This window comes from Chiloscyllium plagiosum, unplaced genomic scaffold (genome assembly GCF_037043375.1).
Source record: "Chiloscyllium plagiosum isolate Xiang-an unplaced genomic scaffold, Cpla_swu_hap1 HiC_scaffold_27, whole genome shotgun sequence".
NCBI classification, from domain to species: domain Eukaryota; kingdom Metazoa; phylum Chordata; class Chondrichthyes; order Orectolobiformes; family Hemiscylliidae; genus Chiloscyllium; species Chiloscyllium plagiosum.
The window spans coordinates 17269841-17336238 of NW_028270165.1; the positions used below are offsets into that span (position 1 = coordinate 17269841).

At 46.5% G+C, this 66398-nt stretch overlaps 2 protein-coding genes, 3 non-coding genes and 1 pseudogene across 5 annotated transcripts; all 6 read right to left on the bottom strand.

The window, feature by feature from the left end:
* Positions 1-9970: 9970 nt before the first annotated feature.
* LOC148143269 (uncharacterized) lies at positions 9971-11420 on the bottom strand. The gene has a single exon (XM_087975796.1). The coding sequence runs from the start codon at positions 11418-11420 to the stop codon at positions 10005-10007; it is 1416 nt and encodes a 471-aa protein (XP_087831922.1). The 3' UTR covers positions 9971-10004.
* A 21181-nt stretch (positions 11421-32601) lies between these two features.
* trnae-uuc (transfer RNA glutamic acid (anticodon UUC)) lies at positions 32602-32673 on the bottom strand. The gene has a single exon. It is a non-coding gene; the product is annotated as a tRNA-Glu (tRNA).
* Positions 32674-35135: 2462 nt separating this feature from the next.
* On the bottom strand, positions 35136-35209 carry trnan-guu (transfer RNA asparagine (anticodon GUU)). Its single transcript has one exon. It is a non-coding gene; the product is annotated as a tRNA-Asn (tRNA).
* A 2434-nt stretch (positions 35210-37643) lies between these two features.
* On the bottom strand, positions 37644-37715 carry trnae-uuc (transfer RNA glutamic acid (anticodon UUC)). Its single transcript has one exon. It is a non-coding gene; the product is annotated as a tRNA-Glu (tRNA).
* Positions 37716-42451: 4736 nt separating this feature from the next.
* Positions 42452-54982, bottom strand: LOC148143273 (uncharacterized). The gene is made up of 2 exons (XM_087974117.1): positions 54849-54982; positions 42452-48840 (listed from the first exon to the last, which is right to left on the bottom strand). The coding sequence occupies exon 2, from the start codon at positions 48465-48467 to the stop codon at positions 47331-47333; it is 1137 nt and encodes a 378-aa protein (XP_087830243.1). The 5' UTR covers positions 48468-48840; positions 54849-54982; the 3' UTR covers positions 42452-47330.
* Positions 54983-59372: 4390 nt separating this feature from the next.
* Positions 59373-60660, bottom strand: LOC148143274 (uncharacterized; annotated as a pseudogene).
* Positions 60661-66398: the final 5738 nt, after the last annotated feature.

Sequence of the window (66398 nt, forward strand, 5' to 3'; positions counted from 1 at the left end):
TGTTTGGTAAACACAACTTGCTGTGTAGTAAGATCATCAGAAATAGGAATGGGAGTAAGTAATTGACCGTCTTTCATTTATCTAAATTCTCTTTCCTGCACTTGTTTTTTCATGACTTCATCTGCTGCAGTGACTACACTCCAAAAGCTTGTGATTTCAACATAAGAGCATAAGAACTAAGAGCAAGAGTCGGCCTTCCGGCCCTTCGAGTCTGCTCCACCACTCAATAAGATCATGACTAATCTTTTTGTGGACTATGCTGCACTTACCTGCGTTTTCACCATATCCCTTAATTCTTTTATTTTTCAAAAACGTATCTACTGCTTCTAGTGATTGCTGAAGTAATGTCAAATACTTCCCTGGGCAAGGAATTCCATAGATTAACAACCCTCTGGGTGAAGAAGTTTCTGCTCAGTTCAGTTTTAAACCTGCTTCCTCTAATCTTGAGGCCATGCGCTCTTATCCCAGTCTCACCTACCAATGCAACATCCTATTTCTACTTCTTTCATAATTTAATATATTTCTGTAAGATCCCCTCCAAACAAACCTGCTGGACTATAACCTGGTGTCATGTGACTTATGACGAAAACATTTGTTGTTCCGCATCCTCATAGCAGTGGGATTTCAGGGCTCGAAGATAGGGACACTACCACTGCGCCATAAAAAACCTCTGCAGCAAATAGGTCCTCTTCTAGTGAATGAATGGGGAGAGGTTTCTTCTTAACATGGGATACAAATATTATACCCTCAGAGCCCATTACACTAAATTGAGCCCTCTTCGATTGAATGAATGGATGCGGAGGTGCCAGAGTTGAATTGGTTGATAACGTTAAAAATCACATCTTCCCCCTGAATATGTGACACTACCGCTATAGCCCCACAGCCCGTTGCAGTAAATTGGGTCATCTGCTGTTGAATGAATGAACGGGAATGAAAAGGGTGGATACACTGACGTGATTGTGAAATTCTCCACCAATCCCAAAGCTTGTGGTCGGTACCGACTAATCGGAGAGAGATATTGCAGAGGGTGGGACGCACAAAGCCAGCCGCCATTGGACAGGTGGAGTAAGGTGCGCTCTGATTGGAGGGGACGCGAATGACGCGCGTCACTGAAGGAGGAGACGGAATGAAGAAGAAAAACAAAGATGGCGGCTCGAGGCTGCGGTTTTCTCATCGACTCAGCGGGCGGTTTCTGACGGAGGGAGGGGGCAGACAGGCATCGTTTACCTCAGAAAATACCTTTAAAATACATTTCAAATGAAAGCCGGAACTTTTCAAACAAAAGTTGTGAAGAAAAGGAGACAGTCCCCGGTGGCGTTTATTGTTTATTTTTGTATAATTCCCGGGGCCCGGGAAGGGGGAGGTGACAGTTATCGGGTGAACGAGAAAACAAATTAAAAATGTCGGCGGTGGAAGAGAGAGAGTCGGCGCCCCCGGCTTCTTCGGCGGCGGCCGGAGCCCAGGAGCTCAACAACCCCCCGGAGCTGGAGGAAGGTCCGAGCTCCAAGAAGCGGGGGGTCCGGCTGGAGGCTGGATTTGCTCAAGGCTTGTATCTATTAACTTATTTAAATGGTACCTACTGTATGGTTTACATTAAAACCGGAGGATCATGTCAGAGTGTTTGTTTATATTGAGCAGTTGTAGTTGGCAAAATACACTCCCTGGAGGAGCACCTTCTATGATGCTGCATTTCTTGCAGATACTTTTTTTTTGGTCAAATTTAATTTCATATTAATGAGAGTTGGTGTTCACTGTGTGTTATTAATTTGTTTGTTGAATTACTGTAAGAAAAAAATTAATGGTGTCATGTCATTTCTGATGTCAGAGTTTGACATTGAATGTGCAGATGTGAATACCAATAAGTTGTGAAAATAAATCAAGAACTTGTGGTTCTAAAAAAAAAAAGCAGTTCACTGATATTAATGGCATTGTCACATTTGAGGATGATGATTTGAGTCTGACCAACAAACCGTTTCATGTAGTCACCCAATTTAATTAAAATTTTCTTTAACTTAATGAAAGAAAATAACCCTGGCAGGCTAAAATTTGTACAATTTGTTTATAAGATTTATTTATATGTCCCTTGCTCTCGATGTGGTCTCTGCCACATTGGGGAGACTGGACGCCAACTTGCAGAACATTTCAGGGAACAGCTCTGGGACGCCAAAACGAAACGACCCCACCGCCTTGTGGCTGAACGCTTTAACTCCCCCTCCCAATCCGTCAAGGACACGCAAGTACTCTGGTGCCTTCCCCTCCAAGCTCTAGCTACCTGACGCTTGGAGGAAGAACATCTTGTCTTCTGCCTTGGGACCCACCAACTACATAGGAGCAATGTAGATTTCACCAGTTTCCTTATTTCCCCTCCCCTCCCCCCACACCACACACCTTGTCCCAGATCCAGAGTTGAAAAATGTGGTGCTGGAAAAATGCCTCGAGGCCATGCCTCTAGGAATTCCCTGGCTGTTCTCTGGCATGGCACTCATCCACAGATTCCATCAACAAACACATTGACCTGGACCCAATATACCGGCCACTGCAGCAGACAGTTGGAACTGACAACCGGAAGCGGCAGAGACAAACCACTATAAATGCTGGAGGAAACATCACAGAAGCGCTTCACAAGAGGCTCCCAAGCACTGAGGATATCACCTAGACAGGAGATGAAACGTCTGCAACAAAAATTCCCAGCTCGGCGAACAGAACCACAACAATGAGCACCCGAGCTACAAATCTTCTCTCAAACTTTGAATTGAGCATAGGAGTTGGGACATCCTGTTGCAACTGTCACACGAGCCACACAACACAAGGCATGGTCCTTCTCTGACTTACCATCCCTTGGAATATCGGGGGGAAGACACCCCTTTAATTGTAACATTCAGGAAATATGCCTTATTTCAACAAAAATGTGCTGTGCTCACAGATGTTTGGACAGAGAAAGGGAGTTGCAGTCTGGAGTGAAGCTCAACCTTCATTCAGAAAGAGAGGAGCAGCAGTAGCTTCAGAAGCTCACCGTCCAACTTGCGCATTCAGACAATAGGGGGGCTCTTCTGGGCAAAATCTGGAAATGAAGCAATGTCTCCCCCTTTCCATTCCTTATCCTGGGAGGGAGAGAGAAAGGGGGAAGCACTGTTCACTTGCAACAACGGGAGGCAGTATGAATACAAGCAGGGAGCAGACTCTGCAAAAGTCAGTTTCAGTCGGCTTCTTCTGAAATATTGTGTGCAATCCTGGTCTCCCTCCTATAGGCAGGATGTTGTGAAACTTGAAAGAATTCAGAGAAGAGTCACAAGGCTGTTGCCAGGGTAGGAGGGTTTGAACCACAAGGAGAGGCTGAATAAGATGGGGCTGTTTTCCCTCGAGCATCGCAGGCTGAGTGTGTGTTTTTTAAAGAGGTTTATAAAAACTTGAGTGTGGATGGGGTGAATCGACAAGGTCTTTTCCCTGGGATAGGGGGAGTGCGGAACTAGAGGGCATAGGTTTAGGGCGAGAGGGGGAAAATTTAAAAGGGACCTTGCAGTCAACCTTTTTTTTGCAGAGGGTGAAGCGTGTATGGAATGAGCTGCGGAGGAAGTGGTGGAGGCATCTGGATGGTTATATGCAAAGGAAGGGTTTAGAGGGATATGGACCAAGTGATGGCAAATGGAACTAGACTAATTTTGGATATCCGGTCGGCATGGACAAGTTAGATTGAAGGATCTGTTTCTGTGCTTTATGTCTCTGACTGTATGACTGGTGAAAAGCGTTGGCATTCGTCGAAACATTTATGCAACAGAAAATTATAAGAGGGTAAAGATAAGCCTCACGTCATTGATCCATGAATCCCGGTGTAGTATGGATGTATTTCCAGTAATAGAGTCAGTATGGCATGGAAGGAGTCCAAAACGACGGCTTCTTTTACAAAAAGTCACACTTAAAACTTAAATCTGAGTCTTCTGGAAATGTAAGACAACCGTGCGTTAATATAAGACAGATAAGTCTGGGGTATATGTGACATATTTAATGGAATGTTTATGGCTCTAAAAGCCTGATTTGCAGTTGTTTCTGGGCTCATAATATTGCACTGCAGCATATTGTATATCTTCAGTAAGAACGTCAATACCGCATGATAGATGTCCATTCAGCAACTTGAGTGAACTCTTCCTGGAGTATGCAATCCACCACATTACCCTGCTGTATACATTTACGTATAGATCAGCACAAAGATCTTGGGTATTAAGAGAGGAAAGAATGATCCACAGAAACTAGAAATGTGTGTTCTGATTTTCTATTGTGGACTGACAGCGATGACCTTTGCAATCTCTTTCCACAGGAATATTACAAGAGAAGAATTTGGAGGCAGAAATCTCAGACCAACATCACATCGAAGTCTGACAATCGCTTGATTCACCAGGACTTGGATATAGATGGCCTTGAAAACAAAGGGGAGAAGGTCCGTCTGCTTTGTTAGGTTTTAAATGTCAGTGTGACTGGAAACTCACAGAGTCTTACATACCCACACACAAGAGTAGTGACTGGAACATGTTTTACAGAGTTCTCCAATTATCAGAGGGTTCACCAGTAACACCACACCTATGCTGTAAGTGTGAGCGAGTTTCAACTGATTGTTGAACCTGGAGAAATACGAGGACACCTGCACCATGGAGAAATCATGAAAATGCAGGGAGTGTAGGAACGGTTTCCCTTCCCCGCCTGCCCGATATTCATCAGCATTTATATACCGGGCCATTCACCTGCATTCAGCACAGGAAAGGCTTCACTCAGTCGCATCACCTCCTGGTCCACATTGGGGAGAAACTGCTCATCTGCCCTGTATGCTGAAGCAGATGAAGGACATTTTTTTTTATCCTGGATGGAGCATACTGCAGGTATACCTGAAATAGATACATTTGTCTCTATCCCATTGAGTCTCCAGCACAGAGCCAGTCTGGGCTGCTCAATTGGTGTCTCAGTGTTTATTCTGCACCTGAGCCTACATCCACCCCTCTTCATTGCTCCCCCATCTCCCCTCCATCAGCATAAAGATATCTCCCACTTTTCGAAAGTTCACTTTACACTACTTCACTTTAACAAAAGACCTACATTAATACCTGTTCTCACAAACCGAAAGAAATCTGAAGAGGATTGTCGCTTTTACAAAGAAAGGCATAATATAAATTAATTCATGGTAATTGCTTCTTCGCTTTAGGCCATTTCGGCTTATGAAAGGAGCACTCTACTTTCAAATAGTGGGGGAAAGCTGTATCAATACAATACAGCACAGTCACAGGCCCTTCTCACTTGCTTTAGGCACATAGACCCCCTCAAGCCTGTGCTACTTCTTAATTCTTACTTAGACCTGCTATTTATTGCCCATGTGTGGCTTCTGTTCCTCTATTCACCTCCCCTTCATGCGTCTATCAAGATACACCTTAAACGTTGTTAAGGTGCCTGCTTCCATTACCTCCACTGGCAGTGCGTTCCAGAAACCCACCACCCCTCTGTGTAAATTCCCCACCCCCACCACTTTCCCCCCAAACAGTCCTTGAACCTCTTTTAGTTGAACTTTCTACTTTGGAGGGAAAAAAAACGCCTCTGACTATCATAGAATCCCTCCAGCGTGGAAACAGACCATTTAGCCCAACAAGTCAACACTGGCCCTCTAAAGATTAACACATAGAGACTCGTTTTCTTACCCCCATTATCTACATTTACTCCTGACTAATGCACCGAACTTACACATCCCTGAACATTGGGGCAATTTACACACAGACAATCCAACTTATCCTGCCTCTCCCTGGACGCTATGGGTAATTTAGCATTGCTAATCCACCCTAACCTATACAAGTTTGGATTGTAGGAGGAAGCCCGAGCACCCGGAGGAAGCCCACACAGACACGGGAGGTGGGGTGCAGGGACAATGTGCCAACTCCACACAGATAGTTGCCTGAGACTAAAATCGAACGCAGGTCTCTGGCACTGTGAGGCGTCAGTGCGAACCACTGAGCTACCCTGCCACCCCTGTCCAGCCAATCTGTGTATCTCAGCATTTTGTCGAGGTCTCCTCTCAGCCTCTGTTTTTCCAAAGAAAACAATCCAGGTTTATGCCTCCTCTGATCATAACGAGAGCCCTCCAGACTAGGCAATGTCCTGGTGAACCTTGCCTGTACCCTCTACCAGAGCACCCACATCCTTCCAGAAGCACCGTGACCAGAACTGCACACAATATTACGAATGTGGCCAGAATAAACAGCTGTAACGTAACTCTTACACTCAAGGAAGCGTGCTGTGTGCCTTCTTGATCACCGTAGCCACCTGCATTACCACTTCCACGGATCTATATGCCCAGATCCCTCTGTATGCCAGTGCTCCTATGTGTTCTGCCATTTATCATACAATTCTTATATTTCCTTTGTCTCTATCGAGCTTCACCTTGACTGTCTTTCTCTCTTCATCTCTTTTTTCCCCCCTCCTCACCCTTCCACACATCAGCATATCATAAGACCATAGGAGTAGAAATTAGGCCATTCAGCCCATTGAGTCTGCTTCGCCATTCAATCATGGCTGATACGTTTCTCAACCCCATTCTCCCCGTAACCCTTGAATCCCTTGATACTCAAGAACCTATCTATCTCAGTCTTAAATATATTCAGTAACTTGGCCTCTGCAGCCTTCTGTGGCGGTGAATTCCATAGACTCACTACACTCTGGCTTAAGAAGTTTCTCTTCCCTCTGTTCTAAAGGGTCTTCCCTTGACGTGAAGGCTGAGCCCTCAGGTTCTCGTCTCTCCTCCGAATGGAAACATCTTCCCAACATCCACGCCGTTCATTATTCTGTAGGTTTCAATTAGATCCCCTCTCATCCTTCTGAACTACATGATGTATAAACCTAGAATCCTCTAATGTTCTTCATATGTTAAATTTTTCATTCCTGGATCATTCTTGTGAACCTCCTCTGAACATGTTCCAGGGCCAGTACATCCTTCCTGAGATATGGGGACCAAATCTACATACAGTACTCCAATTGTGGGCTGACCGGAGCCTTACAGAGCCTCAGAAGTACATCCGTGCATTTATATTCAAGTCTGATCAAAATAAATGCCTTCATTGGATTTGCCTCCCCAACTACTGACTCAACCTGCAAGTTTACCTTGAGAGAATCCTGGAGTAGAACTCCATAGTCTCTTTGCACATCAGATTTCTGAATTTTCTCCCCATAATTCTTCTGTTCCAGAGAAGCAGCAGAGATTTCCAGACACCTCGATTGTTTTCAGGGATACCAAAGGATCTTGGGAATTGCCAGTATCTCGGTCCTGTAAACTGCAGAACTTTCCAAATTCCCTGAGTCAGCAGGAATTCTTTCTGGACCAAGAAACAAAAGGTCCACTGAGAAACTGCTACATCAGAAGACCTCAGAGGCAGAAATTAGGCCATTCAGCCCATTGAATGGCGGAGCTGACTCAATCATTCTTAAGTATCAAGGGTTACGGGGAGAATTGGGTTGAGAAACGTATCAGCCATGATTAAATAGTGGAGCAGACTCAATAGGCTGAATGGCCTAATTTCTGATAGTTAACCATCCCTGGGAAGAAGGACGCAAAATAACAATCTGCTTCCTGGGACAGATGAGCGAAGTGTTTAATAAGCTCATGACAAAAGGACAATTAAGTTTGTCTGTGGAAGGAAGGCCCTGACGTAAAGGGGTTTTTTGCAGGAAAGGCTGTACCAAACAAACCACGAAACCTCGAGGATAAGAAGGTAAGCTACAGACCGGAGATCTCCAGAAGTGTGGGGAGGTGGTGTTAGAATCTAAAGAAGCATCACACCACAGATTTGAAAGCGAGGAATCTCCACCAGAATTCAACCTCAGAAAGATGCAGTAGCAGTACTTGGAAGAAGAATGCTGCACTGAATCCCTGGACACTTCCAGAGACAGATACTGTTGGGAGAAACTCAGTTAAATTCTGCCATCAATTGGGTGATAGCCAAGTTGTGAGTGAGGTTGAACTTGGTTACTTGAGTTTTATTTTTGGTTGCTACATACAATAAAGTGTTAATCATTGTTTCAGCAGTTAATTGTGTGCAGTTTCTGAGTTAAGAGCCAAATTAAGGCGATTCACCCACAACCACAGTGAGAGGCTGGGATTCATGTTGACTCCATTGCATTCAGCAGTACATCACGTCAATACTCTTATAAAGCGAAGGCTGACAGCACCACCTTTCTCAAACAGAAACACCCAGAGGACCGTGTCGCCCAATAATCTGTAAAATTAGCATTAAAAGTGGTGTAACCTGCTCTAGTGAGAAGAATAAATCCCCAATGCTTTAAAATCAACAATCAGCAATTTATTTATCCAACTCTCACGGTGAACAAATGAACAAAACTATTAACAAACTGGATACAGGCCAGGAGCAGATGGGTGGCACTAGTTTAGTTGGGGATCATGGACTGGTTGGTCTGAAGGGTCTGTTTCCAGGCAGCATGACTCCATAGCACGGAATGAATGGGGATCCATCCCAAAGATGATAAAGGTTTCAAGCACCATGTGTAGACTCCTTCCAGATAACTGAAGGCAGTGGGGCACTGTGAGGGTCAGTAGATCAGTCAGCCAGCCAGCTCTCTCCAGGAGACTTGTCTCTCAAGAAAGGAAGTGGTTTCCTGCCCCATCAGCCAGATTATCCAGTTGGATTAGGTCGTATATTTCCAACAAAATAGGTCAACAGGGCAGTGTCTATAACAAATATGTTATTAAACTTGGAAGCGTGCTGAAGACATATACAAGGATGTTACCAGGATTCAAGGGTCTGTGTAAAAGGGAGAGGTTGGACAAGCTAAGATATTTTTATTTAGAGCATTAGAGACTGAGAGAGGCCCTTAGAGAAGTGAAGAGATCGTAGAGGGTGAATGCTCTCAGACTTTTACCCTGGGGTTGGGGAAGTGAGGGCTAGAGGGCATCAGTTTAAGATTAGAGGAAAAAGAATAAAAGGGAATGTGAGGGGCAATGTTTCTTTTTACGCAGACGGTGGTACACATATGGAATGAAATGCCAGCGGAAGTGGTTGAGGTGGGTCAATTAACAACATTTAAAAGGCATTTGGAGAAATACGTGGAGAGGAAAGGTATGGAAGGAAATGGACCAAGTGCAGGGAAATGGGCTTAGTGTTGATGGACATGTTGGACCAAAGAGCCTGTCTCCTGCTGTAGGACTCTATGATTCGCATCTCTTTATCGGTACGACAGTTTTGAGTTTCCAAATGAACATCTCACAATCAGGCCAAATAAAATCCAATCTCATTTGTCAACTCTGATGCGGAGGTGCTGGTGTTGAATTGGGGTGGACAAAGTCAGAAGTCACACGGCACCAGATGAAGTGATGAAGGAGCAGCACTCATGAAAGAGCAATGCTCCTAAAGCTTGTGATTTCAAATAAACTTGTTGCACTGTAACATGGTGTCATGTGACTTCCGACTTCTTCAAATCTGGGTTTGTCTCAAACTTGACAGGGTACTTTGTCCAACTCGGCATATTTTATCAATATTGCTTGGAGGAATTTTTTTTAAGATTAGATTCCCTACAGTATGGAAACAGGTCCTTTGGCCCAACAAGTCCACACTGGCCCTCCGCAGAGTAACCCAGCCAGACCCATTCCCCTATCCCTATTCCTCTACATTTACCCCAACTAATGCATCACACCTACACATCCCTGATCACTTTGGGGCAATTTAGATGGGCCAATCCATCCTAACCTGCACACCTTTAGACTAGGGGAGGGAAACCAGAGCACTCAGAGGAAACCCATACAGACGTGGCGGGGGGGGGGGGGGGGCATCGTGAAAGCTACACACAGACTGTCATCCCGAGGGTGGAACTGAACCCAGGTCAGCATCGTGAGGCAGTGGTACTAACCACTGAGTCACCATGCCACCCCTGAGCCACGTAGGTGGGCTTGTGGGGGTTGGGGGGAGGTAAGTCCAGCACAAAACAAAAAAAGCTCACTGCACCCACTGTCAGAATGGGCAGGAGGTTCAGCCCTGGGGGTGACCCATTGCAGTGTCACTGGTGGAATCTGATTGTTGGATGCACTGGTGCCTCCGCAAGTTGCAGGAGGATGTGAACCTCCGCCCGCAGTCAGGGCAGGCAAACGGCCTCTCCCCGGTGTGGACCCATTGGTGGGCCAGCAGTTTGGAGGAGCAGGTGAACCCCTTCCCACACTCGGGGCAGCTGAATGGCCTTTCCCTGGTGTGGACCCGCTGGTGGGACAACAGGTCAGAGGAATTGCTGAAGGCCTTAGCACACTCAGAGCAGGCGAAAGGCCTCTCCCCCGTGTGGATTTGCCGGTGTCTCAGCAGGTTGAAGGACTTGCTGAAGGCCTTCCTGCACTCTGGGCAGCTGAAGGGCCTCTCCCCCGTGTGGACCCGCTGATGGGCCAGCAGGTTGGAGGACTTACTGAAGGCCTTCCCACACTCTGTGCAGCTGAAGGGCCTCTCCCCGGTGTGGACCTGCTGATGGGCCAGCAGGTTGGAGGACTTACTGAAGGACTTCCCACACTCTGGGCAGCTGAAGGGTCTCTCCCCCGTGTGCACCCGCTGATGGGCCAGCAGGTCGGACGATTTACTGAAGGCCTTCCCACACTCTGGGGAGCTGAAGGGCCTCTCCCCCGTGTGGACCCACTGATAGGTCAGCACGTTGGAGAAATTGCTGAAGGCCTTCCCACACTCTGGGCAGCTGAAGGGCCTCTCCCCCGTGTGGACCCGCCGGTGCTTCAGCAGGTTGGAGTCGTCGCTGAAGGCCTTCCCGCATTCGGGGCAGCTGAATGGCCTCTCCTCCGTGTGGACTCGCCGGTGCTTCAGCAGGTTGGAGGAATTGCTGAAGGCCTTCTCACACTCTGGGCAGCTGAAGGGCCTTTCCCCCGTGTGGACCCGCTGATGAGCCAGCAGGTCGGAGGATTTAGCGAAGGCCTTCCCACACTCTGGGCAGCTGAAGGGTCTCTCCCCCGTGTGGATTTGCTGGTGTCTCAGCAGGTGGGAGGAATTGCTGAAGGCCTTCCCGCACTCTGGGCAGCTGAAGGGCCTCTCCCCCGTGTGGACCCACTGATGGGCCAGCAGGTTGGAGGAATTGCTGAAGGCCTTCCCGCATTCGGGGCAGCTGAATGGCCTCTCCCCCGTGTGGACTCGCCAGTGCTTCAGCAGGTTGGAGGAATTGCTGAAGGCTTTCCCGCATTCGTGGCAACTGATGAGCCTCTCACCAGTGTGTATATGCTGGTGGGCCAGCAAGACACAGGAGCTAGTAAAGCCCTTCTCCCGCTCGGGGCAGGAGAACGGCCTCTTCCCAGTGTGATTGCACTGATGAGCCGCCAGGACAGATGGGACACGGAAGCTCTTCCCGCAGTCGCCACAATTCCATGGTTTCTCAACAGGGCGTGTTTCCTCGGGTTTCTCCATGGCCGAAGCTTCAGCTGCACACACACGTGTACAACCCTGCCATGAATTCTTCTTTCCAGGCAGTAGAGTTGTTTCAGGCTCCACACTCAGTGCGCTGCAACAGTAGGGTCTTTCAACCAGTGCCCCCGTACTCAAACAGGAACCAAAAAGAAAGCTTTGCTCCTTCTCACAGAATCATAGTTGAAAATTGTTGCTGTCCTGATGGATTGAGTAACTGTCAGACATTGACATGAAAGTGAGGACTGGAGACACTGGAGAGTCAGAGTCAAAAACTGCGTCACTGGAAAAGCGCAGCATGGCAAGTAGCAACAGAGAAGCAGGAGAATCAACATTTTGGACATAAGCCCTTTATCTGTTGACTTTGAACTTCTGTCTTCAGATAGTCTGTAAGAAAAGATTATAAAAGTCATCACTGCCAGTCCGGTTAAGAATATCAAGGCATTGACACTGACACCAGAGAGAAACTGTACATATAGATGTGGCAAATGTTAGCGGCAAGCCAGAGTGATAGAGATATGGAGCACCCTTCCAGATAACCTAACCTAATCTCGGCCGATTTGCCAGCATTTTTGCCCATATTGTCTAAACCCTTCCTAATCGTATACCCATCTAGATGCCACTGCACCAGCACCCACCACTTCCTCTGACAGCTCTTTCCTTAAACATGCCACTTTCTGCATGAAAGACTTATCCCTTAGGTTCCTTTGTTAAGTTCTTTTGCTTGAGCTTCTTACACTGCAATACGCCAACTTCTGTGAACAACCAAACTTTATTAAGTACAGTACAAGCTGTGGAGAAACTCTGAACACTCTTCGCAATGCTTGAACACAACATTTCCAAAAAAAAACAAACCGCTTAAACAAAGTAAAACTGAAACAGAGGCTTACTATTGAAGTTAGAAGGGCAGAAGGAGACAGTGTTAGCAGCCTTTCTCCACATAGTCCACTGCTTAACTCACCCAAACGGGACTTCAGCTTTCAGGACTGACCACTCCCCTTTCATTGTACAGGTCACTTCTAAAACATAAAAGCTTTGGCCTCAAGTCTCATCTGTTCACATATAACCAAAAATGCCTCCCAATACCATTTTTCGTCTCTGTACTAAACGAGTCGCTTCAGAGCCCAGGTTTTTTTAACCACCCTTCTGAAAAAAAAACCAAGGACACAGCATCCTTGAGAAGAAGGACCAGCTTTTAGTAAAAGGACCAGCTTTGTGACAGAGGGATATAGGCCAAACACTGGCAGGTGGGATTAGATTAGTTTGAGAACATTGCATGGAGTAGTTGGACTGAAGGGACTATTTCTGTGCTGTTTGACTCGGTAACTGTTCTGCAATGGTCTGAAAACCATTTTCTTGCCTTCCCCCATAAACATCCACTTCTTTGTTGTTCCAAATCAGATGAACTCAGCCTTGAATATATTCAATGATCCCATAACTGCAGGAAGACATCCCCACTTCTGGACTCAATTCCTCTTGCTAAGATAACACCTGCTTTGCTCATTGCTTGCTGCACCTATCTCACAACTGGCATTAACTGGTATGGAAGGATGCTGAGGCCCCTTTATACACATTCCTGATGAAGGGCTCGTGTCAGTAACGCTGACTCTCCTGTTCCTCGGATGCTGCCTCATCTGCTGTGCTTTTCGAGCACCACACTTTTTGACTCTGAACTCCAACATTTGCAGTCCTCACTTTCTCCACATCCCAATATGTCAACATTAAAACAATGCATCTCCTTTCTGCTTTCCCTCCCCACCCCCCACAGGGAATGCTATCACTTCACATCGTGGTACTGCATTTTCCATGAGTTTGCCAACTGAGACACAGACCTGGCCCAATTTTTCCAGAATCTGCCCCCTCCATAAATTGAGATTGAAGGCGAGAGAGAGAAACACAATCGGGTTGTCTCTGATTAGTAGGAGGACCACGCTCCTTCCGGTCCTCCAGGGCTTCCTATTGGCCCAACAAAAGAAGATCACGCGCAGATTTCGCGGACAACCAGGAGCACGCGCAGGTTTTGCTGACACTGGCGAACATGCGCAGTGTGTGTTGTCACCGAGGAGCATGCGCAAGATGCTCTGTGAAGTTGCTGGTGTTACTGACAGGTTTTGTGGCCAAATGACACTCGGAGACAAGAAAGGCTGGAGCGACATTTTATATTTATCCTGCGGCTCGACATTTTATTCCTTTTGCATTTTATTTGACTACTCATCTTTTCCTCAGGGTAGAGGACTCCCAAACTGGAGGGTATAGGTTGAGGGTGAGAGGGGAAAGATTTAAAAGGGACCTAAGGAGTAGAAAAAAAGTGTGAAAGTTAATTCCCCACTAGTGCCCTCTCCAAACCTGCACATCTTTGGATTGTGGGAAGAAACCGGAGCACCAAAGGAATCCCACGCAGAGAAGGTGCAAACTCCACTCAGACAGTTGCCCGAGACTGGGATCAAACCCGGGTGCCTCGCGCTATAAGGCAGCAGTGCTAACCACTGAGCCTGTTCAGAAAAAGCAGCAATTAATTTATATTAGAGTGAGAGGGGAAAGGAGTAAAAGGGACCTAAAGGGCAACTATTTCAGGCAGCGGGTGGTGTGTGGATTGAATGAGCTCCCAGAGGAAGTGGTGGAGGCTGGTACAATGACAATATTCAAAAGGCATCTAGATGGGTATATGAACAGGAAGGTTTGGAGGGATATGGGCCAAGAGCTGGCAAATGGGCCTAGATTAATTTAGGATATCCGATTGGCACGGAACAAACAAATTGTTTCCATGCTCCACTACTCTATTTCTACATCATCAGAACTGTTATGACATGGACTGCACCCCCCACTAATTTAAACCCAAAAAAGATTTACCCCAGGTGGTAATGTGAAAATTCAAGAGGTAAGGAACTGTTTCGAAAAGTCGCTATTTAAAGTTTTATTTAATGATCTAGGACACTTACTTGCAAGTGTTTAAATCTGCTGGGATTTTTCGTACCGCCAAATCTATTAAAATCTGTCTGAACCAGTTCAAATCTTGGACGAAAGCCCCCAAATTTTACAACACTGGGTGCAACCTCCCCCACCTAATTTAAACCAGCAACATAGAGAAGGTTTAACCCATGCAGTAATCTGTGAAAATTCAAGAACCAAGAAACTATTCCCAAAGGTCAGTATTTAAAGTTAAAATTAACAACTTCATTTATTAAAGTCTAACGGAAAATAATTAATTAACAACTATTTACAACTCCTGTCTCTAACCTATCTTCTACCTTCCCCTGTATGATACCAGTCCAATAAAAACCCTTGATTAAGATTTACCGAAAGACTCAAACTTCAAAACCAGCCAGCTGTTAAATCTTCTCTTTGTATCTTCCTCTGTAGATTTGCTCTCCAGGTCGGTGTCGATGTTTTTTCTCTGTGCAGACTCCTTCTCTGGACAGGTGCTTCTGAGTTTTCACTAGCAGCCTACATTTGTTGGTCTTTTGGCAGTTCTCCTGTAACTGTTCAACATTTTTTTTTGATTTTGTACTCCAAAGCATCAAATCATTTGAGGAGAAAGTGAGGTCTGCAGATGCTGGAGATCAGAGCTGAAAATGTGTTGCTGGAAAAGCGCAGCAGGTCAGCCAGCATCCAGGGAACAGGAGAATCGACGTTTCGGGCATAAGCCCTTCTTCAGGAATGAGGAAAGTTTGTCCAGCAGGCTAAGATAAAAGGTAGGGAGGAGAGACTTGTGGGAGGGGTGTCGGAAATGCGATAGGTGGAAAGAGGTCAAGGTGAGGGTGATAGGTCAGACTGGGGTGGGGGTGGAGAGGTCAGGAAGAAGATTGCAGGTTAGGAAGGCGGTGCTGAGTTCGATGGATTTGACTGAGACAAGGTGCGGGGAGGGGAAATGAGGAAACTGGTGAAATCCGAGTTCATCCCTTGTGGTTGGAGGGTTCCTAGGCGGAAGATGAGGCGCTCTTCCTCCAACCGTCGTGTTGTTGTGGTCTGGCGATGGAGGAGTCCAAAGACCTGCATATCCTTGGTGGAGTGGGAGGGGGAGTTGAAGTGTTGAGCCACAGGGTGGTTGGGTTGGTTGGTCCGGGTGTCCCAGAGATGTTCTCTGAAACGCTCCGCAAGTAGGCGGCCTGTCTCCCCAATATAGAGGAGGCCACATCGGGTGCAGAGGATGCAATAGATGATGTGTGTGGAGGTGCAGGTGAATCTGTGGCGGATATGCAAGTTTCCTTTGGGGCTTTACCCCTCACCTCCCTCCAAGGCCCCAGATCAGCTGGTAGTTGCCTGTCGTGTTCCTGGTCAGTTGTTTATACACTTCCTTGCAGAAGTCCATTCTATTCCGAATTACTCAAAAACTGCATAAATCCATGTAAGATTCTGTAGCTCCCACTTTAGAAATAGAATCAGTCTGACCTAACATTGGGATACAGACAGACTTTAATGTCTCACCTTCAATGCATTATCTGAGCTGAGATGACACCTATTGTTAAAAGCTATCTTGAGAATGTAAGTTTAAAAAAAGTTCTGGGATTTACAAATGAAGGAACCAAAACTAACATGGTCATCCTAAAAGATGCAAGCTCACCTGCACACTTTAGCACACCGGATCCACCCTAAAGTGCAGATCTTTGGACTGTGGGAGGAAGCCAGAACACCCAGAGGTAACCAACACAGACACAAGGGGGAGAACATGCCAAACTTCACACAGACAGTCACCCAAGGGTGGAATCAAACCCAGGCTCCTGGCGTTATTAAGCAGCATTGCTAACCACTGAGCCACCATCCCACCCACTGCTTTGAGGTTCTGCTTTGTCTTTGCAGCTTTTACCTTCTCATGCGCCCTCAGCAGAGGCTGTGTCCTGCTGACATCGTTGGACCACACCCATTGCACCTCCCTTTCCCACTTCTCCAGCCCTGAACGCATCGGTTCCTGAATCCTGGCACCAGATTCCGATACCATCTGTGCTTCTGCTGCCAACTGCAGAGAACAAGAGGCAATCCCTGTCACTATTCTGTCCCTTACCTCCCCCTCCCTAACGTTGTTCTTACTCCCACCACCCCACAGTTAGCTCCTCCCCCCTGCAGCCCTCTCCCAGATCCCCTTTGCCTGCCTGACCTGGGCTCACACCCTCCTGACCCTGTCCACTGACCCCATCAGAAGACTCTGTATGGAGGGAAAGACCATCTCCCAGAATAAAAAAAACATCTGATTAACTTTCCGCCTTGCCCTCCCAGCATGTCAGCAAACTGGCTTCCAGCTCCACCTCTCTGAGCCGAAGGTCCTCCAAGTTGTGGTTGCCCTGGATCACATCATTCAGAGCCTTCCACCTTTTGCAAATCGAAAGACAAGTCTCACCCTGCCCTCTCCCGTGTCTATTGTGTAACTGCTTAATCATTTTTAGTGGCCGGGCGAGACTGATAGCCAAGTTTGGAACCCATGAGGACGGCCTTCACCAGGACCTTGGGTTTATGTTACATTACAGGTGACCCCACTACACTGTACACATTCTGTCTCTCTGTCTCTCACACACAGCCATACATTCTCACATACTCATGCAGCCACTCTCTCAGATATACGCGCTCTTTCAGATGCACAACACATGTACCCACCCACACTCTCACCCACACACACATGCTCTCACAGACTTATACTCCTGCACACTCTCACTTTACCAAGCATGCACACACGCAAACACATACTCTCTCAGCCAGACTCACGGGGAAGCACACACTCACTCACTCTCATGCATGCACACATAGATAAGACCATGGGATGAATTTGCATTTGCTCAAAAAGTGCACAACCTGCAGACAGTCAATCCATGTAATATTTTATAAATTCCTACTTTGACTCAAGACAGACTCGAACCTCACATCTTTCATGCATTGTCTGACCTGAGATGGCACCTCTTTGTAAAACCTTAAGTTATCTCGAGACTGTGACTTAAAAGAAGTTTTGGGATTTACATACTAATGAACTGAAACCTGCAACCCATTCTAAAGATGAAACACTTAAAAGCAGTCGAGGTTTGTTCAATATATCATTTTGCTACAAATTCTGTGTCTTATGATCCTGCTGTACAGTTACCTGACGAAGGAGCAACACTCCGAAAGCTAGTGCTTCCAAATAAACCTGTTGGACTGTAACTGGATTTTAACTTTGTTTCCAGTGAAAACAGCCCACCCCTCCCATTGCTGCCAGTAAACTTTACAATGCTGAGGAAACAATGAACCATCAGCCTGAAAAATGTACAATTCTAATAATACGAGCTACACATTGACTGCTCCTTCTGATATAAGACATTGGAAACCTCGCGTCGGAGATTGAAAGAAATTAGCAGCTTTAAAAGAAAAGCCTGTTGGATCTCATAGCCTTCAATGTTTGAGTCCGACAGTAAGTTCAGGTAACTTTTGTTGGGACCTAACTTTGTTGCAGCTTCAGATCGTCCCAGCAAAAAAGTGCACAAAAAGTAGCTTTTTATTGAAACTCACACATACACACACACACACACACATATACACACACACTCTCCTGCATCCCGCTTCCTTCATTATTGGTCAGCTGAGTTGTTCCTTTGTAATTCGATCCATGGTGCAGCCTTAGCCTGGAGGAAGTATTGCTTCACTCAGCAATTGCAACTCATAGAGGTAAAAACAATGACTGCAGATGCTGGAAACCAGATTCTTGATCAGTGGTGCTGGAAGAGCACAGCAATTCAGGCAGCATCCGAAGACAGGCAAAATCGACGTTTCGGGAAGGGCTTTTGCCCGAAACGTCGATTTTGCCTGTCTTCGGATGCTGCCTGAATTGCTGTGCTCTTCCAGCACCACTGATCCAGAAATTGCAACTCATAGCCTGTATGCAAGTAAGATTCGCCCCGCACATTTGCAGATGGGCTGTCAAGAATCAACCACACTGCTGTGGGTCTGGAGTCACATATAGGCCAGGGAAAGGATGCAGCTGGGACGACTGAGTGAATCCTTTGCCACAACGGCAGTTTCCTCCCTAAAGCATAAGTGAATCAGATTGGGGTGTTTGTTCCCCGAAAATGGTTTCATAATGAGATTCTGAACTCCAGATTTCTGACTGAATTCCAAATCCGCCATTTGCTATGGTGAGATTCAAACCCGGGAGCCCCCAGAACTGGGTTATTAATGCAGTCGAGAATGGCACTCGGCCGAAGCTCCTTCAATCCCCCTGCGATGGAGGTGAACTCACTGATGTCTCTGCAGGTGGGAGGAGCAGGTGAAGCCCTTCCCACACAGAGAGCAAGTGAACGGCCTCTTTGATCCTCCAAGCTGAGTAAATGGTGTGAAGTCCTGTACTTTTCACAGTCACCGCATTGAATCTCCCTCATTTGGGTGTATCAGTATTCTTCCTGCCACACCAGTGTCCAAGCAGACAAAAGCAAACATTTCTTCTCGACTGGAATGGCTGCTGATATTCAAGTCCCAATGAATCAAGTGACTCTGTCAGAAACTGATGTATCTTTTGGTTTCAGATTTCTTTCCCTATGTCTTCCTGCAAAAGAAACCATGAAATAAGTCACGGTCAGTACAGTCAAATGAACATAACATCGGTGACAATTCCTTAGATTGCCAGATACCTGCTGATCATATATTATCCATGACACAGAAACCTGAAAACCCTCATTCAGCCAGATAGCATTTAGTATATAAAGAGGAAAACTTCATTTAGGTGACAATCACCTGGAACAATTTTCCTACAAAGGTGCTGGAAATGGAGCTGAATGAAGGATATAAAAATGAAATGTCAAGGCTGCTTCAGGAAAGAAAGCCAGCAAAGTTGCCGAAAGACTTCCTGCTGACCTGTTAAAATAAAAATGAATACAAGAAATACAGGATGTAATTCCATTACTATATTTGAAGGTGAAAAATCATAGCCATGCAGCTTGTACAACAGCGAATATCAGATATACACCATATGAAGCAATCATAAAATCCCTTCAGTGCAGAAAGAGGCCATTTGGCCCATCGAGCCTACTCCGCCATTCTTTAAGATCATGGCTGATCTATCCATCATCTCAGCTCCACTTACCTACATTATCCTGACTACCCTAAATTCACCTACCATCCAAAATCCCATCGAACTGTGCCTTGAATATGCCTGCTTCTATTGCTTCCTTGGGCAAAGAATTCCATAGATTCACCACTCTCCAGGAAATGTAGTCCCTCCTCCTCTGCCTTAAACCTACCCCTAATCTTGTTACCTAGTCTAACCCACAAGCAGAAACGACGAGATAGGGTGAGTCTGGGTGGCATGCTGTTCGATGAGTCAGTGTGGACTTGATGGGTTGAATGGCCTCCTTCCACACTGTAGGGCTTCTATGATTTACTGCAGTTGTGTTTGCCCAGAACCACAACTCCCAGAACCTCCCAACTTCTGCAAATTGAAAGACAAGTCCCACCCTGCCCTCTCATATGTGTGTTATCTAACTGCTTCATCGCTTCCAGTGAATACAGCCCACACCTCCCATTGCTGCCGATAACCTTTACAATGCTGATGCAACAATGCAATACCTGCAGTACTGAAAACCGTAAGGCTTCTGATGATACCAGTTACTGATTCACCACTCCTTCTGATGGACAGCATTGGAAGTACATTGTTGAGGGCTGAAAGAAATGAGCAGTTTAAAACAAAAACCCACTGAAACCCTTCACTAGGCTTCCCACTCAGGACACTTTACTTAAAACACTTCAACCCCACATTGCAACAAATTCCCACATTCCATCAAAATCCTGGATATCCTCACTTACTCAGTTGCCATCTCGCAAATGAAAGATTTCATTTTAGCTCTACTCCCAGCGTAAGGACAAAATATCTTTGGAAGCTGCTCTGAAAGTCCAGTCTTCACAATAATACTTCTGCTTTCCTTCAGTCCAAATTGTCTGTGCTGACCAGATATCCCAAATTAGCATAGTCACATTTGTCAGCACTTAGCCTATATCCCTCTCAATTCACCCTGTTACCAGATGCCATTTAAAATGCTGTAATTATACCAGCCTCCACCACGTCCTCTGGCAGCTCATTCCATGCTTGCATCACTCTCTGTGTGAGAAAGTTGTCCATGTGGTTCCATTTAAATCTTTCCCCTCTCACCTCAAATCTATGCCCTCTAGTTTTGGACTTCCCTACTATGTGGAAATGTTTTTGGCTATTCACCCTATCCATGTTCCATATGAACCTCTATAAAGTCACCCCTCAGCCTTCAATGCTCCAGGGAAAATAGCCCCGGCTTATTCAGCCTCTCCCTATCGCTTAAACCTCCAACCTTGTAAATCTTTGCCAAACCCTGTCAAAGGTTCACAACACTTTTCCTGTAGCAGGGTAACCAGAACTGAACGCAGTATTCCAAAAGTGGCTGAATCAATGTCCAGTACAGGGGCAACATGACCTCCCAACATCTGGACTGAAATGCACTGACCTATAAAGGCAAGCATACCAAACACCTCCTTCGCAATCCTGTCTACCTGTGACTCCACTTTCAAGAAACTATGAACCGGCTCTCCAAGGTATCTTTGGTCAACAACACTCCCCATTAACTTTGCAGATACTTTCCTGATCTGCCTTTCCAAAATCAAAATTTCAAAATGGGGTTGAGAAACGTATCAGTTGTCATTGAATGGTGGAGTAGATCTGATGGGCTGAATGGCCTAATTTCTGCACCTTTGTCATATGGTCTCTTGCTGTCCTGGACACAGGGTGAGAGAATTTGGAGCAGGAATAGGTCATTTGGTCTTTCAGTCGGCACCAGCATTGAACAGTTCATAACTGGATATAAATATACCGGCATCTAGGTGAACAGGGTGGGATTTTTTTCACTGCAGCATTGGAGGTTGAGAGATGACCTTAGAGAGGATTATAAAATCTTCAGGGGTATCGATGAAGTGAATAGCAGGTATTCTTTCTCTGGGATGGGTGTTTCAAGGTTAGAGAGCAAACTTTGAAGATGAGAGGAGAAATATTTTAAAAAGACATGAGGGGCACCTTTTTATTTTAAGACAGAGAATAGTTCTCATGTGATATTAATGTCCAGAGGAGGTGATGGATGCAGGTACAGTTACAGTGTTTAAAAGACATTTGGATAAGTACATAGAGATGTACAGCATGGAAACAGACCCTTCGGTCCAACCCGTCCATGCTGACCAGATATCCCAAACCAATCTCGTCCCACCTGCCAGCATATCCCTCCAAACCCTTCCTATTCATATATCCATCCAAATGCCTCTTAAATGTTGCAATTGTAATAGGAAAGGTTCAGAGAGTCTGGGCCAAACACTGGCAGGTGGGACTAGTTTAGTTTCAGAACACAGTCAGCATGGACTAGTTGGACTTAACGATCTGTTTCAGTGCTGTATGACTGTAACTGTTCTATACTGGTCTTAAAACCATTTTCTTACCTTCCCCCACTTCTTTGTTCTTCAAAGTCAAATGAACTCAGCCTTGAATAGATTCAATGATTGACCGAACTGCAGGAAGACATCCCCACTTCTGAACTCAACTTTTCTTGCTAATAGGGTAAAAACAATGACTGCAGATGCTGGAAACCAGATTCTGGATCAGTGGTGCTGGAAGAGCGCAGCAATTCAGGCAGCATCCGAGGAGCTTCGAAATCGACATTTCGGGCAAAAGCCCTTCATCAGGAATAAAGGCAGAGAGCCTGAAGCGTGGAGAGATAAGCTAGAGGAGGGTGGGGGTGGGGATAGAGTAGCATAGAGTACAATAGGTCAGTGGGGGAGGGGATGAAGGTGATAGGTCAGGGAGGAGAGGGTGGAGTGGATAGGTGGAAAAGGAGCAAGGCAGGTCGGACAAGTCTGGACAGTGTTGCTGGAGGTTAGAAACTAGGATGAGGTGGGGGAAGGGGAAATGAGGATTTCGAAGCTTCTCTTGCTAATATACCATTTGCCTTGCTGATTGCTTGCTGCTCCTGTCTGACAACTGGCAGTGACTGGTGTAGAAGGACGCTGAGGCCCCTTTGTCCATCCACACATCATTCCTGATGAAGGGCTCATGCCCAAAACATTGACTCTCCTCCTCCTCAGTTGCTGCCTAACCTGCTGTGCTTTTTCAGCGCCACAATATTCAACTCTGATCTCCATCATCTCACTTTCATCACATCTCAACATATCACCACTTAAACAATGCGCCTCCTCTCTGCGTTTTTTTTTTAAACATCAAGAGCTATAGATTGTGTCACTGCATTTGCCATGTGTTTGCAAATTGAGACACAGACCTGGATCAACTTTTCCAGAGTCTGTCCCCCCGCCGCCCCACGATTCACTCTTTCCTTTCAGTTGCTGCAAGTTAACAATTGAACCCCAGAATGAAACAAAAAATGCAAAAAGTGGTGAGAAACAGACTGTTGTACTCACAAAAGTTAGACAGAGGAAGGAAGTTACAGTCTGGGGTGAAGTTCACAGAGAGAGGAGCAGCAGCAGCTTCAGAGCTCACGGTCCAACCTCCACATTTCGACAATGGCCGGCTCTGGTTGGCAGGAGGACCAGTCTCCTTCCGGTCCTCCAAGGTTCTCCATTGGTCCATGGAAAGGAGCTGACGCGCAGTTTCTGCGGGCACCAAGGAATATGCGCAGTGCTTTGCTGACACTGGCGGTCATGCGCAGTGCTTGCTGACACCGCGGAGCATGCTCAGTGTGCAGGAATTTGTTACAAATTTTAAAGTTAAAAATCACAATACACCTGGTTATAGTCCAACAGACTTATTTAGAAGCACTAGCTTTCACAGCGCTGCTCCTCCATCAGGTGGTTGTGGAGTATAAGATCGTAAGACACAGAATTTATGATCGTATACTCCACAACCGCCTGATGAAGGAGCGGCGCTCCGAAAGCTAGTGCTTCCAAACAAGCCGATTGGACTGTAACCTGGTGTTGTGTGATTTTTAACTTCGTACACCCCAGTCCAACAGGGGCACCTCCACATCATGACAAATTTTAAGTGTCCAAATGCGAATACGAGAGAAAAATACCAAAGCAAATTTTGTCGAAATGTTTTTCCCCTGTGCCTAGACATGGTATTCCTTTTGCATTTTGTCTGGCTGCTCAACGTTTCTGTCGTTTCCCCAGGGTAGAGGTATTGCAAAACTACAGGGTATAGGTTTAGGGTGAGGGGAAAAGATTTTAAAAGATTTACAAGACTCGGAATATAACATTCACCCCTTACTGGGCGAAAGTGAGGACTGCAGATGCTGGAAATTAGGGTCGAGAGTGTGTGCTGGAAAAGCACAACAGGTCAGGCAGCATCTGAGGAGCAGGAGAATCGACGTTTTGGGCAAAACCCTTCATCAGAAAATAGCCATGGGGAACTGCAGGGCTGTAGCGTAATCGAGTGTGTCTGGGTGGGATGCTGTTGGGAAGGTCGGTGTGAATGGCCTGCAGGGATGATATGCCTTAGCCATGCTTATATTGAGAAATGGTTACCCCAAATTTGCTGTGGGACGAGTGTGTTCCAGTTGGTGGGTCACTGACACCAGTCCTGGATTTGTGCTGTCTTTCGCTTCCCATTCTGCCCCTAGTCCATTTTCTCCCCACCCACTGCCCCCGCCCTTTCTCCATTCTTCACACTGCACCCCGATTCTCTCCCCAATCCTCTGAACCCCAGTCATTCTCTACTCCCCAACCTCTGTCTCTTCTCCATTTCTCTCCCTTCTTCACCACCACCAGTGCCCCCGTCCGTCCTTTCTCGTGCGTCAACCCTCTTTCATCTGGTGGCCGATCAGAGGCTGATAGCCATGTTTAGAACACATGATAATGGCCTCAGCCGAGACCCTGGGTTCACATCACACTACAGGAGACCCAGCTACACAATACACTCTCACACACAAGCAAACTCTCTTACATACTCACACGCTCGTGCAGACCCTCTCTGATAGACATGCTTTCTCTCAGACACACAGTAATACATCCCCACACTCAACCCTACGCATACACCATCTCACATGCTTATACTCCATCACACACACACTGTACCCAGCATGCACACGCACACACACGCGCTCTCTCTCATGCATGCACTCACATATAGAAGTCTTTGGGGTGAATCTGCGTTTGCAGTATTATATATTTGGATATAGAACCAGTCTCACTCAAGATTAGGATACAGATAGACCCTACCCTCACAGCTTTCATGCATTGTCTGACCTGAGGTGTCACCTCCTTTTATAGAACCTTAAGTTACCTGGAGAATGTGACTTTTAAAAAGTTCTGGGATTTACAGATTAATGAACCGAAATCTACAACCCGTTTTAAAAGATGAAAGACTCAACAGCAATCTAGGTTTCTTCAATATAAAATTTATGTTACATGACACTATAATCTTTTATTCTATATTCTGTGTCTTATGATCCTCCTCCACAGCAACTACAGCTCCAAGGAGATCTGTCCCAACTTTCCAATCTGTCCCAACTTTCCAACTTCAGAACTGACACACCTCAGGCACGGCACCATTCACGTCAACCTGTTGATACCCTGAGACCAACGAGCCACATGCCATGGACGCAGTCAGCTCCATAAGCAGCTGAGACTTGCTCAGTACGAAATACATTGTACATTGCTCCCAGAATTTCAAGCCGCAACGAGTTTCAAGAACATCTGCTTCTCAGTCTGTCTCCTGCTCCCAGGACACTGCTGTTTGTCCCGTCCCCAGGGACCGGGCTCTCTCCAGTAGCGGATAATTGAACCATTTTGTTTCTATTTGCAAGCTGTGCTGGTGGAAGGCAGAGCCCATTCGCTTTTCTGCTCTCTCTCACTATCACTTGGGGTAGGAGACGTCATTGACACGAATGCATCAAATGGCAACTTTGAACTTGTTCCAAAGGTCTGTTATCGAAGAAATGACAAGGTGATGTGCTATCGGGACAGACAGAAATGGACACCGGAGACTCTTCCCTCAGGTAAATTGATATGAGTGCCTGCTTGTGCAGCCTGCTTGGTGTTCAGAATTTGTCTTGACACAGCAATCCTGCAGAAAGTCTTTTGTTACACGGGCGTCTGTTTCTTTACCACAGGAAATGGACGAAGAAAAGCAAGTCATGTGTTTCAACTTCACCACCTGAGGGAAGAGGGATCACACTTGAGATCAGAACACACCGACAGAACAGGACAAGACAACTCAGAGCTCCACATGGTGCCAGCGCAACTGTGTAAATCTGACCCTAACCACTCTCTGCACGAAAACGTTCTTCATAATGTTATTTTTACTTCCTCTCCTCGAGACACTGCCTAATTGTTAGCGATCCTTTCAGGCGTGGTACCATTTTCACTATATTATTTTCTCTGTCTAAACCCCTCATGTCTTGTAAAACGTCAACTGGGCCAGATTTCAAACTTCTGTCTCCAAGGAGAGCTGTCCCAACTTTCCAATCTGCCTTCATTATTGACATTCCTCATACACGGCACAATTCACGACAACCTGTTCAGCGCTGTCTCCAATCACCTGCTCTTCTGCTGTCTCCCTCTCTCTGAATCCCTTGGGTGAGAGGTGTCAGTTTCACTAAAAAGGCCCTGACCATGCGGTTGCCTGACACTTAATACATCACCCTGTTCCCTGGCCAACATCTCTGTTTCAGGCTTGGAGCAGTGTTCTAGCTCCAGATGAAAGAACAACACCTCATTTTCCACTTGCCGAATCGTTGAGGATCCTTTCAGGTGTGGGAGCATTTTCACAACATTATTTCCTGTTTCTGGGTCCCTCATGACTTGGAAAAGTTCGTTTCTCCGAGGAGAGCTGTCCCAATTTTCCAATCTACCTTGATTGCTGACATTCCTCAAACACTGCACCACTCACGTCAACCTGTTGAACACTATCTCCAACCATTTCACTTCCCTGTTTTCCGCCTCATTCGTACTCCAGACAGCCCAACCTCGTCTCACGAAGGCGTTTTTTGAGAAAATTAATCAGGGAGTTTTGCACAAGTCAAGTTAAAAAACGCGGACTCGCCCGCGATTTGAACCCGGGACCTCTCGCAATTCGGCATAGTAAAGGACCCTAAGCGAGAAACATACGCCTAGACCAACGAGCCAGAGAGCCGGCACGCCGCTAGCGCCCCACACCGCTTGCGCGACCTGAGATTTGCTCAGTATGAAATACATTTGAGATTGCTCTGAGAATTGCAAGCGGCAAAGAGTTTCCTGAACAACTGCTTCTCATTCAGTCTCCCTGCTGCTGTTTGTCCCGTCCCCAGGAACCGGGCTCTCTCCACTGGCAGATAATTCAACATTGGGCCAGTATATCACTGGGAAATATTTATGTCCAAGCTTTTTTCGGAAGCATATTAGAAGCCTAGGTGCAGAACAGAGCGCTGTTATACCGGAAAGCTGCTAAAGACGACATTGAGTGAATAGGAGAGAATGCTTTCTCAGCTGGGTTATGGTCCCAACACGCACCCGTTGTGCCAGGGGTTCCACCTCGGTTCCACTCTTCCTTCACTCGCAACACCCCACACCCACCTCCCATAGTGCCAAGGCACTTTCCCCTGCAACCGCCGAATGTGTAACACCTGCCCATTTACCTGCTCCCTCCTGAATATCCAAGGGCTCAAACATACCTGCCAGGTGAAGCAGCACTTTTGCCACAACCTAGTCCACTGCATTCGCTGCTCACAGTGTCATTTCCCCAATGTAGCATGAAGCATAAACTGGGTGACTGCTTCGCAGAACATCCCGGTTCTGCCCGCGGAAAAAAGGCCCTGACCTTGCGGTTGCCTGCCACTTTAACACATCACCCTGTTCCCTGGCCAACATCTCTGTCTCAGGCTTGCAGCAGTGTTCTCGCTCCAGATGAAAGAACAACACCTCATTTTCCACTTGGAGACCTTACAGCCCTCCGGTCTTCAATATCGAGTTCCATAACTTTAGGGCCTGAACTCCCCCATGTCCTTGACCCCTACCACACAAACGACTCCTTGTTATCACCTCGTCTGCTATGACACACTACGTATTGTTAGCCGCTAACAGTCTCCATTAACAGTTATTCGCCCTCTCACGCGGATCGTTATTCACTCCTACGTCCTTCCTATTGTTCTCTCTCTGAGCTGGCGGCAAACACAGCAATGTACATCGGAGACTCTGAGCCAGATGAAACTTGCTCAGTGTGAAGTACATTCCACATTGCTCCAAGAATTGCAAGCAGCAAAGCGTTTCCAGAACATCTGCTTGTCATTCTGTCCCCGGGGCAGAATGGCCACTTTGTCTCATCCCCAGGAACTGGACTATCTCCACTGGTGGATAATTAAACCATTTTATTTCTACTTGCACGTTGTTCTGGGGGGTGGGACTGGGTGTAGAGTGGGGGGCGGGTAGAGTCCATTCGCTCTTCTGCTCTCTCTCTCTCTCTCTCTGAAACCCTTGGGGTGAGAGGTGTCAGTTACATTAATGCGGGGAGCATGAACAACTTTGATTGTGAACTTTCTCCAAGGGTCTGTTATCGGAGAGATAGAAAGATGCTGTGCTGGCAGGACAGAAAGAAATGGACACCGAGGACTCTTCGCTCAGGTAAATTCACATTGTTGTGCAGCCTTCTTGGTGTTCAGAAATCGTCTTCACGCAGTAATCTTACGGAAAGTCTATTGCAAAGTGGGCATCGCTTTCTTTGCTGCGACCGCGCAGCAGTTAACATCTGAGCCCCAAGTGTCCCAGATGAAGAGAATCCGAGTGAAACCTTCACTCACTGAGAGTCATCCCCACGGCCCTGAGCTGAGGGACTGCAGGCAGTCCAACACGGAAGGGACGGTTAAAAATGAAGCAGTTTTGCTCCCTCAGCCTCTCTGTCCCAGAGACAGGCAGTGGGACGGCATAAACACGTAGCATCATTCTCGCGCAGACAGAAGCCGTTCAGCCCATCACGTCCACGGCGACTGTCTGTCACTTCTCTCTCTCTCTGAGGTTATTCACAATCGGTGGTATCCGTCCTAATAGTAGGGGGCTATGTCTGAGTCGTGATGCGGTTTCTGACATGCTTGTCATTCTCGTCTGAACCAGGGTGGCGAATTACTGCAAGGAATGGACAAAACCGCAAGGGATGTGTTTCAACTTTACCAGCTGATTGGCATCGCAGAGAACTGGGTTTGCGATTCGGTTCAGAGGAAACAGACGAATACCAGAATACCACTGAGACCTCTAAAATCAGGCCACTTGATTTGACAAGTGCATCGATATGCGACATTTGGTAAGTGAATGCAACTTGCAGAAGAGAGGACCGATCTTAACTCGAGGTGACGTAGAACAATAGCAGAGAATAGTTTCGATCCATCGACCTCTGGGTTATGGGCCCAGCACGCTCCCGCTGCGCCACTCCGCTGCCGCATGCAGCATCCTTTCCACAGAACACTTCAGGTTTCCGTCTGGCACGCGGCAGGCACGTTCGAGCCTGATGTCAAAGACCTCCACTGCTGTCGTGTAATATGCTGTTTCGCAGACGTATGGAGGCTGTGTAAATATAAACTTATTTCTAAATTCCCACATTCTGTTGGTCGAACTGTGATTTCACACTGAATCACAACATGTGTCACAGCGCAGACGGAGGCCATGCGGCCCACCTTCGCTCTGCTGGTTCTACACTTAAGAAAACGTGTGTCTCTGTTCGTTTCATTCTCTCGCCTTCTCAGCGTAAATCTGCACATCTGAACGTGACCACCGAATTCCCTTTTGTGTCCATTGAATCTTACTCTTTGTCAATGACAGACAGGGACTTACTGACCCTAACCACTCCCTGTACGAAAACGTTTTTCCTAATGTTACTTTTACTTCTTTTCCTCGTGACTTTAAAATTCTGCCGAATTTTTGAGGTAGAGGTAAACAGCCAAAGATAATCACCGTCACTGCTTCCCTTCTATCGACTCAACTTTGTGAAACAGTATCTTTCACTGGCAAATCACGCCTCTCACTGTTCGAGTCTCATTTCCAAACACTTGGCTCATCGCCTCAAAAGCAGCTCTGCGGGTATCTCTTGTTCCACCCTGACAGGCAGTGGGTTGCAGATTCCCGACCAGTCCCAATGTGATTGAAATATTTCAACCCCTCCACTGGTTTGCATCTTTAAAAAAGCCGTGGAACAATCTCCCTTTCCTTTTGACGACAGTTCTCAACTGTAGTCGGCAGGGTTCACACCTGCGTGGTGAAACCGCAATGGATTTCATGTCTATCGCATTCACCTCTCGGCCCACCAATACAGAACCACACAGACAGCTTCATTTCCCAGATCTCTCTGCCTGTGGAGCTGAGAAAGAGTGAATCATTGCAGAGTTTGTTTGAATCCAATCATTTCACAGGTTTCGAAAGGGTTAAATATCTGCACATGGCGAGTCTGAAAGATGAAATGGACGTTCAGTTAAAAAGAAATACAGAAATTGCAGGAGCAACTTAGCAGGTCAGGCAGCATCTGTAGAAAGAGAATCAGAGACAACATTTCAGAACTTTTTTTTTCCTCATCCAGGTGCAGCCAAACCCACTGAGTTGCTCCAGTAGTTTCACTTTCTGTCTCGGACTGTTAGCATCCGCAGTCATTTACTTTAGAAATTCAATCAATTCAGAAACCCCTTTGTGCTTCCTCAGTGGAAAAGATTTCCGTTTGGGAAACATTTTCCTGACACCAATAAAAACGCGCAACTTTGCAGCCAAGAAAGCAGCAGGAGCGTGAACAAAAAACACGCCGGCCCTGCGTAGCCTCGAACCACGAACCATCCGTTTACGAGCCGAACGCGCTGACCAATTGCGCCACAGACACAGGCCCGAGCATCACGAGCACAGTCTCGTTGAGGAAGCTACTATTCAATTCATAATTCAACCTGCCCCGTCCAGAATTACCATTGTCTTCTATCAGTTCAAACACAGCGAATACTGCAGAAAGCCAACGGGTCGAACTGCATCTGTGGAAAGGTAAACAGAGCCGACGTTTTGAGTGTGTTACGGTTTTTGTTCAGAACTCAGTGTTTTGCCTCTTCCCGAAGTTGGTCCAGGTCTGTGTCTCAATTGGCAAACACATGGCAAGTGCAGTGCCGCAATGTGAAGTTATCGCCTTGGCTGTTTAAAAAAAAGCAGTGCATTGTTTAAATGGTGATATATTGGAATGTGGAGAAAGTGAGGTGAAAGTCGAAAAATGTGGCACTGGAAAAGCAGAACAGGTCAGGTAGCATCTGAGGAGCAGGACAGTGAACGTTTCGGACACAAGCCCTTCATCAGGAATGATGTATAAATGTACAAAGGGGTCTCAGAGTCCCTCCACTCCAGTCAATGCCAGTTGTCGGGCAGATGCAGCAGGCATTGAGCGAGGCAAGTGGTATATTACGAAGAGGAATTGAGTTCAGAAGTGGGGTCATTAAACATATTCAAGGCTAAATTCATCTGAGTTTTGAACAACAAAGAAGTGGATGGTTATGGGGTGGAGGTAAGAAAATGGTTTTAAGACCAGTACAGGTCAGTCACAGAGTCAGACAGCACTGAACAGACCCTTCATCCAACTCGTCCATGCTGAGTATGTTCTCAAACTAAACTCGTCCCACCTACCAGTGTTTGGCCCATAAACCTTCGAACCTTTCATATTCATGTACTTATCCAAATGTCTTTTAAACGTTGTAACTGTACGTGTATAAAATCATGAGGGGTATGGATAGGATAAATAGACAAAGTCTTTTCCCAGGGGTGGGGGAGTCCAGAACGAGAGGGCATGGGTTTAGCATTAGAGGGGAAAGATACAAAAGAGATCTAAGGGGCAACGTTTTCACGCAGAGGATTGTACGTTTATTGAATGAACTGCCAGAGGAAGTGGTGAAGTCTAGTACGATTGCAAAATTTAAAAGGCATTTGGTTAGGTGTATGAATAGGAAGGGTTTGGAGGGATATGGGGCCGTGTGCTGTCAGGTGGGACGAGATTGGGTTGGGATAGTTGGTCAGCATGGACAAGTTGGACCAAACAGTCTGTTTCTGTGCTGTACATCTCTGTGACTCTATGACTTCTTCTGGACATTCATTCTGCACTCAGACCACTCTCTTAAAAACGATCCTTGTTCTGTCTTTATAAAATCTTTCTCTACTCACTTCAAAATATTTGCTCCCTGATCCTGAAACCCCCAGCTGAGGGAAAGGACAGCTGCTGTTCACCTCATCCGTATCCCTCATGATTTTATAATCCTCTATATGCAGTGCGTAGTGGCTCATTGAAATAATGTCCTGATGCAGCTTCGTTTGTGGGTGTTGGGATGATTGCTTCTGTGGTTAAGCACTTGGTTTGCGTGTGTTGTTTTTCTGTAGACGCTAGTGTGAAGTTCCCTATTGACTGTTCGCTCTTCTGTGACATCTAAGAATGGCACTTTGTTGTTGTTCTCCTCCTCCTCAAACCAGGAGCCCCCCTCAGGCCATAGTCTCACTACTTGGAACACCAATATACAGACTAGTCAAAGGCCTCCACTGAAGACTAGAACACCAAGTCGAAGATTCACGCCACTCCATTTATTCCATCCAAGAATTCCTGAACACCAAACAACTAAGTTAGAAGAGGATGGAATAATGCTGTCCTTTGACATAACAGCCCTGTTCACATCCATTAACATCAACGTGGCCAAAGAAAACTGGAGACACTACTCGAAGAACCAAAGACACAAACACAGCACCAACTTCATCAGCAAAGATAGCACTATCCAGCTCGTGGAACTGTGCCTTAACCACCCACTTCATATTCAGTAACAAGCCCTACAAACAAATAAACGAAACACCCATGAAACCACCAGTATCAGGATTCCTAGCAGAAGCAATAATGCAGAGTCTCAAACCAACAGCCCTTCCAACGATCCAAACCAAACTTTGTGTCCGCCACAGTGATGACACTTTTGTCATCAAAAAATGAAGTAAATTAGAGGAAACCTACAACACCATCAACAATATCCTTACTGGCATAAAATTCACAAAAGAGGAGAACAACAACAAAGTGCCATTTCGAGATGTCACAGTCGAGCGAACAGTCAATGGTAAATTCAAAACAGCGTCTACAGGAAAACAACACACACGAACCAAGTACTTAGCTACAGAAGCAATGATCCCTACACATGCAAACAAGCCTGAATAAGGACACTATTTCAACGAGGCAATACACACTGCAGTAGCCAGTAACGACGAAGATCAATAAGTAACTGTACAGCGCATTTGAGGAGAATGGGTAGGCAAAAGAACCACTGAGAAACACTTCCCTGACCGGGAATCGAACCCGGGCCGCAGCGGTGAAAGCGCCGAATCCTAACCACTAGACCACCAGGGAGACAGCAGCGCTTTCTCACAGCTCTAATGTAAATTGCTTCCCTGCCCGGAGATCGCACCTGGGCCACGATCATGAGAAGGCTTCGACCAATGTCAATGCCATTGCTCCCGATGCGGTCTCCTCTACATTGGGGAGACTGGAGACTCCTCGCAGAGTCAAGTCACAGCGCTTGAGGGAACATCTCCACGACACCCGCAGCAATCAACCCCATCACCCTCTGGCCCAACATTTCAACCCCCCTCCCACTCTGCCGAGAACATGCAGGTCCTGGGCCTCCTCCATCGCCGCTCACTCCCCACCCGATGCCTGAAGGAAGAACGCCCCACCTTTCGCCTCGGATAAATTCAACCCCAGGACATCAATGTGGACTTCACCAGTTTCCTCATTTCCCCTCCCCCCACCTTACCTCAGTTCCAACCTTCCAGCTCAGCGCTGTCCTCATGACCTGTGCTACCTGCCAATCTCCCTTCTCAAGTGTTCGCTCCACCGTCCTCTCTGACCTGTCACCTCCATCCCCACCCCCATTCACCTATTGTACTCTTTGCTACCTTCGGCCCAGCACCCCCCAATTTATCTCGCCATCCCTGGAAGCGTCCTGCCTCTATTCCTGATGAAGGGCTTAAGCCCGAAATGTCGATTATCCTGCTCCTCGGAAGCTGTCTGACCTGCTGTGCCTTTCCAGTACCACTCTGATCAAAACTCTGGTTTCCAGCATCTGCAGTCCCCACTTTTGCCTACCCAATAAACCCAGTGTGACGATTTCACATCAACAAACTGACACTAGCAGACACAACGTCTGCAGAAACCCTAGCCACATTACTTTACATTAAAGACATCTGTGAAATGATTTCCAGATAACTCAACCCTTCAGCATTAAACAACGGCTAGTGAACCTTAAATACCCTATACAAACAACCCGCAAACGAATGTTATTTACAAAATACCATACAAGGAAATCCATGAACTCTGCCGCACAGTTCTCTGTGGCAAGAAATGCTGGGATGAGATAAGGAAGATTTTTTCAGCCAAAACGAATCGGCACTAACTGGACAGCCATTGAAAATCAACGCTGTCAGGCCAGGATGGAAGACCCGAAGGGATAATCAGTTTTCTTATTTCCTGAAGATTTACAAAGCTGAGACTGGGTTTTGGTGTTTGTTCCCTTTCCACTCCCAGAAGCCGCAGTGGTTGGGGCGGTGAGTTGGGGAAAGTGAAATGTGCCCGTGAGCAGCGTGTGGGGCTCTTTCAGCTTCCCCTCCTCTGACAGCGCTGTGACGTGACTCTGATGTTCTCAGGGACACTTACTGACGCGAGACAGTGAAAAGAGTCTCGTTCCTGCAGATCAGGAATTCAAACCGTATGCCGGCTTCAGGACAATGAGAAAGATTAATTGGGGTGTGTGAAGAAGCTGTGAGCTGCATTTCAAACAGGTAGGTGGAGTCAGATGCGTCATCCATTGCGCCCCTGGCACTGTGCGTACCTGACGCCGCCATGCTGCAGACTTCTGACGTTATACGGACATGCGCAGCAATGGGAACATTCACAAGGTGAACAGCCAAAGATAATCACCATCACTGCTTCCCTTCCATCGACCCAACTTTGTGAAGCAGTATCTTTCACTGGCAAATAAAACACCTTTGTCCTCAGGTGCCTGCCTCATTTCGACCACGACTTCACGCCCCTCACTGTTCTAGTCTCATTTCCAAACACTTGGCTCATATCCTCAAAAGCAGCTCTGGGGATATCTGCTTGTTCCACCCTGACAGGCAGTGGGTTGCAGATTCCCGACCAGTCCCAATGTGATTGAAATATTTCAACCCCTCCACTGATTTGCATCTTTAAAAAACCGTGGAACAATCTCCCTTTCTTTCTGACGGTAGTTCTCAACTGTAGTCGGCAGGGTTCACACCTGCGTGGGGAACCCGCAATGGATTTCATGTCCATCGCATTCACCACTCTGCCCACCAATACAGAACCACACTGACAGCTTCATTTCGCAGGTCTCTCTGCCTGTGGAGCTGAGAAAGAGTAAATCATTGCAGAGTTTGTTTAAATCCAATCACTTCACAGTTTTCGAAAGGGTTAAATCTGCAAATGGCGATTCTGGGTGTTTCATCCCGAAAGATGAAATGGACGTTCAGTTAAAAGCAAAACCAGAAATTGCAGGAGCAACTCAGCAGGTCAGGCAGCATCTGTAGAAAGAGAATCAGAGACAACATTTCAGAACTTTTTTTTCCTCATCCAGGAACATCCAAAACTACTGAGATGCTCCAGCAGTTTCGCTTTCTGTCTAGGACTGTCAGCATCCGCATTCCTTTACGTTAGAAATTCAATCAATTCAGAAACCCCTTTGTGCTTCCTCAGTGGAAAAGATTTCCGTTTGGGAAACATTTTCCTGACACCATTAAAAACGCGCATCTTTGCAGCCAAGAAAGCAGTAGGAGCGTCAACAACAAACGCCCCGTCTCCGGGTGGTCTCGAACCACCAACCTTCCGGTTAACAGCCGAACGCGCTGACCAATTGCGCCACAGAGACAGGTCCGCCCATCGTCCGCACAGTCTCGTTGAGGAAGCTACTATTCAATTAATAATTTAACCTTCCCGCTCAGAATTACCATTGTCTTCTATCAGTTCAAACACGCCGAATACTGCAGAAAGCCAACGGGTCGAGCTGCATCCGTGGAAAGGTAAACAGAGCCGACGTTTTGAGTGTGCTACCGTTTTTGTTCAGAACTCAGTGTTTTGCCTCTTCCCGAAGTTGGTCCAGGTCTGTATCTCAATCGGCAAACACATGGCAAGTGCAGTGCCGCAATGTGTAGTTATAGCCTTGGCTATTTAAAAAAAAGCAGTGCATTGTTTAAATGGTGATATATTGGAATGTGGAGAAAGTGAGGACGAGAGGTGAAAGTCGAAAAATGTGGCACTGGAAAAGCAGAACAGGTCAGGCAGCATCTGAGGAGCAGGACAGTGAACGTTTCGGGCACAAGCCCTTCATCAGGAATGATGTGTGGATGTATAAAGGGGTGTCAGAGTCCCTCCATTCCAGTCAATGCCAGTTGTCGGGCAGATGCAGCAGGCAGTGAGCGAGGCAAGTGGTATATTACGAAGAGGAATTCAGTTCAGAAGTGGGGTCATTGAACATATTCAAGGCTAAATTCATCTGAGTTTTGAACAACAAAGAAGTGGATTGTTATGGGGGGAGGTAAGAAAATGGTTTTAAGACCAGTACAGGTCAGTCACAGAGTCAGACAGCACTGAACAGACCCTTCATCCAACTCGTCCATGCTGAGTATGTTCTCAAACTAAACTCGTCCCACCTACCAGTGTTTGCCCATAAACCTTCGATCCTTTCATATTCATGTACTTATCCAAACGTTGTAACTGTGCGTGTATAAAATCATGAGGGGTATGGATAGGATAAATAGACAAAGTCTTTTTCCCTGGGGTGGGGGAATCCAGTACGAGAGGGCATGGGTTTAGCATTAGAGGGGAAAGATACAAAAGAGATCTAAGGGGCAACGTTTTCACGCAGAGGATTGTACGTTTATTGAATGAACTGCCAGAGGAAGTGATGAAGTCTAGTACGATTGCAACATTTAAAAGGCATTTGGTTAGGTGTATGAATAGGAAGGGTTTGGAGGGATATGGGGCCGTGCGCTGTCAGGTGGGACTAGATTGTTTTGGGATAGTTGGTCGGCATGGACAAGTTGGACCAAACAGTCTGTTTCTGTGCTGTACATCTCTATGACTCTATGACTTCTTCTGGACATTCATTCTGCACTCAGACCACTCTCTTAAAAAACGATCCTTGTCCTGTCTTTATAAAATCTTTCTCTACTCACCTCAAAATATTTGCTCCCTGATCCTGAAAACCCCAGCTGAGGGAAAGGACAGCTGCTGTTCACCTCATCCGTATCCCTCATGATTTTATAATCCTCTATATGCAGTGTGTAGTGGCTCATTGAAATAATGTCCTGATGCAGCTTCGTTTGTGGGTGTTGGGATGATTGCTTCTGTGGTTAAGCACTTGGTTTGCGTGTGTTGCTTTTCTGTAGACGCTCGTTTGAAGTTCACTGTTGACTGTTCGCTCTACTGTGACATCTAAGAATGGCACTTTGTTGTTGTTCTCCTCCTCTTCAAACCAGGAGCCCCCCTCAGGCCTTAGTCTCACTACTTGGAACACCAATATACAGTCTCATCAAAGGCCTCCACTGAAGTCTAAAACACCAAGTCGAAGATTCACGCCACTCCATTTATTCCATCCAAGAATTCCTGAACACCAAACAACTAAGTTAGAAGAGGATGGAATAATGATGTCCTTTGACATAACAGCCCTGTTCACATCCATTAACATCAACGTGGCCAAAGAAAACTGGAGACACTACTCGAAGAACCAAAGACATAAACACAGCACCAACTTCATCAGCAAAGATAGCACTGTCAACCTCGTGGAACTGTGCCTTAACCACCCACTTCATATTCAGTAACAAGCCCTACAAACAAATAAACGAAACACCCATGAAACCACCAGTATCAGGATTCCGAGCAGAAGCAATAATGCAGAGTCTCAAACCAACAGCCCTTCAAACGATCCAACTCAAACTTTGTTGTCCGCCACAGTGATGACACTTTTGTCATCAAAAAATGAAGTAAATTAGAGGAAACCTACAACACCATCAACAATATCCTTACTGGCATAAAATTCACAAAAGAGGAGAACAACAACAAAGTGCCATTTCGAGACGTCACAGTAGAGTGAACAGCGTCTACAGGAAAACAACACACACGAACCAAGTACTTAGCTACAGAAGCAATGATTCCTACACATACAAACAAGCCTGAATCAGGACACTATTTCAACGAGGCACGACACACGACACACTGCAGGAGCCAGTAACGACGAAGACCAATCAGTAACTGTACAGCGCATTTAAGGAGAATGGGTAGGCAAAAGATCCACTGAGAAATACTTCCCTGACCGGGAATCGAACCGGGGCCGCAGCGGTGAAAGCGCTGAATCCTAACCACTAGACCACCAGGGAGACAGCAGCGCTCCGTCACAGCCCTATTGTATATTGCTTCCCTGCCCGGAAATCGCACCTGGGCCACGATCGTGAGACGGCTTCCACCAATGTCATTGCTTGTATCCATTACTCCCGATGCGGTCTCCTCGACATTGGGGAGACTGGAGACTCCTCGCAGAGTCAAGTCACAGCGCTTGAGGGAACATCTCCAGGACGCCCGCAGCAATCAACCCCATCACCCTCTGGCCCAACATTTCAACTCCCCCTCCCACGCTGCCGAGAACATGCAGGTCCTGGGCCTCCTCCATCGCCGCTCACTCCCCACCCGATGCCTGAAGGAAGAACGCCCCATCTTTCACCTCGGATAAATTCAACCCCAGGACATCAATGTGGACTTCACCAGTTTCCTCATTTCCCCTCCCCCCACCTTACCTCAGTTCCAACCTTCCAGCTCAGCGCTGTCCTCATGACCTGTCCTACCTGCCAATCTCCCTTCTCAACTGTCCGCTCCACCCTCCTCTCTGACCTGTCACCTCCATCCCCACCCCCATTCACCTATTGTACTCTTTGCTACCTTCGGCCCAGCACCCCCCCAATTTATCTCGTCATCCCTGGAAGCGTCCTGCCTCTATTCCTGATGAAGGGCTTTTGCCCAAAACGTCGGTTTTCCTGCTCCTCGGAAGCTGTCTGACCTGCTGTGCTTTTCCAGCACCACTCTGATCAAAACTTTGGTTTCCAGCATCTGCAGTCCTCACTTTTGCCTACCCAATAAACCCAGTGTGACGATTTCACATCAACAAACTGACACTAGCAGACACAACGTCTGCAGAAACCCTAGCCACATTACTTTACATTAAAGACATCTGTGAAATGATTTCCAGACAACTCAACCCTCTCAGCATTAAACAACGGCTAGTGAACCTTAAATACCCTATACAAACAACCCACAAACGAATGTTATTTACAAAATACCATACAAGGAAATATATACATGAACTCTGCCGCACAGTTCTCTGTGGCAAGAAATGCTGGGATGAGATAAGGAAGATTTTTTTCAGCCAAAACGAATCGGCACTAACTGGACAGCCATTTAAAATCAACGCTGTCAAGCCAGGATGGAAGACCGGATGGGATAATCAGTTTTCTTATTTCCTGAAGATTTACAAAGCTGAGACTGGGTTTTGGTATTTGTTCCCTTTCCACTCCCAGGAGCCGCAGTGGTTGGGGCGGTGAGTTGGGGAAAGTGAAATGTGCCCGTGAGCAGCGTGTGGGGCTATTTCAGCTTCCCCTCCTCTGACAGCGCTGTGACGTGACTCCGATGTTCTCAGGGACACTTACTGACGCGAGACAGTGAAAAGAGTCTCGTTCCTGCAGATCAGGAATTCAAACCGTATGCCGGCTTCAGGACAATGAGAAAGATTAATTGGGGTGTGTGAAGAAGCTGTGAGCTGTATTTCAAACAGGTAGGCGGAGTCAGATGCGTCATCCATTGCGCCCCGGCCCTGTGCGTATCTAACGCCACCATGCTGCAGAGCTCTGACGTTAACACGGACATGCGCAGCAATGGGAACATTCACAAGGTGAACAGCCAAAGATAATCACCGTCACTATTTCCCTTCCATTGTCCCAACTTTGTGAAGCAGTATCTTTCATTGTGAAATAAAACACCTTTGTCCTTAGGTGCCTACTTCATTTCGATCACCACTTCACGCCCCTCACTGTTCTAGTCTCATTTCCAAACACTTGGCTCATATCCTCAAAAGCAGCTCTGGGGATATCTGCTTGTTCCACCCTGACAGGCAGGGGGTTGCAGATTCCCGACCAGTCTCAACGTGATTGAAATATTTCAACCCCTCCACGGATTTGCATCTTTTTGACGACAGTTCTCAACTGTAGTCGGACAGTTCATTCCTTCATTCTCCTCTAATTCCATTTCCCAAAGAGTTTCTAAAGATTCACAAAGCTGGAGACTGGGATTTCTGTTTTACTTCAAGAACATTTTTCCACCTGCTAACTGACAATATTTTGCCAAAATCTCTTCCCGATTGTAACACTTGCATCATGTCCAGCCATGAGGTATTTCCATTTTGGGAATGTTCTCTTTGGAGCAAAGAAGGTGAACTGGAGATGTCCAGGGGCTGTTGGCAATGCTGGTAGAAGAAGTAGTGGGAATGGGCAGGTTAATGATCAGAAGAACCTATTGCCACTGACTAGGGTCAGTTACCAGAGGACAGGGATTGAAGTTTTTTAATGGAAAGCAGCATTTGTGTAGAACAAACACAGCGAATACTGCAGAAAGCCAACGGGTCGAGCAGCATCTGTGGAAAGGTAAACAGAGCTGACGTTTTGAGTGTGCTATGGTTTTTGTTCAGAACACGAGTTTCCTGCATGGCAATAATTCCCAGACGTGAGAAAACGGGACTTTATTGAGACGGGTTTTGTGAAGTTTGAGCGATAATGCAACCAACAGGAAGTCATTTAAAATCGCCAGCGAAGAAAGCATAGTCAGCAGGTTACCACCATGGGCGGGGACACCCCACAGGGTGTCTAAGGCAGCAACGTAAATGTTCGGCCACAACTAGAGGACTAATATTTCTCATGGAATGTTTCCAACAGGAAAGGTGAGCATTGGGCTTGTCAGCCTATTTCAGCTTCCCCTCCTCTGACAGCGCTGTGACGTGACTCTGATGTTCTCAGGGACATTTACTAACGAGAGACAGTGAAAAGAGTCTCGTTCCTGCAGATCAGGAATTCAAACCGTATGCCGGCTTCAGGACAATGAGAAAGATTAATAGAGGTGTGTGAAGAAGCTGTGAGCTGCATTTCAAACATGTAGGTGGAGTCAGATGCGTCATCCATTGCGCCCCCATGCTGCAGAGTTCTGACGTTTACACGGACATGCGCAGCAATGGGAACATTCACAAGGTGAACAGCCAAAGATAATCACCATCACTGCTTCTTCCATTGTCCCAACTTTGTGAAGCAGTATCTTGCATTGGGAAATAAAACACATTAATCCTCAGGTGCCTGCTTCATTTCGATCACGATTTAAAGCCCCTCACTGTTCTAGTCTCATTTCCAAACTCTTGGCTCATCGCCTCAAAAGCAGCTCTGTGGATATCTGCTTGTTCCACCCTAGCTGTATCCTTTACCTGGTCTCACCAACAGGTGACTCCAAACCCACAGCAGTCTTGTTGACTCTCTACTGCCCCAACTCTCCAACCACCCTCCCCCAGCAGATGGGCTGGGAGAATCTTACATGGAGACAGGGTCTGGGTTGAAATTGCTGACTGAGGCAACACTTCCTTTGGATTAAGGTTGTACCAAGGATCCAATTACAAAGGGACAACTTGGTGGTTACCAATAGTAAAGGAAGTGAGGTGGGATGGTGTTTGTGCGCATTGACCCAGAGTTGTTTAAAAAGCAGCTACGTTTTCCATGCCTTTTTACTGGGGGGAATCTGAAGCTGTAACAAAGTTGTCACAATAAAGGTTACCTGAACTTATCGCCGGGCTCAAGCTCTCATTAAAAGCTTTGAGCTCCAAGAGGTTTTTGTTTTAAAGCTGCTCATTTCTTTCAGCCTTCTGCACAAAGTTTCCAATGTCGTGTATCAGATGGAGCAGTGAATGAGGAGCTAGTATTGTTAGAAATTGTAAACTTTTCAGGACTGCAGGTAATGTGTTGTTACATCAGCATTTTAAAGTTTACTGGCAGCACTGGGCGATGTGGGCTGTATTCACTAGAAACAATGTGGAGTAGCTGGTATTGGACTGGGGTGTACAAAGTTAAAATTCACACAACACCAGGTTATAATCCAACAGGTTTATTTGGAAGCACTTGCTTTCGGAACGCTGCTCCTTCGTCGGTTAGCTGAGAGGTATGAATAAAAGTGACGGCTTGCATTTTCTTAAAACAAGGAAGGGCAGGACTTGTACAGTTAATGGTAGGGCCCTGGATCATGTTGTGAAACAGAGAAACATTGAGGTGGAGGGGCATTCAGATACATAGTTCTTTGAAAGTTGCATCATTGGTGGACAGGGTGGTTAAGAAGGCATTTAGCACCATTGCATTTATTGTTCCCCCCACTGCGTATAGGAGTTGGCCCATCATGTTGAGGTTGTACAGGATGTTGGTGAGGCCACTTCTAGAGTACTGAGTACACTTCTGGTCACTCTGTTACTGGAAGAATACTGTGCTGTACATCTCTATGACTCTATAAAAGATCCATTACAAATTTGATGGACCAAACAATTGCCTTTTGAGAGAGATAAACGAGAGGATCAATATTTAAGTAAACTTCCAATTTTTGTTCTCCTGCCAAAGTCTCTGTTTTGTCGGGGACAGGGTAAGCCAGTAGACCTTGCAACTCAACCTCATCTTGTCCTCACCCAATATTTAAGGAAAATAAGGGATGATGAAAAATACCGGCTTTGCCAGTGATGCTCACAGTCCATGAACAAATAAAACAGATTATGGTGCTGCCATCACTGCATGTGTCAGAATTAAGTGATCAGAAAAATTCTGAACTCACACTACACACAGTTTGTGCACAATGCCATCATGTCTACTAATTCTGATCATTTCAATTGATATTCAGTCTGTACCAAATTCAGAGCAGCCACGGTTTATGTTTCATTGGCAATTCTACATGTTGACTTTCTATTATCACAATCTCTTTGACGTTGTTATATGTATTTAATCTTTAGATTGGTTGTGTCTTTAATTGTGAAACAGACTGAAAATTCACAACTTCACCAAATGCCAAAACGTTTTTATTTAGGATGTTTGGGCACTAGCACTGACAAATAAAATATCAAAGAAATACAAAGTTATCAAGAGAGATACATATCTTGTTTAATCAAATACATTGGCAGTGCAGAGAATTTCAGCAAAGTGCAATAAATATTCACTTTGTACCCCTTACTCAACTCATTCAAGAATTTCAAATTGAGCTTGAGGTAATTCAAGAGAAAATGGCAACATTCGTTTGTTAATACACTCACCATAAACTCTGATAAAAATAATCTTTCAAAGTCACAATGTTTAATCCCAAACAGAGCAATTAAGTGCAAAGTTACTTTCAACCATTTAATAAAACATTGCAAATTTTATTTCCTATGAAAAACAATTTTATAGTTTTGATAAGATCTTTACAAATATATTAAACAAAATAGCTTTTCTGGGTGTTAATATTGACAACAGTTATGCAGCTATTATTTGGCAATTGACCAACTAATTGAAATAATTTCAGAATAAATTAGCTGCTTCATTATAATACATTAAGATATTTTAATAAAGTCATGAAAAGGAAATCTTTAACACAAAATTAAATAAAATACAAAACCATCTTACAGAATTCAATTCAAATCATATCTGTTGAATCACTAAAAGATGATGCTCAATGTACCAATGACAGACAATCACTGGTAATGAAGGAAAAACATTGTGAAGAACATATATATCTCAATTATATCTTAAATGAATATCTACTTTGTCTTGGACAACAATGACTGAAAGTTTTTTTGGCAAATTGAAAACTACAATAGCAAAGCTTTAGAAAATCCATCACTGAGCCCAACCTTCAATCAATGTTTTTTTCAGGAAATCCTTTTCAGATTTCAGGCTTCTCCAGCTACAATTAGCACGAAGGGAAAGGATGAGCAATAGCAATATCTTGGCTCTCACCCAAGTATTCTCTGAAGAAAAAAAAATGCATCTGGATGGGGACATGAATAAGGAAGGAATCAGAGGGATATGGGCCAAATGCTGGCAAATAGGTCACTAGGTTACTTTAGGATATCTGGTTGGCCTGGACTGAAGGGTTTGTTTCTATGTGCTCATTACAGATACTCCTCTTCTGTGATCCCCAATCATCTCCCCATACCAGCTGTACTTTTCATGAAATAATTTGACAATTGTTGACTTCTATCAACCTCTTCGATCCTGAGAAATGTCCTCTCTCTGCAAAATGTGGTTCACGTTGGCAAGTTCAATCCTCCTCCGTTCCTTAGGAATGCACTTTATAATGTGCAATGTTCTCAATAGCTGTTTAACATTCAATGGGGAAACTACTTTCAGTCCAACAGTTAGACAGAATTTCTCTGAAATGTTTATAGCAAATGCACTGTCCCACGAGAGCTCGTGAGGCCACAGTTAAAATGCTTTTAACAGCCTTTTCTTTAAATTTCCCTGCCTTCCCAGGATAGAAATTTTCTCCCAGAAATTATTTGCCCTGAAAAAAATCCAGCAGTAAAATGATTATGGAGCTATCAGTAAAAATGTCTCAGTTGGGGTATCCAAGGTTAGAAATGGAAAAACATCTCTCTTCAAGGTTACAGTTCAATTTGCCCTTTCAGCGTTCCTTGAAATTAAGGTGTTCCATCATAGTGTTTAATTATGATCCATTAAAAGCAGTATCTACTCTCATCTGAGTGCAGAACCAACTCAACTGACTGAACAAGCAAAACAACTTTTCTATATGCACTTTAGATGTGACATCTTCTCCCTCTCTCTCTCTGTTGACCCAACAGGATGACCAGGGCTAAAGAGTAACAATTGCTGATCTACAGTTTGCTTCTGCTGGTTAACATAAGCATTTAATAACTGCCAGCCTGGTCATCCCCAAAGTCAAAGAACAGACTGTTCACCTGTGCCTGAGCAGAGGATAAATTTCACTTGGAACAGATCACAAAATGACAACTGTTACCAGTCCCACAACTCATGAGTTTCCATGGACAAAGTTAAAAATCACACAACACCAGGTTATAATCCAACAGATTTGTTTGGAAGCACTATCTTTTGGAGCACTGCTCCTTCATCAGGTGGTTATGGAGAATGAGATCATGGTCACGGAATTTATAGTCAAAGGAGTCAAGTATTATGGAAATGTGATATATTAAACAATTTTAGATTAAATCTTTCATCTTTTAGAATGGGTTTCTGCTCTTTGGTATGTTAATCCCAGAGTTTGGTTTTAATTACCTTCTCAAGAATGCCATTGAAATGCAGAGCTTTTCGAAGAGAGGTGTGAATTCTGTTTGTGTCCCAATGTCCAGTCAGACTGACATTTTTCTTAGAAAAGCTCTGTACTTAGATTACATTCTTGAGAAGGTAAATTATAGATTAGGGTGGATTGGCAGTGCTAAATTACCCACAGTGTCCAGAGATGTGCAGGTTCGGGTGGATTAGCCATGGAAAATATGGAGTAAGGGGGTGTGTATGGATGGGATGCAGTATGGAGGGCCAATGTGGAATAGATGGGCCGAATGGCCTGCTTTCACATTGTCAGGATTCTGTGACCCTCCCCAACAAAGGCACATTTTATCTGCATCTATCCTTTCAAACCCCTTTCAGAATTCTACTGGTTTCACTTCTGATTCAGAGAGATATACAGCACAGAAACAGACCCTTTGGTCCAAATCATCCATGGATTCTCAAAGTGAACTCGTCCCACTTGCCTGTATTTGGCCCATAATCCTCTAAACCTTTCTTTTCATGTACCCATCGAAATGTAATTTAAACGCTGTAACTGTCCCTGCATCTCCCACTTCCTCAGCAAGTTCATTCCTCATGTAAACCACCCTCTGTCAAAACGTTGCTCTCCAGTTCCTTTTGCACCTCTCTTTTCACCCTAAAAAAATTCCTCCTACCTTTGAGCTCCCCTACACTAAGAAGACCCTTTCTATTCACCTTACCTCCACTCCATGATTTTATAAATCTCAGTGAGCGCACCCCTCAACCTCCTGTGTTCTCATGAAAAAAGTCCCAGCCTCTCCTTGCAACTGAAACCCTCCAGTCCTGGTAAATCTTTACCAAACCCTCTCTAATAGTATTCTTCCTCTTACAGGGTCACCCAGAGCTGTACTCAGTACCGGGAAAGTGGCCTCACCAACATTCTGTACCTCAACAAGATGTCCCAACTCAATGGTGTGAACAGTGGAGGCAATGCTGCTGAATGCCTTCTTAACCTCCCTGTCTAGCAATGATGCAACTTTCAAAGAACTATGTACCCTAACTCCCCCAATGTCTCTGTTTTACAACATGACCCAGGGCCCTACCATTAACTGTACAAGTCCTGCCCTTCCTTGTTTTAGCAAAACGCAACTGCTCGCTTTTATTCATACCTCTCTCATACACACGCTCCCTCTCTCAGTCACATACATGTACACACACCCCACCCCCTCGAACACTCTCTCAGGCTTATACTCCATCACACTCACACTCTACCAAATGTTCACACAGTCTTACGCACACTCGCATGCACAAACTGACATGCACACAATCACACTCTCATGCACACATATGCACAACGCTATGGGGTGAATTTGGCAGAATTATATTTGCAGATACATTCAATTTTGCTCAAAAAGCACAGAATCTTATAAATTCCTATTTTGGAAATAGAACCAGTCTGATTCAAGATTGGGATACTGATAGACTCGAAGCTCACACCTGTAATGCATTGTCTGAGCTAAGATATCACTTTTTAAAAAAAAACCATAAGTCATCTCAAGACTATGACTTAAAAGTAGTTCTGGGATTTACGTATTAACGAACTAAAACCTGCAACCCATTCTAAAAGATGAATGGCTTAACAGCACTCTAGGTTTGTTCAATATATCCTATTAGTTGCATGACACTGTGATTTTTGCAATAAAATATGTGTCTTATGATCCTGCTCCACAGCTACCTGATGAAGGAGCAGCGCTCCGAAAGTTAGTGCTTCCAAAGAAACCAGTTGGACTATAACCTGGTGTTGTGTGATTTTTAACTTTATCCACCCCAGTCCAATGCTGGCATCTCCACATCATATCTCGCGAACACAGCGCACACCTTGGTGCTGCCAGTAAACTTTACAATGCCGATGAAACGACGCACTCTACACTCCTGAAAAATTTACAATTTCTAACGATACCAGCTACTCATTCACTGCTCCATCTGACACACGACATTGGAAACTTAGTGCAGGAGGCTGAAAGAAATGAGCAGCTTTAAAACAAAAACCTGTTGGAGCTCAAAGCTTTCAAAGTCTGAGCCCAGCAGTAAGTTCAGGTTACCTTTATTGTGACCCAACTTTGTGACAGCTCCAGATCACCTCAGCAAAAAGGTGTTGAAAAAGTAGCTGCTTTTTAACAGCTCAAGGTCAAAGCACAGCCCCCCACCCCACTTTCTTTACTATTGGTCACCACTGACTTGTCCCTTTGTAATTGGATCCTTGGTACAGCCGTAACCCGGAGGAGGTATTGCTTCACTCAGCAATTTCAACCCAGACCTTGTCTCCAAGTAAGTTTCTCCCCGCCCATGTGCCGGGAGGGAAAGAAGTGGGGCGAAGCAGGTGGACTCAACCACACTGCTGTCGGTCTGCAGCCACGTGTAGGCTAGACCAGGTAAAGGATGCAGCTGCGATGACTGAGTGAATCCTTCCACAACAGCAGTTTCCTTCCCTAAAAAGGACGTGACTGAATCAGAATGGGGCTTCCCCCCCACCCCACCCGATGGTTTCATTGTTAAATTCTGACCTCCAGATTTCTGACCGAATTCCAAATCCGCCATCTGCTGCGGTGGGATTCAAACCTGGGAGTTCCAGAACTGGGTTGGTAGCCCAGTCCATATTGGTACTCGATAGTCGCTCCTTCAATCCCCCTGCAATGGCACGTGAACTCCTTGGTGCCTCCGCAGGGTGGCTGCCCGGGTAAAGCCCTTCCCACATTCGGGACAGCTGAAGGGCCTCTCCCCCGTGTGGACCCGCCGATGCTTCACCAGGGCGGAGGAATCGCTGAAGGCCTTCCCACATTCGGGACAGGGGAATGGCCTCTCCCCCGTGTGGACACGCTGGTGCTTCAGCAGGTCAGAGGAATTGCTAAAGGCCTTCCCACATTCGGGACAGCTGAAGGGCCTCTCCCCCGTGTGGACCCGCTGGTGTTTCAGTCGGGTGGAGGAATCGCTGAAGGCCTTCCCACACTTGGGACAGATGAAGGGCTTCTCCCCCGTGTGGACCCGCTGGTGCGTGCGCAAGTTGCCCATCTGAGTGAATCCCTTCCCACACTCAGGGCAGCAGAAAGGCTTCTCACCTATGTGGATCCGCTGGTGGATCAGCAGGACCGACGCCTGGGTAAAGCCCTTCCCACACTCGGGGCAGCTGAAGGGCCTCTCTCCTGTGTGGACCCGCTGGTGCTTCAGCAGGGAGGAGGAATTGCTGAAGATCTTGCCGCACTCTGTGCAGGGGAAAGGCCTCTCCTGTGTGTGGACCCACTTGTGGGTCTGAAGGGCAGAGGAATCGTTGAAGGCCTTCCCACACTCGGGGCAGCTGAAAGGCTTCTCCCCAGTGTGGACCCGCTGGTGCGTCCGCAACTTGCCCTCCTGAGTGAATCCCTTCCTGCACTCGGAACAAGGGAATGGCCTCTCCCCAGTGTGGACCCGCCAATGGGTCAGTAGGGTGGAGGAGGTGCTGAAGGCCTTCCCACACACAGTGCAGGAGAACGGCCTCTCCCCCGTGTGGACCTGTCGGTGGGTCTTTAGGTCAGAAGAATAGCTGAAGTCCTTCCCGCAATCGGAGCAGCTGAAGGGCCTCTCCCCGGTGTGGACCCATCGGTGCCTCAGTAGGGCGGAGGAATTGCTGAAGGCCTTCCCACACCTGGGGCAGATGAATGGCCTCTCTCCGGTGTGACTGCGCCGATGTATCTCCAGGGCAGATGGAGCACGGAAGCCTTTCCCGCAGTCGACACACTTCCATGATTCCTCCACGGGGTGGGATTCCTCAGGTTTCTCCATGGCCGAAGCTTCAGCTGTACACAAATGCGTGTAGAGCCCCTCCTCACCGTGAATTCCTCTTTCCAGGCTGTACAACTGTTTCTGGCTCCACACTCAGTGCGCTGCCAACAGTAGGGTCACTCACCCAGACCCACCGATGCTGAAAATGTACTCAAACAGGAACCAAAAAGCTTTGCTCCTTCTCACAGAATAACAGTCAAACATTGTTGCAATCAGACATTGACAACAAAGTGAGGACTGTAGTTACTGGACAGTCAGTGCTGGAAAAGCACAGCTGGTCAGACAGCATCTGAGAAGCAGGAGCGTCGACGTTTCAGGCATAAGCCCTTCATCTGTTAATTTTGAAACTTCCGTCCTCAGATCGCCAAATACTCTGTAAAAAGAGATTACAAAAGTCATCAGTGTCAGTCCAGGGTAGAAATTCAGAACAAGCATTTCTACTTTCTTTTCTTTAGTTATTCCACAAAATTGAAAGCACCATCTCACTCTCTCTCTCTCGGTTCTCACATTAACGTCTCTGGGAAGTGGGGGGAAAGGAGACATCAAAGCATTAACACCGACACCAGAGAGAAACTGTACATATATTAGTAGAAAGCCAGAGTCATAGAGATACACAGCACAGAAACAGACCCTTCGGTCAATCTCTTCCGTGCCAACCTGATACCCAAAATCAATCTAGTCCCATTTGTCAGTACTTGGCCCATATCCCTCTGAACCCTTCCTATTCAAACACCCATCCAGATGCCAGCATCCACCATTTCCTCTGGCAGCTCATTCCTTACACACATGACATTCTGCATGAAAACGTTGCCCCTTAGGTCCCTTTTAAATCTTCCCCCCACCTTAAACCTATTATCTTCTGGTTCTGGACTCCCCCATCCCAAGGTAAAGACCTTGTATATTTACACTATCCATGCCCCTCATACGTTTATAAAAAGTCTATAAGGTCACCCCTAAGTCTCTGGCGCGGGAGGGAAAACAGCCCCATCCCATCCCTCCTCACCCGGGTAATTAAGACACATTCCTGAGTTTGCAGAGTCTGCCCCCTCCCTGGAATCACTCCAGTTGCTCGAACTGAACAGATTTTACCCCCACTCCCTCCCAGGATGGAGGGTTGCCCAGAGGGAGGGAGTTTCACTCTGAAACGGACAGGGCCACTTCCGCGTTATGACGTCATAGATGAAGCGAGGGGGCGGGGAAAGGCCGACAACAGCCCCGCGCACTGCGCCTGCGCAGCCCTGCAGTTTGCAATTGGGTAATCCCTTCCTTTCAGAGAATTCCCAGAGTGTGGAAACAGGCCACTCGGCCCAAGGAGTCCATACCGACCCTCCGAAGGATAACCCACCTACACCCATTCCCCTAGTGCTCTGACTAATGCACATCCCTGAGCACTATGAGTAATTTAGCTTGGCCAATCCAACCTAACCTGGACAAAGTTAAAAATCAAACACCCAACAGGTTGATTTGGAAGGACTGGTGTTAACAGCGCTGCTCCTTCATCAGGTGATTGTGGAGAATAAGATCATAAGGCACAGAATTCATGGAAAAACATTACAGTGTCCTGCCACTGAAATGATATATTGAACAGACCTGGATTAAGTCTTTCATCGTTTAGAATGGGTTGCAGGTATCAATAATATGTAAATCCTAGAACTTCCTGTCAGTTATGTGTGTGCATGCATGCATGAGGGAGAGAAAAAGTCTCTTTCCGTGCTGTATATCTCTGTGTCTGTACGATAACAAATGCTTTATTTACGTTGGTGTAAATATTGTTGTAAATCATAGCTGGGTGCTAATAGTTAGATGTAAGGGAGAGAGTATTCCTCAAGTAGGGCAGTATAAGAATCCTGGGAAATCTCTATTTCTGGTTTAGTTCCTAATGAACAAACATTTGGGGGTAGCATGGTGGCTCAGTGGTTAGTACTGCTACCTCACAGCACTAGGGACCTGGGTTTGATTCTGTGTGGAGTTTGCACATTCTCCCCGGATCTGAGTGGGTTTCCACCGAGTGCTCCTGTTTCCTCCCACAGTCCAAAGTTGCGCAGGTCAGGTGAATTCGTCATGCTAAATTGCCCATAATGTTAGGTGCATTAGATAGGGGTAAATGTAGGGGAATGGGTCTGGGTGGGTTACTCTTCGGAGGGTCAGTGTGGACTTTTTGGGTGGAAGGGCCTGTTTCCATACTATAGGAATCTAATCTAATTAAGCACGAGCACCTTTATATTTAACTTTGTTTCATTTTTCTTGTTTGATTCCATGCTATGACTACACTCTTGTGTCTGATTGGTTTGAGAGACTGGGAGATTGTGGGTTGGGTCTCAATTCACAATGTTTTATTGTTCCAGAAGGTGTAAAGGGGTGGGGGTGGGGTCAAAGCTTCAGCAGAAATCCAGCAGAGCTGAGAGCAGACCCACATTTTACTCTGTTGGAACAGGAAAATCAACAGAGGACAGAGAAACCAGGACCTGAAATCCGAGCTGACACCAGATTACCTTGTGATCAGTGCTTTCATTAGCACCTCACATTCTCTTACTTTCCATTTGACTACCCACCTCAATTTTCAGGATCCAATCCTTGTCATTCTGAAGCCATGTCTCCATTAGGAGTCACAGATCATAATTATTCTCTTCAATGTGTGCAGTCAATTCATTCGCTTTTGTTACAATGCAGCACACATTCAGACACACCGTTTTTAGTTTCCATTTTTGTGATCTTTAGAATCCAGTTTTGATTGCTGGTATATTTACTCTCTTTGTCCCTTTCTATCATTCTCTGATGTTAATTCTCCAGATCACAACATTGCTCACTGGCCTTGATTTGGATTGGCCGTGCTAAATTGCTCAAAGTGTCCAGGGATGTGCAGGTTCGGTGGGTTAGCCATGAGAAATGCAGGGTTATAGTTCCATCGTAATAGAAGCAGGAGTAGGCCATTGGCTCATCGAGCCTCCTCTGCCATTCATTAAGCTCATGACTGACCTATCCATCGTCTCAGCTACTCCTACCTCCATTGTCCCAACTCCCCTTAATTCCCCTACCATTGCAAAAACCCATCCAACTGTGTATTGAATATACTTAATGAAGCTGCCTCTCCTGATTCCTTGGCAGAAAATTCCATAGATTCACTACTCTCCTGGAAAAGCAGTTCCTCCTCATCTCTGTCCTAAATCTATTCCCCCTATTGAGTCCGAGTCTCATCTACCAGCAGAAATGACTGGATAGGGTAGGGCTTCATCCCCACAGTTCAATGAATTCTCACTTTCCAAGATGTATTCACTCATTCAGTTGCTGTCTCACAAACAAAAGATTTAATTGCAACTTCTTCTGTTCCCAGACAAGGCAAAACATCTTTGAAAGCTGCTCTGAAAGTCCAGTCTTCACAACCACACATCTGCTTTCTCCGAAGATGATTAGAGTCATAAGCACAGAAACAGACCCTTCAACCCAACTCATCTGTGCCAACAAGAAATCCTAAATTAATCTAAATCATTTCCCAGCATTTGGCCCATATCCCCCTAAACTCTTCCACTTCCTATTCCCATCCAGATGCCTTTGAAATTTTGTAGTAATTGGATCAGACTCCATCACCCTCCGTGAAAACGTTGCTCCTCTGGTCCCTTTTAAATCATTCCCTCTCACCTCAAACATATGCCGTCTAGTTTTGGACTCCCCTACCCTGGGTACTCATCCTATCCTGCCCCTTATAAACATCTATAAGGTCACCCCTCAACCTCCAGTGCTCCACGGAAAATTTTCACCGGCCTATTTAACCTCTTTCTGTGTCTTAAACACTCCAACTCTGGCAACAGCCTTGAAAAACCTTTCTGAACCCTTTCAAAGTTTCACAACATCTTTCCTGTAGCAGGGAGACCAGAACTGAACACAGTATTCTAAAAGTGGCCTGACCAATGTCCTGTACAGCCACTCCATGACCTCCTAAGACTCACTTTTAAGGAACAATGACCTGCACTCCAAGATCCCTCTGTTTTGTGACACTCCCCTTAACTGTGCCAGTCCTGCCTGGATTGCTTGACCAAAATGCAACACCTCATATTTCTCTAAATTAAACTCCATCTGCCACTCCTCGGTCCATTGGCCCATCCGATCAATTCTAATTTACAGCAAACTCTTTTTTCTCTCTTATTCCCTGGAAGCTGAAAATCTCCATCTCACACACTCTCCCTCCATTCTCACTTTGCTGAACCTAATCCCTGCTGTACCTCATCCTGAAGGGTCTGGTTCATGCTGATTAACAGGTGGCACAAAGCTAGTTCCTTTTTTGACTAAAAGCTTTTCCCTGGCTCAAGGAGACTCTGTCCATGACTTTTTCAGAGAGGTAATAAACCGGCCGAGTTCTGATCAGTCTGGTTTGAACGTGGATGAAACGGATTTTGAAAGGCCTTTTGTTTTTATGGAAACAGGTGTGACTTCAGGCCAAATTGGTCATGTTTTAGAAGTGACCTGTATGAAGAAAGGGGAGTGAGCTGAGCAGTTTTAGTTCAGTATTGAACTGGTTGGCAGTTCAACAGGGAGCTATGCAGAAACTCTCTCTCGTTTCCGCCTCTCAACTTCAACCTATAAGCATGTGTTCCATTTATACTGGTTTTCAAAGGGAGTTGGCTTATTGGAACTGTTGTGCATGTTCTGAACAGCATAACTGAGTCTAGTTGGATAGGCTGAGTTCTGTAGGGGTTATTTATTCTGATCTTTGTGTTTCATTGTGTAATTTTGTGAATAAATTTTTGTCTGTTTTAAAATCTAGTAGTCAACCGAGCTAACTTACTCCTGGTAATTTTCACTGTGCACTTACCAAATCAAATTGCAAAGTTAAGGTCTGGGGCTGCCTGCTTAAGAATGTTTTGAGTGGTCTGGCTTAGTCCATAACACAGGCCCACACTCACACTCAGGGGAGATATAATTGAAACATACAGAACATGGAAAGGCCTAAACAAAGTGGGCATTGGGAAGATGTTTCCATTGGTGGGAGAGACCAGAGACTAGAAAAGGGAAGACCTTTTAGAAGGGAGATAAAGGAGAAACTTTTCAGCCAGAGAGTGGTGAATCTGTGGAATTTTTTGCAACATGAGGCTGTGGAGGCTAGGTCACTGAGGGTATTTAAAACTGAGATAGATAGGTTCTTGAGTATCAAGGGGATCAAGGGTTACGGGGAGGAAGTGGGAGAATGAGGTTGAGAAACTTATCAACCACGGTTGTGTGGTATGAGCAGACTTGATGGGCTGAATGGCCTAATTTCTGCTCCTATGTTTTATGGTCTCTTGCTGTCTTGGACACAGTGAGAGAGAATTGGGAGCAGGAGTAGGCCATTTGGTCTTTTGAGCATGCACCAGCATTGAACAGATCATAACTGGATATGAATATACCTACATCTGAGTATAGGCTGGGACTTTTTTCACAGGAGCACAGGAAGTTGAGAAGTTTATAAAACCAAGAGGGTTGTCAATGAGGTGAGTGGTTGGTGCTGTTTCCTTCAGATGGGGGTTTCAAGATTAGGGAGCAAACTTTTAAGGAGAGAGGAGAAAGATTTTAAAAAGACATGAGGAACACCTTTTTTTGAAAGAGAGTAGTTTGTGTGTGGAATCAATGTCCTAAGGAAGTGGTGGATATAGGTACAGTAACAACATTTAAAAGACATTTGGATAAGTACATGAGTAGGAAAGGTTCAGAGGGATATGGGCCAAACTACATGAGACTAGTTTAGTTTGTGAATATATTCAGCATGGACTAGTTGGACTGAAGTGTCTGTTTCTGTGCTGTATGACTTTGTAACTGTTCTGTACTAGTCTTAAAACTATTATTTTTGCCTTCCCCCATCACCATCCACTTTTTTGTTGTCCAGAAATCAGATGAACGCAGGCTTGAATATATTCAATAGCTGCCTGATCACAGAAAGCAATCCCAACTTCTGAACTCTTGCTAATATACCACTTGCCTTGCTGATTGCCAGTCTGACAACTGGCAGTGACTGGTGTGGAAGGATGTTGAGGCCCCTTTGTATATCCACACATCATTCCTGACGAAGGGCTCGTGTCCAAATCACCAACAATCCTGGTCCTCGGATACTGTTTGACCTGCTGTGCTTTTCCAGCACCACACTTTTCGACTCTAATCTCCAGCATGTACAGTGCTCACTTTGTCCACATCCCACTATATCACCATTTAAACAATGCACCTTTTTTCTGCATTTTCTTCCACAGCAAAGGCAAAATCATCACATTGTGGTAATGCATTTGCCAATGGGGACACAGACCTGAACCAACACTTGCAGAGCCTGTTCCCCCAACCCCCGATTCACCCCATTTCCTTTCAGTTGCTGCAAGTCAACAACTGAATCTCAGATTTTAGAAAAGAGAGTGCCGTACTCACAGATGTTGGACAGAGGAAGGAGGTTGCAGTATGGGGTGAAGTTCAATCTTTATTCAGAGAGAGAGGAGCAACAACAGCAACTTCCGAAACTCATGCTCCAACTTCCGCATTCAGACAATAGGGGCGCTCTGATTGGCAGGAGGACCAGTCTCTTTCCGGTCCTCCAGTGCTTCCTATTGGTCCATCAAAAGAAGGGCGCGAGCCGCGTGCGCGGATCCCGAGCAGCTGGCGCAGTTTTCTTGCTGGCTCCGAGGAGCATGCGCAGTGCTTGCTGCCACAGAGCCGCTGGAGACCCTGGGGGGTGGTATTACTGACAGATTTGAAGTGTCCAATTGTCAATAGGAGAAAAAAGGCGGGAGCCACTTTCTTTTCCCCATCTGTGGCTCGACTTCTTAGTCCTTTTGCATTTGTTTGGCTGCTCAACTTTTGTATATCTTTTCCCCGGGGTCGGGGTCACGCAGAGAGTGGTGCGTAAATTGAATGAGCTGCCAGAGGAAGTGATACAATTACAACATTTATAAGGTATCTGGATAGGGACATGAATAGGAAGGTTTACAGGGATATGGGCAAAGTGCTGGCAAATGAGACTAGGTTAATTTAGGATATCTGGTTGGTCGGAACTGAAGGCTTTGTTTCTGTGCTCTACAATTCTATAATTCTTTTTTGACATCGTCTGAGCCAATTTCACAAGACTAGGAATAGGCCATTCACCCATTACTGGATCAGTGGTGCTGGAAGAGCACAGCAATTCAGGCAGCATCCGAGGACAGGCAAAATCGACGTTTCGGGCAAAAGCCCTTCATCAGGAATAAAGGCAGACAGCCTGAAGCGTGGAGAGATAAGCTAGAGGACAGTGGGGGTGGGGAGAGAGTGGCCTAGAGTACAATAGGTCAGTGGGGAAGGAGATGAAGGTGATAGGTCAGGGAGGAGAGGGTGGAGTGGATAGGTGGAAAAGGAGCTGGGCAGGTCGGACAAGTCCAGACAGGTCAGGGGATCGAGTTGCTGGAGGTTAGAAGCTAGGATGAAGTGGGGGAAGGGGAAATGAGGAAACTGTTGAAATCCACATTGATGCCCTGGGGTTGAAGTGTTCCGAGGCGGAAGATGAGGTGTTCTTCCTCCAGGCGTCTGGTGGTGAGGGAGCGGCGGTGGAGGAGGCCCAGCACCTCCATATCCTCGGCCGAGTGGGAGGGGGAGTTGAAATGTTGAGCCACTGGGCGATTTGGTTGATTGGTGTGGGTGTCTCGGCGATGTTCCCTAAAGCGCTCTGCTAGGAGGCGCCCAGTCTCCCCAATGTAGAGGAGACCGCATCGGGAGCAACGGATACAATAAATGATATTAGTGGATGTGCAGGTAAAACTTTGATGGATGTGGAAGGCTCCTTTAGGGCCTTGGATGGAGGTGAGGGAGGAGGTGTGGGCGCAGGTTTTACAGTTCCTGCATTGGCAGGGGAAAGTGCCAGGATGGGAGGGTGGGTCGTAGGGGGGCGTGGACCTGACCAGGTAGTCACGGAGGGAACGGTCTTTGCGGAGAGGGGTGGGGAGGGAAATATATCCCTGGTAGTGGGGTCTGTTTGGAGGTGGCGGAAATGTCGGCGGATGATTTGGTTTATGCGAAGGTTGGTAGGGTGGAAGGTGAGCACCAGGGGCGTTCTGTCCTTGTTGCGGTTGGAGGGGTTGGGTCTGAGGGCGGAGATGCGGGATGTGGATGAGATGCGTTGGAGGGCATCTTTAACCACGTGGGAAGGGAAATTGCGGTCTCTAAAGAAGGAGGCCATCTGGTGTGTTCTGTGGTGGAACCGCTCCTCCTGGGAGCAGATACGGCGGAGGCGGAGGAATTGGGAATACGGGATGGCATTTTTGCAAGAGGTAGGGTGGGAAGAGGTATAATCCAGGTAGCTGTGGGAGTCGATGGGTTTGTAGAAAATGTCAGTGTCAAGTCGGTCGTCACTGATGGAGATGGAGAGGTCCAGGAAGGGGAGGGAGGTGTCAGAGATGGTCCAGGTAAATTTAAGGTCAGGGTGGAATGTGTTGGTGAAGTTGATGAATTGCTCAACCTCCTCGTGGGAGCACGAGGTGGCGCCAATGCAGTCATCAATGTAGCGGAGGAAGAGGTGGGGAGTGGTGCCGGTGTAATTACGGAAGATGAACTGCTCTACGTAGCCAACAAAGAGACAGGCATAGCTGGGGCCCATACGTGTGCCCATGGCTACCCCTTTGGTCTGGAGGAAGTGGGAGGATTCAAAGGAGAAATTGTTACGGGTGAGGACCAGTTCGGCCAAACGAATGAGAGTGTCGGTGGAGGGGTACTGTTGGGAACGTCTGGAGAGGAAAAAACGGAGGGCTTGGAGGCCCTGGTCATGGCGGATGGAGGTGTAGAGGGATTGGATATCCATGGTGAAGATGAGGCGTTGGGGGCCGGGGAAACGGAAGTCTTGGAGGAGGTGGAGGGCGTGGGTGGTGTCTCGAACGTATGTGGGGAGTTCCTGGACTAGGGGGGATAGGACAGTGTCGAGGTAGGTAGAGATGAGTTCAGTGGGGCAGGAGCATGCTGAGACAATGGGTCGGCCAGGGTGGTCAGGCTTGTGGATCTTGGGAAGGAGGTAGAACCGGGCAGTGCGGGGTTCCCGGACTATGAGGTTGGAAGCTGTGGGTGGGAGATCTCCTGAGGTGATGAGGTTCTGTATGGTCTGGGAGATGATGGTTTGGTGATGGGGGGTGGGGTCATGGTCAAGGGGGCAGGAGGAAGAGGTGTCCTCGAGTTGGCGTTTGGCTTCAGCGATGTAGAGGTCAGTGCGCCAGACTACCACTGCGCCCCCTTTGTCCGCTGGCTTGATGGTGAGGTCAGGATTGGAGCAGAGGGATTGGAGGGCTGCGCGTTGTGAGGGTGAGAGGTTGGAGTGGGGGAGGGGGGTCGACAGGTTGAGGCGGTTAATGTCCCGGCGGCACCCATTACAGCCTGTCCTCAGCTGTGGCCTAACTGCACATATTTCAATGTGAGTTTCAAAAGATGTCTGCAGCTTTTTTTATGAAATTGAACATGCTTTAATAATGTTTCTGAATATATCATTTTAGCTATTCTTAATTTTAAAAATAAGCCATTTCCCAGGGAGAGTCACCACCATCCATTCTCTCTCCCTCTTCTTATCGGTTCCTGAATCCTGGCACCAGGCAGACACCAATGTAATCTGGCCTCCAGCTGGCAACTGCAGAGAACGGAGACAATCCCTGACCCAATCAGAAGGCTGTCCTGAGGGGAATGACTGTCTCCCAGAATAAAGTGTCCGGTTAAGATCCCCCCACCCACCACCACCAACACCACCACCGTGTCTGCAGCCTGGCTTCCAGCTGAATCTATCTGAGCCGAAGGTCCTCCAGCGTGTGTTTACCCTGGATGATAGCATCCAGAGCCTCCCACCTTCTGTGAGACAAGTGCCACTCTATCCTCTCCAATGTGTGTTATGTCACTGCTTAACTGTTTTCCGTGGCTGAGCAGAGGTTGATGGCCAAGTTCATAACCCATGAGGATAACCTTGGGTGACCCCACTCCACCCTACACTCTCTCACCCTCACACAGACCCTCTCTCATACACATGGTCTCTCTCAGACACACACAAATCCACCAATGCACACACCCTCTCACAGGCTCATACTCCATCACACAAAAACACACACACTCACACTACTCTCTCATGCACGCACATACATACATGTCCATGGGATGAATTTGCGTTTGCAGTATTATATTTGCAGATAGATTCAATGTGTGCTTTTTGTGGAAAAATCGGCAGGCAGTTAATGAAAGCAATCAATCCATGTAATATTTTATCAACTCATACTTTGGAAATAGAACCAGTCTGATTCAAGATTGGGATACAGACAGACCGAACCTCTCACCTTTCATGCATTGTCTGAGCTGAGATGTTACCTATTTTTATAAAACCTTAAGTCATCTTGAGAACATGAATTAAAAGTGCTTCTGGGATTTACATATTAATGAACAGAAACCTGCAAACCATTCTAAAAGATGGAAGACTTAACAGCAATCAAGGTTTGTTCAATATATCCTATCAGTTGCATGACACTGTGATCTTTTGCTATAAAATCTGTCTTCTGATCCTGCTCCACAGCTACCTGATGAAGGAGCAGTGCTCTGAAAGCTAGTGCTTCCAAATAAACCTGTTGGACTATAACCAGGTGTTGTGAGATTTTAACTTTGTGCACACCAGTCCAACACTGACACCTCCACAACGTTTCTGGTGAACACTTCCACCAGGAAACTTTACACTGCTGATAAAACATTGCAGTGCCTGCATTCCTAAAAAATTTACAATTTCTAATGATACTAGCTACTCATTCACTGCTCCATCTGATACATGACATTGGAAATTTAGTGCAGGAAGCTGAAAGAAATGAGCAGCTTTTAAACAAAAACCTCTTGGAGCTCAAAGCTTTCAATGAGAGTTGAGCCTGGCAGTAAGTTCAGGTAACCTTTATTGCGACCCAACCTCGTTACAGCTTCGGATCCCCCCAGCAAAAAGGTGTAGAAAAAGTATCTTTTTTTTTAAAAACAGCTCAAGGTCAAAGCGCACACACTTCTCCCCCCGCCCCCTCACCCCCATTTTCTTTACTATTTGTCAGCACAGAGTTGCCCTTTTGTAATTGAATCCTTGGTATAGCCATAAACTAGAAGTATTACCTCATACACCAATTTAAACCCATACCTTGTAGGTTTCTCCCCCCTCATCGGCTGGAGTTGGGGGGTGGGGAGGGGGAAGGAGTGCAGAATAGTCAACCAGACTGCTGTGGGTCTGAAGTCACGTGTAAGCCAGTCCAGGTAAAGGATGCACTGGGACGAGTGAGTGAATCCGTTCCCACATCAGCAGTTTCCTTCCCTTAAAAGGTTGTGAGTGAATCAGATGGGGGTTCCCCCTCCCCTCCCTGACAATTGTTTTGTTGTTAGATTCTGAACTCGATTTCTAACCAAATTCCAATTCTGCCATGTGCCTTGGCAGCTCCCGGAACTGGGTTGATAGTCCAGTCAATAAAGGCACTCAGCCGTTGCTGTTTTAAACCCCCTGCGATGCCATGTGAACTCTCTGGTGTCTCTGCAGGTGGGAGGAGCGGCTAAAGCTCTTCCCGCACTGATAGCAGGTGAATGGTCTCTCCCCTGTGTGGACCCGCTGGTGCCTCAGCAGGTCAGAGGCCTGGGTAAAGCCCTTCTCGCACTCTGGGCAGCTGAAGGGCCTCTCCCCCGTGTGGACCCGCTGGTGCTTCAGCCTGTCGGAGGAACTGTTGAAGGCCTTCCTGCACTCTGTGCAGGGGAATGGCCTCTCCCCTGTGTGGACCCGCTGGTGGGTCAGTAGGGCGAAGGAATTGCTGAAGCCCTTCCCGCATTCGGTGCAGAGGAACAGCCTCTCCCCAGTATGGACCTGACGGTGGGCCAACAGGGTGGAGGTCTGGGTAAAGCCCTTCCCGCATGTGGAGCACCTGAAGGGCCTCTCCCCTGTGTGGATCCGCCGGTGCCTCAACAGGTCAGAGCAATTGCTGAAGGCCTTCCCACACTCGGGGCAGCTGAAGGGCCTCTCCCTGGTGTGGACCCGCCGGTGCCTCACCAGGCCGGAGGAATTGCTGAAGGCCTTCCCGCACTCTGTGCAGGGGAATGGCCTTTCCCCGGTGTGACTGCGACGATGAATCGCCAGAGCAGATGGGAAACGGAAGTCTTTCCCACAGTCGCCACACTTCCACGGTCTCTCCATGGGGCAGGATTCCTCGGGTTTCTCCATGGCCAAAACTTCAGCCGCACACAACACATGTAGAGCTCCTCCCCTCCGTGAATTCCTCTTCCCAGGCCTTATAACTGTTTCAGGCTCCACACTCCGTGCACTCCAACAGTAGAGTCTCTCGTCCAGTCCCACTGATGCCGAGAACGGACTGAAACAGGAACCAAAACGTTTTGCTCCTTCTCACAGAATCAGTCAAAAATGGTTGTGGTCCCGATGGATTGAGTGACTGTCAGACATTGACGTCAAAGTGAAGACTGCAGACACTGGAGAGTCAGTATCGAAAAGTGCGGCACTGGAAAAGCACAGCAAGTCAGGCAGCACCTGAGGAGCAGGAGAGTCGACATTTTGGGCATAAGTTCTTCATCTGTTGATTTTGAAACTTCCGTCTTCAGATCTTCAAATACTCTGTCAAAAGAGATTACAAAATTCATTACTGTCAGTCCAGAATAAAAATTCAGAACAAGCAATTTGTTTGTGTTGTTATTCCACAAAATTGAAAGCACTATCCCACACTCTCTCCTCCCCCCGCCCTCCGCTCTAACTCATTCTCCTGAAGATCTTATAGGGGCAGAAAAGCAAAGACGTCAAGACTGACATCTCTGAGTTTTGGATAACTCCACCTGAAATTTAATATCTTTCACAACACTGGGATATTGCTGAGAGTGAGCAGGTCAGATTTTGGTAAGCAAAAAAATCTCAATTCAGGGTAAATCTGGAATGCAGCTTCTTGAAGAACAACCAGACAAAATGGTTAACATTCCCAGGAAGTGGGGAGGAAAGCAAAATGAGACATCAAGGCATTGACACCGCCACCAGAGAGAAACTGAACATAGACATGACAAACATTTGTGGAAAGCCAGAGTCATCGAGATGTACAGCACAGAAACAGACACTTCGGTCAAATTCCTCTGTGCCCAACCAGATATCCAAAATTAATCTCGTCCCAGCGCTTTGCCCATATCCCTTTGAACCTTTCCTTTTCATACACTCATGCTGATGACTTTTAAATGTTGTCATTGTACCAGCCTTCACCACTTCCTTTGGCAGCTCATTCCATACATGCACCATCCTCTGCGTGAAAATGTTGCCGCTTAGGTCTCTTTGCAGTCTCCCTCCCCCTGCCCTCACCTTAAATCTATTACCCTCGAGTTCTGGACTCCCCATCCCAAGGAAAAGACCTCGTCTATTTACTCAATCCATGCCCCTCATGATTTTAAAAAAGTCTATCAGGTTACCCCTCACACTCTGATGCACTAGGGAAAACAGCAGCACCCTATCCTTCCAACCCTCCTTCCCCGGGTAATTAAGACACATATCTGAGTTTGCAGAGTCTGCTCCCTCCCCGGGTTCACTCCAGTTGCTACAAGTGAACAAATTTCCTCCCCCCGCACTCCACCCACCGCTTTCCCCCCTCCCCCCACACTCCACCCACCGCTTCCCCCCTCCTCCCCTTCCTGAACAGTTTACAAAAATCCCTTCTCTTCACAGAACCCTCACTGTTCTAACAAGTCCACACCAACCTCCGAATGGCAACCTCACCACACCTATTCCCCTACTCCTATTGCTCTACATTTACCCCTTGACTAATACATCTAACCTGCACATCCCTGGGCACTGTGGGTAATTTAGCACCGCCAATCCACCCTAACCTGCACATCCCTGAGCACTATGGGTAATTTGAACTTGCCAATCAAACCTTACCTGGACAAAGTTAAAAATCACACAACACCAGGTTATCGTCCAATGGGTTTATTTGGAAGCACTAGCATTTGGAGCGCTGCTCCTTCATCAGGTGGTTGTGGAGTGTAAGATCATAAGACACAATTTCTGGAAAAGCATTAGTGTCCTGGCATTGAAATATATATTGAACAAACCTGGATCGTTAAGTCTTTCATCTTTTACAATGGATTGCAGATATCATTAATATGTAAATCCCTGGGCAGAGAATTACATAGATTCACGATTCTCTGGGAAAAGCAGTTCCTCCTCATCTCTATCCTAAATCTACTCCAACTAATCTTGAGGTCTGATCTCACCTACCAGCAGAAATGACTGGATAGGGTAGGGTTTCATCCCCACAGTGCAATGAAATCCCACTTTCCACCAAAATCTCAGATGTACTCACTGACTCAGGTGCTGTCTCATAAATGAAAGATTTCATTGTAACTTCTTCTGCTCCCAGTAAGGACAAAACATATTTGAAGGCTGCTCTGAAAGTCCAGTCTTCACAATGACACTTCTGGTTTCACCAAAGACCCAGAGAGTCATACAGCACAGAAACAGACGCTTCAGTCCAACTCATATGTGCCGCCCAGATATCCTAACTTAATCTCGTCCCATTTACCAGCATTTGGCCCATATCCCGCTAAACGCTTCCTATTCTTGTACCCATCCAGATGCCTTTTAAATGCTGTAATTGTATCAGGCTCCACCCCTTCCTATGACAGCTCATTCAATACATGCACCACCTTCTGCGTGAAACAAGTTGCCCTTCATGTCCCTTTTAAATCATTCCCCTCTCTCCTCAAACATTTGCTCTCTAGTTTTGCATTCACCCTATCCATGCCCCTTATAAATATGTATAAGGTCACCCCTGAACATCCGATGCTCCAGGAAAGTATCCCTGACCGATTCAGCCTCTCTCTGTCGATCAAACCCTCCAACTCTGGCAACAGCCTTTCAAGTCTTTTCTGACCCCTTTCAAAGTTTCACACCATCTTTCCTGTAGCAGGGAGACCAGAACTGAATGCAGTATTTTAAAAGTGGCCTAACCGATGTCCTGTACAGCCACAACATGACCTCCCAACTCCGATACTCAATGCTCTGACTAATAAAGGAAAGCATACAAAATGCCTTCTTCACTGTTCTGGCTACCTGAGACTGCACTTTCAAGGAACAATGAACCTGCACTCCAAGGTCTCTTTGTTCTGAAACACTCCCTTAACTGTCCTGCCTGGATTGCCTTACCATAATGCAAACATCACATTTCCCTAAATTAATCTCCATCTGCCACTCCCTGGCCCATTGCCCCATCCAATCAATTCTAATTTATAGCAAACTCTCTGTAATTCTTATTCCCTGGAAGTACAAAATCTCTATCCCACACACTCCCTCCATTCTCACTTTATTGAACCTAATCCCTGCTGTACCTCATCCTGAAGGGTCTGGTTCATGCTGATGAACAGGGTCACACTCAGGGGAATCTAATTGAAACAAACAGAATACTCAATAGCCTAGACGAGTTGATGTTGGGAAGATGTTTCCATTGGAAGGAGAGACTAGCAGCCGAGGGCACAGCCTTAGAGTAAAGGGAAGACCTTTCAGAACCGAGATTAGGAGAAATTTCTTTAGCCAGAGAGTGGCTGTAACTGTTCTTAAAACCATTTTTTCTGTTCCCTCATAACCATCCACTTCATTGTTGTTCAAAAATCAGATGAACTCAGCCTTGAATATATTCAATGACCCCCTAACCGCGGGAAGGCCCTACCCCTCTTCTGAACTCAATTCCTCTTGCTAATACACCACTTGCCCTGCTGACTGCTTAGTGCACCTGTCTGACAACGGGTATTGACTGGTGTAGAAAGACACTGAAACCTCTTTGTACATCCACATAACATTCCTGATGAACGGCTCGTGTCCAAAACGTCAACTCTCCTGGTCCTCGGATGCTGTCTGACCCGCTGTTCTTTTCCAGAGTCACACTTGTCAACTCTGATCTCCAGCATCTGCACTCCTCACTTTCTCCATATCCCAACATGTCACATTAAAACAATGCACCTCCTTTCTGCTTTCTCACAGCAAAAGGCTATATTATCACATTGTGGTAATGCATTTGCCATGTGTTTGCCAATTGAGACACAAATCTTTGAAAGTTGCCACCAGGTAAATAGTGCGGTGAAGAAGGCATATGGCGTACTAGCTTTTATTGGTAGAGGAATTGAGTTCCGGAGCACTGAGGTCATGTTGCAGTTGTATAAGACTCTGGTGCGGCCGCATCTGGAGTATTGTGTGCAGTTTTGGTCGCCATACTATAGGAAGGATGTGGAGGCACTGGAACGGGTGCAGAGGCGGTTTACCAGGATGTTGCCTGGTATGGTAGAAAGATCATATGAGGAAAGGCTGAGGCACTTGGGGTTGTTTTCATTGGAGAAAAGAAGGTTTGGGGTGACTTGATAGAGGTATACAAGATATTAGGGGTTTAGATAGGGTCGACAGTGAGAATCTTTTGCCACGTATGGAGTCAGCTATTACAAGGGGGCATAGCTTTAAATTAAGGGGGGGTAGGTATAGGACAGATGTTAGGGGTAGGTTCTTTACTCAGCGAGTCGTGAGTTCGTGGAATGCCCTGCCAGTAGCAGTGGTGGACTCTCCCTCATTATGGGCATTTAAGCGGGCATTGGATAGGTATATGGAGGATAGTGGGCTAGTGTAGGTTAGTTGGGCTTGGATCGGCGCAACATCGAGGGCCGAAGGGCCTGTACTGCGCTGTATTCTTCTATAAATCTGGACCAACATTTCTAGACAAAAAAAAGTGAGTACTGCAGATGCCGGAGATTAGAGTCGAGAGTGTGGTGCTGGAAAAGCACGCAGGTCAGGCAGCATCTGAGGAGCAGGAAAACGTCGATTTTCTTGCTCCTCGGACGCTGCCTGACCTGCTATGCTTTTCCAGCACCACACTCTCGACCAATATTGCTACACTCTGTCCCCTCCCTGAATTCACTCCCTTTCCTTTCAGTTGTTGCAAGTCAACAATTGAACGCCAGAATGAAAAAAAAAGTGGAATAGGTGGCGAGAAAAGAGAGTGCTGTACTCACAGTTGTTGGACAGAGGAAGAAAGTTGCAGTTTGGGGTAAAGCTCAATCTTCATTCAGAGAGACAGGAGCAGCAGCAGCAACTTCAGAAGCTCATTATCCAACTTCCGCATTCAGGCAATAGCGGTGCTCTGATTGGCAGGAGGACAAGACACCTTCCGGTCCTCCCGAGTTTCCTATTGGTACATCAAAAGTAGGTCATGAGTCGTTTGTGTGTACAACCAGGAGCATGCTCGGTCTTTTGCTGACACCAACGGACATGCGCAGTGCTTGCAGACACCGAGGGGCATGCGCATTATGCTCTTCAGAGATGCTTATGTTACTGACAGATTTGAAGTGTCCAATTGGACTGCATTCTGGGGAAGGTGGGACCTGTACAAGCAGGACGGGTTGCACCTAAACCAGAAGGGCACCAATATCCTGGGGGGTAGGTTTGCTAGCACTCTTCGGGGGGGTTTAAACTAATTTGGCAGGGGGGTGGGATCCGGACTTGTAGTCCAGCAAGTAGGTTAGCTGTTTGTCAGGATGTCCAAGAATGTAGGGAGGCTGTGAAGAAGGTAGCACAGACAGGGAATACTTGCGGACACAGAGATGGGTTCAAATGCGTATACTTCAGCGCAAGGAGTATCAGAAATAAGGTGGGTGAACTTAAGGCGTGGATCGGTACCTGGGACTACGATGTTGTGGCCATCACGGAAACGTGGATAGAAGAGGGACAGGAATGATTATTGGGGGTTCCTGGTTGCAGATGTTTCAGTAAGATTAGGGAGGGTGGTAAAAAAGGAGAGGGGGGGGGGGGGGTGGCGTTGCTAATTAGAAATGGTATAACGGCTGCAGAAAGGCAGTTCGAGGGGGATCTCCCTTTGGAGGTAGTATGGGCTGAAGTCAGAAATAGGAAAGATGCAGTCACCTTGTTGGGTGTTTACTATAGGCCCCCCAATAGCAGCAGAGATGTGG

Excerpts from the sequence above, each read along its gene's own strand:
- LOC148143269 (XM_087975796.1), bottom strand. The coding sequence starts at position 11,420 with ATGGAGAAACCCGAGGAAACACGCCCTGTTGAGAAACCATGGAATTGT.
- LOC148143273 (XM_087974117.1), bottom strand. The coding sequence starts at position 48,467 with ATGGAGAAACCTGAGGAATCCCACCCCGTGGAGGAATCATGGAAGTGT.